This window comes from Thamnophis sirtalis, unplaced genomic scaffold, assembly GCF_051295495.1.
Source record: "Thamnophis sirtalis isolate CommonGarterSnake01/CBP01778 unplaced genomic scaffold, rThaSir2_p1.2 scaffold_4, whole genome shotgun sequence".
Classification (NCBI taxonomy): domain Eukaryota; kingdom Metazoa; phylum Chordata; class Lepidosauria; order Squamata; family Natricidae; genus Thamnophis; species Thamnophis sirtalis.
The window spans coordinates 127,873,136-127,944,730 of NW_028261384.1; the positions used below are offsets into that span (position 1 = coordinate 127,873,136).

At 41.8% G+C, this 71,595-nt stretch overlaps 4 protein-coding genes across 4 annotated transcripts in view; all 4 read right to left on the bottom strand.

Moving 5' to 3' along the window:
* Positions 1–9,631, bottom strand: part of LOC148046490 (vomeronasal type-2 receptor 26-like) — a 16,075-nt gene extending 6,444 nt beyond the window's left edge. Inside the window, exons 1-5 of the mRNA XM_087714777.1 lie at positions 9,088–9,631; positions 7,261–7,355; positions 1,892–2,124; positions 949–1,240; positions 1–560 (exon numbers count right to left, since the gene is read on the bottom strand). The exon at positions 1–560 is cut by the window's left edge and continues 266 nt beyond it. Of these exons, the coding sequence (XP_087570903.1) occupies positions 1–560; positions 949–1,240; positions 1,892–2,124; positions 7,261–7,355; positions 9,088–9,631 (1,724 nt within the window). The remainder of the gene's footprint in view (positions 561–948; positions 1,241–1,891; positions 2,125–7,260; positions 7,356–9,087) is intronic.
* A 13,946-nt stretch (positions 9,632–23,577) lies between these two features.
* Positions 23,578–24,505, bottom strand: LOC148046491 (vomeronasal type-2 receptor 26-like). Its single transcript, XM_087714778.1, has one exon. It carries the CDS (start codon positions 24,503–24,505, stop codon positions 23,579–23,581), a length of 927 nt encoding a protein of 308 aa, XP_087570904.1. The 3' UTR covers position 23,578.
* A 1,573-nt stretch (positions 24,506–26,078) lies between these two features.
* LOC148046492 (vomeronasal type-2 receptor 1-like) lies at positions 26,079–51,014 on the bottom strand. The gene is made up of 5 exons (XM_087714780.1): positions 50,778–51,014; positions 35,701–35,940; positions 34,541–35,350; positions 26,461–26,688; positions 26,079–26,096 (listed from the first exon to the last, which is right to left on the bottom strand). Exons 1-5 carry the CDS (start codon positions 51,012–51,014, stop codon positions 26,079–26,081), a joined length of 1,533 nt encoding a protein of 510 aa, XP_087570906.1.
* Positions 51,015–55,354: 4,340 nt separating this feature from the next.
* On the bottom strand, positions 55,355–70,410 carry LOC148046493 (vomeronasal type-2 receptor 26-like). The gene is made up of 5 exons (XM_087714781.1): positions 70,223–70,410; positions 67,507–67,798; positions 63,073–63,927; positions 56,659–56,785; positions 55,355–56,250 (listed from the first exon to the last, which is right to left on the bottom strand). Exons 1-5 carry the CDS (start codon positions 70,408–70,410, stop codon positions 55,355–55,357), a joined length of 2,358 nt encoding a protein of 785 aa, XP_087570907.1.
* Positions 70,411–71,595: the final 1,185 nt, after the last annotated feature.

Sequence of the window (71,595 nt, forward strand, 5' to 3'; positions counted from 1 at the left end):
GTTTGAAGAAATTCCTTGAAACCTACAACAGCTGTTGAATGAACAGTGAAGGAAATAGCCCCATGGAACATCTGGAGATCCCATGTGATTTGAATGCCTGATAGTACAAAATCAATTTGCGCAGTCAAGATCCACACCTTTCCAAATAATGCAGTTTCCTTGCTTTCAGGATCTACCACAAATGTGACAAATCTTAGCCATATAATTGTCCAGGGTTTTCCATAAACAAGAAATGCATTGGGTTTGCTCTTCAACATATTAATAGAAGTCATTGTGATTGTTTGATAAAATTCTTGGAATTCTTCCAAGTGGAATTGTTGAGCAAGCCTTTCTATAAACGCTGAGCATATTCTGTTCTGTGAAAGTAAGGGCTGCATTTTCTGTAAGAAATTTTCTCCATTGCTGTTATCAACAGAAAATATACCAATCCATGTCCACCTGAAACGATGAAGCAGTTGGACAATGCCAATATACTGATGGTCCTCTTTGGGAACCATGAAGTAAAGTGAAGACCGCTTACTAGTCTGAAATTTCTCCTGGGCTACTGAGCCATAGATCAGCTAAATGAAAGTGCAATAGTATTCTGTTCAGTCTTTAGTTCAAGTTAAATTTCTCTATCTTGTTTTCATATAAAATATATCAAAGGAATATTTTTCCCTTAGCATTCTTTTCAGAATATAGGTATGCTTTTTTTCTAAATATTTCAAACCTATGTACCAGAACAATTGCTTTAATGGAAGCAGTTCAAATCTTCCCTCAGGTCTGGAATGACTCCTGATAATACTTCCTGTAGCTGATATTGTAGTTTCAGAAAAGAATGCCAAGTAGTAGACTTTAAAACTTTCAGAACATCTTAACAAAATCCTGATCTTAATATTTAATGCCCATTGATTGTTCTATAACAACAATAAGATTAATAATTTTCTTCTCAACCCTTTCAGAACTTACTTGTGGAATCTTGAAGAATCCTATAATTTCAGCTATATAAGATGATGTGACAAAATCCAGTCCTCCAATTATACCCATGAGATTCTTCTGGCTATCACATTTGTAGTTAGGGACAAATTCCTGGGATTTGAAAAGCAGGTCCAGAGTGGTGCGATAGGTCATCCTTGCATGGAGGTAACTGTCATAGATGTGGAACCCGAATGTGATGTTAGGTAAAATCTGGGGGTCCTCATTGATCTCCTTAACAGCAAAAGCCAAGGAAAGGATGTGCTGGTAGAACTTAATTATTACACTGCAAATGATTTAAATACCCCAATTGAAAAAAGGAAGTTGTCCATTCTTATAATGTGGCATCATTTCTACATGAATAACAAACATTTCTTTCTATGATGAAAGTAGGAAACTAATAGGCTTTCTAAAATGCTGAATAGTTAATACAAAGTTCAAATTTGCTTTTTCTACATTATTTGCATCATTTGCAACAAATATCTGCTACAATAAATGAAAACATTTTTTTCATCCAAACTCATTTATTTTCTAATACATTTTCACAAAATAGAATATGAATGATTCCAGCATGTATCAGTCATTTATTGTATGTATGTATGTTTTGTTAAGGGTGACAATATTATTTTTTTTAAAAAAATTACAATAGGGTGAGGGTTAATAAATGTTCTTCACAAAAGGTTTTGCCCTAAAGTTTCATACATTATATGACCAATACTTTACCATAAAGGACATTATTTATTCTCCCATAACTAGAAACATTTGAAAGGCAGAGAGATTTAGATTAAATATAAAGCCAAAATGTCAGTCCTGGAAGTAGAAGATTGGCTAGGGGAACTTCATGTCGAAGAAGACACTAAATTTATACTAAAAACTTTTTATTCTCATAAGCAATTTTGGGGAAAGAAATTAAGATTAAGGGGTGGGGAATCCTTACTTTGGTATGTCATACGATGTTATACAAGGATGTTCCTTAAAATTAATTTCATAAAGGTTGTAAATGATGTGGGACACTATCCCACCAATGACGAGGTCACCAGGTTGGTACCACTCATGTGGAACAAGGAAAGCATAACTTTCAGGGCAGCTCAGAGTCACTATTTTCTTCACCAGAAACATCAGGAGAAGCAACATCTTCACTCCTGAAAATGTCTCTTTTTTCATCTTATCCTATAAGAAAGGTTGTATTATTCCAATGTTTAATTCAACAATTCATTCAAGGCTTGTTTGATTCCTTCATTCATTCAATGCCCCCGATCAGAATATCCACCTTTGGGTATTTGGAGATCCACGAGAGTGCAAATTCATGTTTTGAATAGCATCAGGGTTTGAACAGATACTCTGGCAGAGGAGAAGAGAGGGAGGGAACCTGTAGCTATGACTCTGAAACACCACAGTTATTATCTTTCTGCAATCCACCTGGGGTTCAAGATACATGGATTGTTGTTGAATTGAAATAGCCTTCTATGTATTACTGAAACCTGGCTGGGCCCGGAGGGAGGAGTCCCCCTCACTGAAATGTGCCCAGAAGGATTTCGGGTGCTTCATCAGCCGCGACCTCAAGGAAGGGGTGGGGGAGTGGCCGTCATCGTCCGAGGGTCTTTAGTTCCTCGTAGGATCCCTGCTACAGAGCTTGTTGGGTGTGAATCCCTGCTGATGAAGTTGGACCTTGGAGGTCAAGTGGGTTTGTTGTTAATGTACCTACATCCCAACAGCATTGCAACAGCCCTCCCCTCGCTCCTCGAGTCAGTAGCCGAGTTGGCGGTACAGTTCCCCAGGCTTATGGTTCTGGGGGATTTCAACCTGCCTAAACTTGGTGAACGCTCTGATGGGCACAGGAGTTCATGGCTTCCATGACAGCCATAGACTTGACCCAAGTAATTCGGGGTTCGACTCATTCAGCGGGTCACACGCTTGACCTCGTATTACTCTCAGAGCAGTGGAGACGTGATCTAGAGTTGAAGGGCATTAAGACCTTGCCCTTGTCATGGTCTGATCACTTCCTATTGAGGCTTGACTTTCGGAAACCAATCCCCCACTATAGGGAGGAGGAACCGATTAGGTGGTTCCGCCCCAGGCACCTGATGGACCCTATGGGATTTCAGACGGCGCTTGGAGAAATACCTGACACTCTCGTCCACAATCCGGTGGAGTCCTTAGTCGATGCCCGGAATACAGCGGCGGCGGGGGCTCTAAACCGGATTGCGCCTTTGCGACCTCTCCGAGGCAGCGGATCCAGGAGGGCCCCTTGGTTCACTGAGGAACTCCGGGAGATGAAGCGCCAAAAGAGACGCCTAGAGCGCCGCTGGAGGGCCAGTAAATCTGAGTCAGACCGAGCACTAATGAGAGCCTTTATCAGAGCCTATCTCGTGGCAATACGGGCGGCGAAATGTTCGCATTTTGCCGCCCTTATAGCATCCGCTGAATCACGCCCAGCCGCTTTGCTTAGAATAACCCGCTCCCTCTTGAAAGGGAGGGATGCAGATAACCCTTTACAAGGTAGAGCTGAGGAATTTGTTCAGTATTTAATGGATAAAGTCGCTCGGATTCGGACAGAGCTGGACTCCAATTGCACGGTACCGGCCGAGGTACCGGGGGAAGGTCTTGAGCATACTTTATGGATTGAGTTTCAATTTGCTTCTCCTGAGGAAGTGGACAAGGCCATGGGAGCGGTGAATACCTCCACTTGTATACTGGACCCATGCCCCTTCTGGCTGGTCTCGACCAGCAGGGAGGTGACATGCGGCTGGATCCGGATGATAGTTAACACCTCTCTCCGGGAGGGAATTTTCCCGCTCCTCCTAAAGGATGTGGTGGTGAGACCCCTCCTGAAGAAATCATCTCTGGACCCAGCCATTTTGAGCAACTATCGTCCAGTCTCCAACCTGCCCTTTGTTGGGAAGGTTGTTGAGAAAGTGGTGGCCTCTCAACTCTGACGGTCCTTGGATGAAACTGATTATCTAGATTCCTTTCAGTCAGGTTTCAGGCCTGGTTACAGCACGGAAACTCCTTTGGTCGTGCTGATCGATGATCTCTGGTGAACCAGGGATAGGGGTCACCCCTCTATCCTTGTGCTCTTTGACCTCTCAGCGGCCTTCGATACCATCGACCATGATATCCTTCTGCGACGGTTGTGAGAGGTGGGAGTGGGAGGCACCGTCCTTCGGTGGTTCTCCTCCTACCTCTCGGACAGGTCGCAGTCGGTGTTGGTTGGAGGGCAGAGGTCGACCCCAAGGCCCCTCAATTACAGGGTGCGGCAGGGTTCAGTCCTGTCCCCCCTCCTATTTAACATCTACATGAAGCCGCTGGGTGAGATCATATGCTGGCATGGGATTAAGTACCACCAATATGTGGATGATACACAGTTGTACCTGTCCGCCCCGTGCCAACTCAGCGAAGCAGTAGAAGTGATGTGCCAGTGCCTGGAGGCTGTTAGGGTCTGGATGGGAGTAAACAAGTTGGCACTCAATCCAGACAAGACCGAGTGGCTACTGTTGTTCCCTCCCAAAGATTGGCCAAGTATTCCATCTCTCAGGCTGGGGGGTGAACTTATACACCCCTCACAGAGGGTTCACAATTTGGGAGTCCTCCTGGATCCCCAGCTGACTTTAGAACACCATTTGTCGGCTTTGACCAGGGGGACCTTTGCCCAGGTTCACCTGGTGCACCAATTGAGACCCTACCTGGATCGGGAGGCCCTTCAGAAAGTCACTCACGCCCTTGTGACCTCAAGACTGGATTACTGTAACACGCTCTATATGGGGCTGCCCTTGAAGAGTGTTCGAAGACTTCCGCTGGTCCAGAACGCAGCCGCGTGAGTGATTGTGGGTGCACCCAGGTACACCCATGTCACACCTATCCTCCACGAGCTGCCCTGGCTACCCATTAGTCTCCAGACCCGCTTCAAGGTGCTGGTCGTTACCTATAAAGCCCTACATGGCATCAGACCTGGGTACCTGATAGACCGCCTCCTGCCGATCACCTCCTATAGACAGATTAGATCTCACAGGTTAGGTCTTCTCTGGATTCCATCTGCCAGCCAATGTCCGCTGGCGACTCCCCAGGGGAGAGCCTTCTCTGTCGCAGCTCCAGCCCTTTGGAACGACCTCCCCGTGGAGATCCGGACCCTTACTACCCTCCCAGCCTTCCACAAAGCCGTTAAGTCCTGGCTGCTCCAGCAGGCCGGGGGGCTCTCGAAATATCCAGCCCCACGGAAACTGTGACTGATGTGTATTTTAAAGTGTTGTTTTGTGTATTTATCCCCTTCCCTTGTTTATTGTAAGCCGCCCGGAGTCCTTCGGGAGTGGGCGGCATACAAGACAAATAAACAACAACAAAACAACAGTCTGATGTTTTTGCCTAGTTCAGAAAATATCTCCTGTAGAGGATGATTGCTTTGTTTTTGATGAGAGAATAAGTGGCCATTGTTTAAATGCTTTTTTAAATTGCTAATAAAATGTAGAGAGGGTTATTTACAATACAAAATACACTTGATTTTTTTTAAAATTGTTTTTATTTATTTTTTTACAATGAATGATGCATGCAGTTTACCTTCCTTTGCATAGTGTTAAGAGGCATAGATATTTTGGTATTCTCTCATATTAAGAAGTTTTGAATGATTTCCTTCCAGATCCTTAGAGTAGGGAGGGAGACACCTCTATTGTTTCCAAAATGATGGGTGACATTTTTACTTCAGTTAGCCATGAGCAGGAAATACATTTTTTCTTCTATTTGGAAATGCCTACAACCTTAGATCTTTACTGTGGGTTTCAAACCCTCTGTGAACCAAGCCCAGGAAAGCTTTAACTCCATGGTAAAATCTGTGGTCATTTACTCCTCAAAATTTCCAAAGAGAGAAAAGTTCTTCTGATGTTTTTCTTTCTAATTTCTTTGACCTCTCTCTCCCCCATCCCTTTCTCACTTTCAGAATCAGTTTTCATTTTATTGTCACTCATGAACACAACAGAAGTGAAAATCCAATAAACTAACATGCAGGGTTTCTGTATTCACTACAGATATTTAGTTGATGGAGTGGATAAAGGAGTAAAGAGGCAACGGAGCCTAGCATTCAACTCGCCACCCAGTAAATAAATTTGGGAGCAGAGATTAATCTCAGTCAGAAAAAAAACAGGTACATACATGAATGTTCAAATAATCTCATTCATTGCTTAAAGTATATGCAGAAGAATCTATTCAACGGATCATCAGTAGAAAGAGATAAGAAAGCTAGATGACCAAAATGTGTTCAATAGATGTGTTGAAAAGGAGAAAGGATTTGGTTAAAGAACATTCAAAAAGACTGAAAACACAGCAACATGAAAATTCTTTTGGAATGGGCAATCACAATAAATCTTAATGATCATAAATATCGTACACAAATTGTTCTTTAACAGAAATAAAAATGTCTATATTCCTATAGTTTTATACAAGTTTCCTATAGACAGCATTCTTTCTATTTCTTTTTGCAGCAATTTCTCTGAGCCAGAAATATAACATGATGTATTAATTCCTCTTTCTGAGTTGTTCCCTGTGGTTTAGCTCAGGCCGTAAAACAATGATGTAGCACTTTGGTAAGAATATGCATCCCAGTAATGAAGCACTGGAGGCCAAGATGGAGAAGACCTCCACAGCTACCATGGCTTTGCCTTTTGTGCTCAGATAGGCTGGAAAGAAGGAGATCCACACACTGCAAAAGGCCAACATGCTGAAGGTGATGGACTTGGCTTCATTAAAGCTGTTGGGTAATTTACGGGCAAAAAAAGCCACAATAAAGCTGGCAATGGCCAAGATACCCATGTAGCCCAAGACACGGTAGAAGAAGGAGGGTGACCTTTCGTTGCATTGTAAAATCATTTCATGGAACTCTGAGTGCATGTCCAACTCAGGGAATGGAGGAGATGTCAACAACCAAAGAATACAAATAGATACTTGTACAAGAGAACAGGAAAGGACAATAGAAAAGGACAATCTTTTTCCTACCCATTTCCTCATTGGAGAACCAGGTTTAGTGGCCATGAAAGCCACAACCACAGTAATAGTTTTTGCCAATACACTGGAAAGAGACACTGAGAAGGTGATGCCAAAAGTTGGTTGTTGGAGAAGGCAGATCACCTTGTCAGGTTGGCTAAGGAAGAAAAATGAGGAGAGAAAACAGAGCTGAAGAGATACAAGGAGGATATAGCTGAGGAACCTATTGTTGGCTTTGACAATGGGAGTATCCCTATGCTTAATAAAAGTTCCAAGTACCCAAGATGTCAGGGAGAAAAAACAAAGAGCTGCTGAAGCTAAACCAATTCCTAAGATTACTTCAAATTTTATAAACACCTCCTGTTTCAGGATACATCCATTCTTTTCTTCATTTGGATAATGATCTTCTGAACATTCAAAGCAATCATCCATTTCTGGAAATAAAATCAAGGAATTTGTCATCTAGGCATTCCAGTTATTAGAAATTACTTTGTTATTTTTTTGCATCCTAAACTGGCATATTAAAGTCTAATGAAAAATGGTAGAATTCCTACCCTACTGTTTTGATCTGAAATCTTCCCTTCTGGGCATGGAACACAGTCATAGCAGCAGAACTGAACACCTTCAATCCCTTTTTTCCAGGATCCAGGGAAGCATGGGTCATTGCATCAGGAAAATGGAAGAACCTGTGATGAGCAAAGAAGGTTGCAAAATTAGAGATATTTAAAACAGTTTGGTTCAATTTTTCAACCTAATCAACTTAAAAAGATGGGGAAATTTCAGTGATGTAGGAAAGATCCTGTTTGAAGTTCAGGGGATGTAAATAATTGAACATAGTGACAATCTCGTGGAAAAGTGATTTCTGATTCTAGTGATTTCTGATTCAAATCCAAACCAAAAATGCAAACATGCCTTTTACATTGTAATATCATATTGTCAATTTGAGGAATGCCTGATCATCAACAATATTTGAAAAGAATATGCCATTGTTTATTTTTTGAAAGAACCCAGAAATCAAATTTCTAAACAGATTACGTTCAATATCAGATTGAAATGGATTAAGCCCAGCTGATTCAATAATTCAATACTTGGTTAAAAGTTGGATTCTAGACAATCATATCTTCATCAATGAATAATTCCATCCCTTTTGGAGCCTGGAGATCCATCTTTCCAACTCTAACTCTCTGAAAGGAACTGTTTAGAAATGTGATGAAATTGGTAATGTCGAATCCACCTGTTGCTTCCCCTTTCTCTCTCCCCAGCTGAATTGTTAAAAGAGATGCCTTGAAGAAATGAATGGAGCTACTTGAAAAAGAATGGAAGAGAAAGGGAGTTGAATACAATGTAGTAGAGTGGAGAACACCATATTCAAGTTTCCTTGACTCATTCTTCCCATTTCTACAACCATTATTAAATGTGTACACTTAGAAATTTAATAATTGATATTTCATTGAAATGCACAGTACGTAGCCACTCTATTATTCACTTGATATTATTTTAAGGAAAGACAAGAAAGAACTAAAGCAGAATGAAAATAGGATCACTCAAAATGGCATTACTGTATTTTTCAGAGTATAAGATTTTCCAAAGTTTAAGACACACCTAGATTTTGGAGGAAAACAAGGGGAAAAAATCTGCTTCCCAGCAATTTGCTTTCCTGCAGCAAATAGCAAACAGTACAGACAATACAGACTGTTTGTGGTGTTACATTTTAGACTGTACTTGTACAGATGCTGTTAAACTTGATGTGGCTTTCAGGAAGTATACATTATTATCTGCTATTTAAAAAAGATAAAATAGCACTGGGCCTCTTCAGATCAAGATTTATTTTAAAAAGCTTCTTCATTTTGTTAAGTTGTCTAGAACAACAATAAAGAAGTCTTTAAAAATAAGTCTAATAATTTGAACATTCTATAGGCATTTATAGTTATTGAATTCAACCCTTGGCACCACAATTTGACACTTTTCTTTTTTTAAACAGAGCCCCTTTTCTCTGATTCTCAGACATTTGAAAAGTTATTTTTTTATTTTCAGTGGAAACCAAAGCATCATCAAAATAAGGGACTACTCCCGGTATCCCCTGCAAAAGTCATTCCATGACATTTTGGAACAGTCCGGGGGCTATGCTGACACCAAATTTCAATCTAGTGCATTTGAATGACCAACTATGTGTCACAATGGTTTGGGCCTCCACTGTAGCACTATTTACTGGCAATTGCTTGTAGGTCTGTGACAGACCTAATTTGGCAAATATTTTCCCCAGCCCAAGGGAGTGCAATAAATGCTGAACAACAGGCACTGAGTAGGCGCTTTGCTGAAGGGCCTTGTTTAGGGTGCACTTACAATCTATGCAGATGTGTATTGACCCATCGGATTTAATGGGGGTCACAATAGGGAATTCCCACTGAGCATGTTCAACAGACTCCAGGATCCCATGGCCAATTAATTTGTCCAATTCTTGGTCAGGTTTGAGTTGGAGGATGAAAGGGACCTTCCAGGGCTCTAATCTGATTGGTGCAATATTGGGGTCTAGGTTCAATGATATAGGAGTCTCCACATACTTGCCCAGGTCTCCACTGAAGACGTTCTTTAACTCGTGGATCAATTTCTCAGCATTGTCATCATTGATGACCTTGATGTCAGTTACCCACATGCCCAGGGATTTGAACCAGTCCAAGCTGAGCAGGCTTGGGAGGGAGCCGCTGATCATCATCAATGTAAGTGGTCTGTCAAAGTTTTTAAATTGGACATGGAAAGTGCCACAGCCTAGGACAGGGATGCAATTTCCCTGATAATCACTGAGCTGCAGTTGTTGGCACATCAACTGTCATCTCTGGAGGTTAGGGCTAGCCTTCTTCATGGTTGCCCATGATACAATGGTCAGGGATTACCCAGTGTTGATTTCCATGCTGCACAGTGACCCCTTGGTTTGGATGGTTACTCACAGCTATTTATTTCTTGGCATACTGGCTTGCCAAATTTTGGTCTGGAATGCTTCTTTCTTGCTTCTGCCAGGGCTTAGAGGTCTGGGTGGCCTTGGTTGTCCTGACTAGCTTGGCACTGGTTTGGGTTGTTGAGTGGACATAAGATTTGCATGGCAGACTCAGGCCAGATGCCCCCTCTAGTAACACCTCTGGCAGATGGCATCCCTAAAATGACAGGTTGTTCTTGACCTCAAGGGTCAAGTGGGTCTGCTGCTTACGTACCTGCCTCCCAACTGCGTTGCAGCAGCCCTCCCCTCACTCCTCGAGTCAGTAGCCGAGCTGGCAGTTGAGTTCCCTAGGCTTATGGTTCTGGGGGACTTCAATTTGCCTTCGCTCGGTGAACACTCTGATGGAGCGCAGGAGTTCATGGCTTCCATGACAGCCATGGGCTTGACCCAAGTAATTCAAGGCCCAACCCACTCAGCGGGTCACACGCTCGACCTCGTATTCCTCTCGGAGCAGTGGAGTTATGATCTTGGTCTGAGGGGAAATGAGATCATTCCCCTGTCGTGGTCAGACCACTGCCTACTGAGGTTAGACTTCCGGAGGCCAAACCCCCACCGTAGGGAGGAGGAACCGACCAGGTGGTTCTGCCCCAGGCGACTTATGGACCCAGTAAGGTTCCAGACGGAGCTTGGGGTTATTCCAGATGCTCTCGCCCACAGTTCGGCGGAGACTCTTGCTGCTGCCTGGCACTCGGCAGCATCAGAGTCTCTAAACCGGATTGCGCCACTACGGCCCCTCCGGGTCAGCGGCCCACGGAGGCCTCCTTGGTTCACCGAGGAGCTCCGTGAGATAAAGCGCCGGAGGAGACGCCTAGAGCACCTGTGGAGGTCTGATAGGTCCGAGTCGAGCCGGGCACTGTTGACAGCTTGCACCAAGGAGTATATTCGGGCTCTAAGAACAGCCAAAAGATCACACATTGCCTCCTTGGTAGCGTCCGCCGAGTCTCGCCCAGCCGCCCTGTTTAGGATAACCCGCTCCCTCCTGAATAGGAGGGAGACGGAGAACCCCTTACAGGGTAAGGCTGAGGAGTATGTACAGTTCTTGGCGGACAAAGTTGCTCGGTTTCGATCGGACCTGGACTCCACTCTTGCAGATCCAGCCGAGACACAGGGGAATGATCTGGCAGACCATCTCTGGGTTGAGTTTCAGGATGTTGCCTCCGGGGATGTGGACAAGGCTATGCGAGCTGTGAGCGCCTCCACCTGTATTCTGGACCCGTGTCCCTCCTGGCTGGTTGCCAACAGCAGTGAGGTGACACGAGGCTGGATCCAGGTGGTTGTTACCACCTCTCTTCGGGAGGGGCATCTCCCCACCGCGCTGAAGGTGGCGGTGGTGAGACCCCTCCTGAAGAAACCGTCCTTGGATCCAGCAATTCTTAACAACTACCGTCCAGTCTCCAACCTCCCCTTTGTGGGGAAGGTTGTTGAGAAGGTGGTGGCCTTCCAGCTTCAGCGTACCTTGGAGGAAGCTAACTATCTTGACCCCTTCCAGTCTGGCTTCAGGCCCGGTTACAGCACAGAAACCGCTTTGGTCGCATTGACCGATGATCTCTGGAGAGCCAGAGATGGAGGCCATGCGTCCATCCTGGTTCTCCTTGACCTCTCAGCGGCTTTCGATACCATCGACCATGGTATCCTTCTGCGACGACTGCGGGAGGTGGGGGTGGGCGGCACTGTTTTGCAGTGGTTCTCCTCCTACCTCTCGGACAGGTCACAGTCGGTGTTGGTGGGGGGGCAGAGATCGTCCCCGAGGCCCCTTACTTGTGGGGTGCCGCAGGGTTCGGTCTTATCCCCCCTACTATTTAACATATACATGAAACCGCTGGGCGAGATCATTCGGAGGCACGGGATAAAATACCACCAATATGCGGACGATACGCAGCTGTATCTGTCCGCCCCGTGCCAACTCAATGAAGCGGTGGAAGTGATGAACCGAGGCCTTGAGGCTGTTAAAGACTGGATGAGAGCTAACAAACTGGTGCTCAACCCGGAAAAGACCGAGTGGCTGCTGTGTTTTCCTCCCAATAATTTGGCTAATGTTCCATCAATCAGGCTGGGGGGACAAAATTTATACCCCTCAGACAGGGTCCGCAACTTGGGAGTCCTCCTGGATCCACAGCTGAGTTTCGACCATCATTTGTCAGCTGTGACCAGGGGGGCATTTGCTCAGGTTCGCCTGATGCGCCAGTTGCGGCCCTACCTGAACCGGGAGGCCCTCACAACAGTCACTCGAGCCCTTGTGATCTCTAGGCTGGAATACTGCAACGTGCTCTACATGGGGCTGCCCTTGAAGAGCATCCGGCGACTTCAGCTAGTCCAGAATGCGGCCGCGCGAGTGATCGTGGGCGCACCACGGTTCGCCCACATAACACCGATCCTCCGTGAGCTGCGCTGGCTTCCTGTTGGTCTCCGGGTGCACTTCAAGGTCCTACTTACCACTCACAAAGCGCTCCATGGTAGTGGATCTGGCTATTTGAGAGACCGCCTTCTGCCAATTACCTCCCTGCGTCCCATCAGATCGCACAGGGTAGGCCTCCTCCGAATCCCATCCGCCAGTCAGTGCCGACTGGCGACTACGCGGAGGAGAGCCTTCTCAGTTGTAGCTCCGACGCTATGGAACAATCTCCCCGTGGAGATCCGCACCCTCACCACCGCCCAGGCCTTCCGCACGGCCCTTAAGATCTGGCTATCCCGTCAGGCCTGGGGATAAAAATCTTAGTTCGTCCCCTCCCGAATGATGAATGAATGTTGTGCTCTATTTTTTTAATATTATGTATTGTCTTATGCTTTTTGTCTTTGTACCCCCTTCCCCGTGTTTTTGTAAGCCGCCCTGAGTCCCCTCAGGGAAAAGGGCGGCCTATAAATTATAATAAATCTAAAATCTAAATCTAAATCTAATCTAATTTTCTCTGTTGGTTGCCCCTGCAGCTGGCCCAAAGTGGGAAACGTCTTTCAGGCTCAAATGCTGTCTTTTTTTTTCAAACCGAAGGCAGAAAAAAGTTGCGCATGCGTGAGAATGGGAATGGCCGCCGAGCGCATGCGTGAGAATGGGAATGGCCGCCGAGCTCCAACGCTCCGGCTATTGAGAAATAACAGCGATAGATTCCAGGCGACCAGGACCCCGAACATGACAACGGAGGGGTCCTTGCAAGCGATCAACATCCAGGCTTCCTGGGGAGGTAATTATTTGAGGAGGGGGCTGCCTTCGGGTGGCCCCTGGACGGCGTTACCTCCCTCGGTGATTTTTCCTTCGAACAGCTGGGCGGCGGCGGTGGCGGCGTTGCGCGAGCGGCGGTGGCTTCGGCCCCGCTGCCTCAGGAGGCTGCCCCGCTACCCTGGGAGGCTTGATTCGTGCCCTGAACAGAGGGTAGGGAACTGTATGGAAGTGCCTGTTTGGATTGGAGGACTGACTCTCTACCCTCACCGCAACTTTGGTGCTTTGTACTACGGCCCTACTGATTGCTCCCTTTCGAACAGCTGGGCGGCGGCGGTGGCGGCGTTACACGAGCGGCGGTGGCTTTGGCCCCGCTGTCTCAAGAGGCTGCCCCGCTACCCTGGGAGGCTTGATTTGTGCCCTGAACAGAGGGTAGGGAACTGTATGGAAGTGCCTGTTTGGACTAGAGGACTAGCTCTTTACCCCCACCGCAACTTTGCTGCTTTGTACTGCAGCCCTGCTGATTGCTTCCTTTCCCCCTGGCACGGCATCCCCTTTGTGTTTTGCCGCTGCTTTCACTGGGCTCTGCAACGTTTTATTTATCATCTATCCACCTGGACTGTGATCCCAGGATTTCAACGACAAGCTCTTTGTTGTGTTGGATACCATCTGTTGCTGCTGCTGCCTCAGGAGGGCCACGTTAGGCAAAATCGTCCACCGGATCATCTTGCATTGTACACCATTGCTCCGGAAAGGCAGCATATGTGGACCTCTGACTCCCTCCAGTGGCCATTACCGACACTTCCTCCATCTTTTGGCTGGTTTCATCATTTTTACCATCTTTATCATCTTTACCGCCTCTTTAATTACCATCTACTCACCCCTCCTATAATTACATCTATAATTACATCTGTTGGGCCTCTCCACGTACGAACTAACTGTACCCATCTGGTTAATACTACCCCTCGTCGTCCCAGGGAAACCATCTCAACTACCCAGACTTTGCCTTTACTGACATTATTGACAAATCGGACTTTAACATCTTTGACGATTTCTTTTAATCGCCTGGACTTTTTGGGACCTTCCCAACTACATAAGAAGGGAAGAAAGGCTACTTCCCCTTCTATATATACTCTTTTATAAGATCTACGCACGCTGCGCAAACTTTTAAATGGTATGGTGAGTGCATGTGATTGTATGTGTGAATTGGATGATCCCACTTTTATTACCCCATGACTCTTGTATTTTTATGTGTTTTTAATTATTACGTGGGGACTGCTTGAGTGTATAAATGAGTGTGCTTGATTCGGAGGACCTGTCGGGAATTGCGGGGGCTATGGGGGTGGTTGAGGGGACTAAAGATACGGGAGAGGGTCGGGGTATTGCGGTCGTGACAGGGAGGGGCAGATACGGCGGGGACTTTAGGGCAGGCCATTACCGGGGAAGGAGGGTTCGCTACATCACAGAGATCCCTCCTTCTGGCCCTAGGAGCCCCACTCCAAGACCAGATGGCGCAAGTAATCAGGACCCTGGTCTCAGGCTGTTGTCGCTAAATGCCAGGTCTGTTGTACATAAAGCACCTCTCGTCCGGGACTTAATTTTAGACGAGAGGGCAGACCTGGCATGTATTACTGAGACCTGGCTGGGCCCAGAGGGAGGAGTCCCCCTTGTAGAACTGTGCCCAGAAGGTTTTCAGGTGCTGCATCAGCCGAGAGCCCAGGGAAGGGGTGGGGGTGTGGCCGCTGTTATCCGGGAGTCGTTAGTTCCTCGTAGGGTCCCTGCTCCGGAGATTGTCGGGTGTGAGTCTTTGCTGTTAAGGTTGGACCTCAAGGGTCAAGTGGGTTTGCTGCTAACGTACCTGCCTCCCAACAGCGTTGCAGCAGCCCTCCCCTCGCTCCTCGAGTCAGTAGCCGAGCTGGCAATTGAGTTCCCTAGGTTGATGGTCCTGGGGGACTTTAATTTGCCGTCGCTCGGTGAAAACTCTGATGGGGCGCAGGAGTTCATGGCTTCCATGACAGCCATGGGCTTGACTCAAGTAATCCGAGGCCCAACCCATTCAGCGGGACACATGCTTGACCTCGTATTTCTCTCGGAGCAGTGGATGTGTGATCTTGGTCTGAGGGGGAGTGACATCATACCCCTGTCGTGGTCAGACCATTGCCTACTGAGGCTCGACTTCCGGAGGCCAAACCCCCACTGTAGGGAGGAGGAACCGACCAGGTGGTTCCGCCCCAGGCGTCTTATGGAGCCAGTAAGGTTCCAGACAGAGCTTGGGGTTATTCCTGATACTTTCGCCCACAGTCCGGTAGAGACTCTGGCTGCTGCGTGGCATTCGGCAGCGTCAGAGGCCCTCGACCGGATTGCGCCACTGCGGCCCCTCCGAGGCGGCGGATCCCGGAGACCCCCTTGGTTCACCGAGGAGCTCCGGGAGATGAAGCGCCGGAGGAGATGCCTAGAGCACCGTTGGAGGTCCGATAAGTCCGCATCGAACCGAGCAATGGTAACCACCTGCACCAGGGAATATACTAGGGCACTTAGGGCAGCTAAAAGATCACACATAGCCTCCCTGGTCGCATCCGCTGAGTCCCGCCCAGCCGCCCTGTTTAGGATAACCCGCTCCCTATTGAACAAAAGGGAGGCGGGGGAACCCTTGCAGGGCAGAGCTGAAGAATATGCCCAATTCTTAGCGGACAAAATTGCTCGGTTTCGGACGGACTTGGACTCCACACCCGCAGTTCCAGCCGAGACTCAGGGGGACCAAGTACAACAGCTCTGGGTTGAGTTTCAGGAGGTTACCCCCGGGGATGTGGACAAGGCCATGAGAGCTGTGAGTTCCTCCACCTGTGCTCTGGATCCGTGTCCCTCATGGCTGGTTTCTAACTGCAGTGAGGTGACACGAGGCTGGATCCAGGCGGTTGTAACCGCCTCTCTTCGGGAGGGGAACTTCCCCGCCGCACTGAAAGCGGCGGTGGTGAGACCCCTCCTGAAGAAGCCATCCCTAGATCCAGCTGTCCTTAACAACTATCGCCCGGTCTCCAACCTCCCCTTTTTGGGGAAGGTTGTTGAGAAGGTGGTGGCCTTCCAGCTCCAACGGTCCTTGGAGGAAGCAGACTACCTAGACCCCTTCCAGTCAGGCTTCAGACCCGGTTACAGCACTGAAACCGCCTTGGTCGCATTGATGGATGATCTTTGGAGAGCCAGAGATGAAGGACATCCCTCCATCCTGGTCCTCCTTGACCTCTCAGCGGCTTTCGATACCATCGACCATGGTATCCTTCTGCGAAGACTGCGGGAGGTGGGAGTGGGAGGCACCGTGTTACGGTGGTTCTCCTCCTACCTCTCGGACAGGTCGCAGTCGGTGTTAGTGGGAGGGCAGAGATCGTCCCCAAGGCCCCTGAAATATGGGGTGCCGCAGGGTTCGGTCTTATCCCCCCTACTATTTAACATTTACATGAAACCGCTGGGAGAGATCATCCGTAGGCACGGGATTAGATACCATCAATACGCGGACGATACTCAATTGTATCTGTCCGCCCCGTGCCAAATCAATGAAGCGGTTGACGTAATGGACCGGGGGCTTGAAGCCGTCATGGACTGGATGAGGATTAACAAGCTTGTGCTCAACCCAGAAAAGACCGAGTGGCTGTTGTGTTTTCCTCCCAAAAATTTGGCCACTAATCCAACACTCAGGCTGGGGGGTCAAATTTTACACCCCTCAGAGAGGGTTCGCAACTTGGGAGTCCTCCTGGATCCACAGCTGTCATTCGACCATCATATAGCGGCTGTGACCAGGGGGGCATTCGCCCAGGTACGCCTGGTGCGCCAGTTGCGACCCTACCTGAACCGGGAGGCCCTCACAACAGTCACTCGGGCCCTCGTGATTTCTAGGCTGGAATACTGCAACGTGCTCTACATGGGGCTGCCCTTGAGGAGCATCCGGCGACTTCAGCTAGTGCAGAACGCAGCCGCGCGAGTGATCGCGGGTGCACCCCGATTCACCCGCATTACACCTATCCTCCGCGAGCTGCGCTGGCTACCTGTCGATCTCCGGATGCGCTTCAAGGTGCTACTGATCACCCATAAAGCCCTACATGGCAGTGGATCTGGATACTTGAGAGACCGCCTTCTGCCAATTACCTCCCTACGACCTATAAGATCCCATAGGTTAGGCCTCCTCCGCATTCCATCGGCCAGCCAGTGTCGGCTGGCAACCACAAGGAGGAGGGCCTTCTCAGCAGCGGCCCCGACCCTTTGGAACGAGCTCCCCGTAGAGATTCGCACCCTCTCCACCGTCCAGGCCTTCCGCACAGCCTTGAAGAACTGGCTCGCCCGTCAGGCCTGGGGATAAGGACCATTACCCCGCCCGAATGTTGTATGCATGTTGCTTATTATTTTATTATGTGTTGTCGTCTTAGTGTTGTATTCCCCCCTCCCTGGTTTTCTGTGAGCCGCCCTGAGTCCCCTCAGGGAAAAGGGCGGCCTACAAATAAAATCAAATGAAAAATGAAATGAAATGAAATGAGAAAACTCCATCTTCACTATCAGATAAGAGATCTTGCTCGGTGTTCTCACGATGAACCATAACAGCTCTGCATGTGCTTTTTGGGCTGCCATGTTTCTGCAGCGTCTCTGTTGACTTTGTTGATGATTCAGTTGCTCTGGCCTTGTCTAGTGTGATTTGCAGTATCATATTTGTTTTTGCTAGCAGCCTCAGCTGCATGTAAATGTATTGCAGTCCACAAATTATTTGATTGAACAGCAACTCATCCAGGTCTCTGAACTCACAGTAAGTTGCGGCCTTGCGAAGCATGGCAACATACTGGGTGATTGTCTCCCCTTCTTTCTGAATGTGCAAATTGAATTTGTACTGCCGCACAAATTTAGAAGGCTTCGGCACATAGTGCGTCTTCAGCATATTCTGTAATGGAGACCAGGTGACTGTCTGGACTGGCAACAGTTCGGATAATGCCTTGGCATGTTGAAGACTTCAAGCCCACAGTAAGTCAGAAAAAAAGCCCTCTTCCTGTTGTCCAATAGACTGAGAAGGTTGTTGGCTTCCATAAAGCACTCAAACCTCATCATGTAGGAATCCCAGTGTTCCATGGCTGGATTCTAGGAAGCTGGTGGGGCATGCATAGTCATTTTGATGAGCCGAGGCAACTTTGAATTTGCCACTCAAAATAGCTGCTGGATCGCATTGTCAGCTCTTTCTGCCTAGTTGTCTTCCGATCCCATCTTCATTGTCAGTGTTAGATAGGGTGAATGGATGAGACAGGACTCAGGCTTCAGAGACAACAACAGCTCTTTATTCAATAACTATGTACAGACCCAGTGCTGGCCTGTCTGACAGCTAGCCCTTTTATAAGGAGCTATCAGACAGCACAGCCAATTGGCTTTTAGTATTTTCCCACTGGAATAGAGGACCTTGGAGGAGCCTATTGCTCCAGTCTCAATATGTAACAGTTACTGTTAGCATTGCTCTTATTCTGTTCCATTCCATTCTGTTCTGTTCCATTGACATAAATTAAACAAGCTAACCAAGACTAGACACTTGTCATCATGAATAAGATGAATTATATAAAGAAAGCTAAGAAGCAATTCTCCAATACCATCATCTTCAATGAGGACTACAATTGATGGTTTCCCAGTTTCTACTCCAGTATTTTACCTGTTACCCCAATGTCAATTTCAAACATTCAGATTTAGGGCAGTGGATATTAGTGTGGATTTTCCTCTACATAATTTTTTAAACTAGATGTGAAGAATATTGGGAGGCTTGGCTGTTTTATTTTTTTGGTAGGGGAATTATAAAGTTTATGGCTACAGGACATGAAACCATCATTTAAGGGAAGAGTTCACATTAGAACATTAAAAATTAATTTTGAGAAAAATTAACTTTTTGATTAGCTATTCCCATTTAATCTGATTAGGGCTCAGAATAATTAATATTTTTTAAAAAACATGCAAGGAAAGTCTCTAGGTTCTGAAGTGAACTTGGAAGAAATCCAGGGAAGATTCTTGAAAAGATAATCAAGCAGCGAATCAGCAAACAACTAGAAGCAAATGAAACAATAACCGAAAGCCAACATGGGTTTATTAAAAATAGATCATGCACAATCATGGAAATAATGCAGAACTCATGATATAAATCAATGAATTAAGATGTAGCTATTTATATATTTTTCTTATTTATCAAATTATTATAATAGATTCCACTGGTTACTGAAATGTGCAGGCTTGATGACAAAGGCAAGTCTTGAGGGATTTTGAGAAAATAAAGAGGGTTGGGGATAATCTCACTTCAAAGGAAGGAAAGTCTTTTTTGCCATTTAACAGATTAACAGAGTGGGAAGGTACCTTGTAGGTCATCTAATTCAATCCCCCCACTCAAGTAGGAGACCCTACACCATTTCTGACAAATGATAGTCCAATCTCTTCTTGAAAGTCTCAAATGATGAAGCTCCCACAACTTCCGAAGGCAAGCTGTTCCATTGGTTGATTGTTCTGTCAAAAAGTTTTTCCTTATTTCTAGGTTGAATCTTTCCTTGTTCAGTTTCCATCCATTATTCCTCGTCTGGCCTTCAGGTGCTTTGCTATCATGTCCTTCTCTTCACTAGACTAGCCATGCCCAGTTCCTGTAACCATTCTTGGTATGTTTTAGTCTCCAGTCCCCTAATCATACTGGTTGCTCTCCTCTGCACTTTTTCTAGATTGGAGAGGCATGGGCAGTGGGGTGGGGGACTCCTGGCTCAGTCCTCCTCCCTTAGTCAGGGCAGAAGGATGGCCGGAGAGACTCAGGCAAGCAAGCCATGCAAAGCGCTCCAAGAAGCAGTGGCACAAGGGGTGCCCCTGCCGCCTTCCAGACTCCCTCCGTCCGTCTCCTCCCAACTCACGTGGTGAAAAGAAGGTTTAAAGGGACCAGTGGGTGGCGAAAGAGAAAGCATCCCTAGTTCCATAGTATCCGTGCAGCGCCGGCCTAGCAATACATAAAAACACACACGCGCACACACTGAGCATGTTCTTCCCACCTGGCAAAGGCAGTCACAACACCTCTTTCCCACCATCCACCCACCCACCCAAAAAAGCCTGCATCCTCTCAGCAAACCACCACCCATACCTGGTCCCATATATATATATAGTGCCCCCAGCATTCGAAGCCCCGACCGCCTGTCCTTTGTCAACAGTCTGAGAAAAGCTAACGGGCACCTCGTCCTCAGACTTGCCCATGTCATCCCCTCACCTGCAAAAGAGACCAAGCAGCCATGGTGCTTGGGAAGCGGGCTCAGCGCAAACCGCAAGAACTCATCCGCGCTCTCTCAGGACTTGTGGAGGCAGCAGCTTGAGACTGGCCCTAAACCAGGCCCTCTCTCTCTGCCGCTGCCATGTCCCTGCCGCTGCCACACTCCGCTGCCTCACCCCTCACCTCCTCTGACCCCACCGCTGTGTCCAACAGGCCAGGCGTCTCGCATTTATGGTGGACATAAATGCGAGATGCCTGGCCTGTTGGGCACAGTGGCGAGAACGTCCCTGCCACTGCCACGCTCTGCTGCCTTGCCCCCAGCCTCCTCTGACCCCACCGCTGTGTCCAATAGGCCAGGCATCTTGCGTTTATGGCGGACATAAACATGAGATGCCTGGCCTGTTGGACACAGTGGCGAGAACATCCCTGCAGCTGCCACACTCTGCCTCATCGCCTCCTGACTCCTCCAACCCCACTGCTGTGTCCCACAGGCCTGGCGTCTTGCATTTATGACAGACATAAACATGAGGCGCCTGGCCTGTCACACACAGCGGGGGGGGGTGGCGAGGCAGCAGCCAACAAAGAGGGAGAGGAGGAGGAGGAAAGGGAGAGGTGAGCAGGACGGGGCTCCCAGTGTGTGGGGGGGAAAGGGCTGCCCCTCTCTTCTCAAACAAACTCTCTCTCAAATTGAGTTTGTTTGAGTGAAGAAAGAAACACACGCACACACAGACACACACACACAAATTACTCACAATAAAAAATTACAAATTAAATTACAATAATTTTGAATTTCCCCCCCCCCCTCACTCCATCCGATCCATATATCTTTTCCAGCTGTGGATTTCAACTCTCCGCTTGTCCACCCGCCATGATGAAAATGTAAAAAATTAAACAAAAAAGCAACTTAGACACGATTTGCTGCTCCCGGATCAGGAGGCAGAGAACCATGTGCCTCCTTTGCATAAGGAATTTTTCACCTTTTAACCCTTGCTTAACTGAGAGCAAGGGTTAAAAGGTGAAAAATTCCTTATGCAAAGGAGGCCCATAGTTCTCTCGCCTCCCCCTGCATTTAGCACTAAGCAGACTCAGAGTCATCCACTGTGACTCTGGAGTCTGGCAGCAACTACCTTAGCCTTTTTAATTATTTTAATTATTCTTTTCTTTTCCTCATGACACTGGTGAGGCCCCGCCACCCCTGCCTCCCCTGACCTCACGTCCCTGTTAAGGACTACTCATTGAGTACAGTTTGTCAGCCAGTTGTGAATTCATCTGCTGGTGAAGCTATCTATTCCACTTTTTTCTAGCTTATGAAGAAGGAGGTTGTAGTCTGCTTTGTCAAATGCCTTGCTGAAGCCTAAGTATATTATATCCACAGTATTTCACTGGTCTACTAATTTAATCACTATGTTGAAGAATGGAATAAAATTGGTTTGGCATGATCTGTGCTGACTGCTAGTCATTAATTTACTTCTTTCTAAGTGTTTCTAGGTGTTGGTTTTTAGGGTTATTTTTTCCAGTATCTTCCCGGGTATTGATGTTAGGCTGATTGATCTGTAGTTTCTTGGGTCTGGTTTTTTTGAAGATGGGAACCATATCAGCTCTTTTCCAGTCCTCGGTAGTTCCCCAGTGTCCCAAGATTTTTGTAAGATGTGGTGCAATGGTTCTAAGATGACATCTGCCAGCTCCTTTAGAACACTGTGATATAATCTGGCAGGTTCTGGTGATTTCTATTCATCAAGATCAGACAGGTGTTCTCTTATTACTTTTTGCTTATTTTAACTTTTATTTCTAGTCTGTTTTTTACAGTTATGTTTCTGTGAGGTTGGGCTTAGTTTCTTTTTGCGTGAAGATCAATACAAAGAATGAGTTAAGCAGCTCTGTTTTCTCACTGTTGCCTGTTACATTCTTCCTGTCTTCTCTGTTTCCTTGGGTTTTTTTTTTTTTGTTTTTTTTTTGGTAATTTGTATGTTGGAAGAAACTTTTTAAATTATCTTTAACTTTTCTTTATTCATTCTCAGCCTTTGCTTTCCTGACTTCATTTTTGGAGATTCTGGCTATCTGCTGATATTCTGCCTTACTTATGGGTAATGGTGTGCACCAGAGGTGTTATTCAGCATGTTCTGACCAGTTCTGGAGAACCAGTAGTGAAAATTTTGAGTAGTTCAGAGAACTGGTAAATAACACATCTGACTGACCCTGCCCCCATACATTCTCTGCCTCCTGAGTCTCACCTAATCGGGAGGGAATGGAGATTTCACAGTATCCTTCCCCTGCCACACTCACCAAGCCATGTCATGCCCATCAAGACACACCCACAGATCCAGTAGTAAAAACAAATTGAATCCCACCACTGGTGTGCACCCTATTAAAAATATTTTCCAAGAAGGTAAGGCTCATTTTTGGGGGGCTTCTACATGACCCTTAAAATATGTTTTAACAACCGGCCTAGTGATCATATGATGGAGTGCAGCCTACTAGATGTTTATTACATAATTAATTGGAATTCATTCTCTGTTATCTTCTTTACCATTTTGTTTTTACTCATTTAACTTAAATCAATTGCATTTTATAATCTACTGTGTATAGGTTATGCTGTTATGTATGCTACCCAATGTCAGGGTAGGGGGTGAGGGCTGGTGGTATAAAAATTAATAAACAAATACCCATCATATCATACTTAAGCAAATTGACAAAGATGGAACTCTTATCATCAGGAATAAGCTAAATTACATCAGGTAAGGTGAGAAGAAATTCTCCAACATCATTTTCTTCCAACATTTCCCTTGGTTCCCATAATAATATATCAGCTGAGGCCTCAGGAGTAAGGGAGGATTAGTACTTGTTATTTCCAGCTCTAGTCAAGAACCTTGCCTGCTACACCAAAGTAGATATCAAGTTTTCAGACTTGGGGTAGGGATTCTTCCACATTTAAAAATTGAATATGGAAACTATTGGGAGAGCTTTCCTTCTTGGGGGGAAGTAGGGATATTGTGAAACTTATAGGTTGTATTGAATTTCACACAACATTGTCTTAGACTCTCTATTCTACTCTGAAGAAGGCCAGAAAAAAATAATGTTTGAAGGAATAAGTGAGGAGCAGCTGTCTAGATTCTGCAAAAAAAACCCAAAAACCCTTGGAATAGATTGTCACCTTGCATGTCACCTTGATTTGCTAGTACAGGGAATAATTCAGAATCACCAAACTGGGGAAAACCTGTTTGTTGATAGTAACCAATTTGGATTCTTTCAAGCGGTTTAATATAAAAAATAAGCTTCATTTCTTTATTAGTTGTTCCTTCTTGTTCAGGTCAGGTCTCAGAATAATGATATAGCATTTGGGGGAAAAGATGCAAACCAGTAATCCAGCTGCTGAAGCCAAAATGGAAAAGATCTCCACGGCCACCATATATTTTCCCTTAGTGCTCAGGTAAGTTGGAACAAATGACACCCAAACACTACAAAAGACCAACATGCTGAAGGTGATAAATTTGGCTTCATTGAAACTGTCAGGTAAATTCCTAGCTAGGAAGGCCACAGTGAAGCTGACAGCAGTCAAGAACCCCATAAAGCCAAATACAGTATAAAACATACTGGTTGAACCTTCATTACATTGCAGGACAATTTCTTCAGCCATGGAGTCCATGTCCAAATCGGAGAAAGGAGGGAAATTTGTTAACCACACTACACAAATAGTGAATTGCACCATGGAGCAAGGTAGGACAATAGAAAGAGCCAACCTTTTCCCCACCCATTTCCTCATTTTGGAACCAGGCTTGGTAGCCATGAAAGCAAGAACCACTATGGTTGTTTTTCCCAATATACAAGAAAGAGCTACAGAGAAGATGAGGCCAAAAGCTGTTTGTCGCATGAGACATTTCATTTGGTCTGGTTGCCCAATGAAGAGAAAAGTGCAAAGGAAGGAGAGCAGGAGAGCAATGAGAAGGCTATAAGTGAGGTTCCTGTTGTTGGCTTTAACAATTGGAGTGTCCTGGTGTTTAATGAAGATCCCCAGTACTAAAATTGAGGTGAAAGACAAGAAGACGGCTGTGACCACCAAAGAAATGCCCAAGGGCTCTTGATAAGTCAAGTAAGTTATTGCTTTTTGAAGACAACTGTCCTGATCTTTGTTTGGATAACAGTCTTCTGGACATGGAAAACAATCATCTAAGTCTGTGGAAAAAGAAATAAAAAAGAAAACCATACATAGAAATGTTTTTTTTAAAAAAATCAGTCATTAATAATGCACCAGATCCAAGAAAGTTACATAAGGGGTTCTGATTGCTTTTTCTTAAAACAATTCATTATAGCAATAGCACTTACACTTATGTATCACTTCACATTTTTTTGCAGCCCCCTCTGAGCGGTTTACAGAGTCAGCAATTTTTTCCAACAATTTGGCTCCTCATTTTACCCACTCAGAAGGATGGAAGACTGAGTCAACCTTGAGTCGGTGAGGATTGAATTGCCAAACTGCAGCCAGCAGTCAGCAGGAGTAGATTGCAGTACTGTATTGTAACCACTGCACTACCATAACTCAACTTGAGCTACCATGAACTATTAGGTACCTTGGTCATTTATATAATAGTGAGATGGTGGTAAAATGCTAAATATAATCACTATTACCTTTACTTCAACATAAAAATAGGTACAAAGGAAAAATTATGGATACTCTAATGAGAAACTTTCATTTTCTGGAAAATATTTAGAATGTATTCAAGGAATCTTAAAAGGGAACAGTTCAAAACTGGAAAATTGAAGCTGCTAGTTAGAGTGAATGTATTATCGTCAAATATTTTGCTGAGCTATGAAATTCCAGTTCAAATATTTCATTGCTGAATAGCACAATATGACATGAAGCTCAAGATTTTCTGTCACGATAATATTTATTAAAAACTCAACTCCCATTTTTTATTTATTAAATCACTGATATATACAATGTATTCCTTTGCTTACCCATTTGGTCAGCTATCATCCCTTCTGGACAGTGTCTACAGTCATAGCAGCAAGATAATTTCCCTTCCAATTTTATCTTGCTATGGCCAGGGGGACATTTCTTGTTACAGATGGAAAGAGGCAACGTCTATTCATAAATAAAATCAGAATTCTTTCACATGAAACATTGATACTTTGGGATTGTTCTTTTCTTTGGTTATACATATCCAAACTCTTCATATCTTTTCCAAATCTTGTCATTCCATTCTCCAGTTTTGTGTCTGGTTTAAATTCCCTGATCCACAACTATTCCTTATATCACACCTTTTACACAAATCAACTTATCATTCCCAAGAATACAAGTCTAAAGATTTGCTCTGAGGAAATGAGAATTGGAATATGGGAGAATGTTTAATTCAGGAGCCCTTCAAATATACTTTCTTTGATGTTCCACATTTTGGGTTAGGATCCTCCTTCTTCTATAGCTCTTTCAAAACTTGGTTAAAAGATAACACAGGCCATTGACTTTTCCATCTATAAGTGAGGCTTTTATGATCTTTGATTAGCAAAATTCTAATTTTCAAAATTCAGCTATTCTAAGTCTTTATTCTTATACTAGAATGGGAGGCTTTCTTTGTTTATTTGTTTGAATCTTTGAGCAGAAGGAAAAAATGGAATTTGATCTTTTCTTTAAGGATTTACAGATTATTATAAGATCATTTACTCATACTCTTTCCAAAAAGATCTTTATTTTGAGATACACTCATTAAAGTTTAAAATTTGGGAGGGGCATCATTATCTTAAACTATTAAACCAAAGAGGGATATAAAGTTCTTCGTAAATCAGGGGTTGAACTCTGCCTTAAATGCAGAAAAAGGCAAAAGAAACATTTTATGTCATATTCCTCCTTTCATTGATTCCTCCACTTTAATGAATTTTATTGTGCAAGCATATTTCCAATAATATTACACTTTGTAGAAATAGAGATAGACGGTTGTAATATCCAGATGAAGGTCTCTACTCTTGAATCACATATTTCAATATATTGAATTTTGCAAGATATTTAATATCTTTGAACTATATTTCAGAAATAGTTTCCTTAGGCTATTTCAGCTATTTTAGTTTGCTAAAAAAAGAATCCAAGTGTTGTTGTTGCATTTAAATCATTTATTAATATAGGGCAATGACTAAATGATTTATTAAAAAGTGTGAAATGTGACATACCTGGTTAAATAAAAAGGGCCAAACAGTATCCTTGGCAGAAATGGTGAGAAATTTATCTTGGGGAGCCATGGGGTCAATCTTTCCAACTTGGACTCTCTGAAAGGACTTGTTTGGGAATGTGACCCAATTGAGAATATCAAATCCAGTTACTAATTCCCCACTGGGGCCAAAAGAAATCTCTTCCCCAACATTGTTGTTAAAGGAGATCTGTTGTAGAAAATAGTTGAGCTAAATGAAGAAAAGAAACAAAAGAAATGAGAAAATTAACAGAATTACGCAAAGGATATGATAAAAACCCAAGGTTTTTTTTTTTCATTTCAAATTAGTCTTATGCTCAATGAAAAGTAAGCTCTTAATTTTTTGCCTCAGTCTACACTATTTACAACTGGTTGGGAAATATTTTAGAATAACAGAATAGGAAGGGACCTTGAAGATCTTCTAGTCCAACCCCATGCTTAGGCAACAAACCCTACACCACTTCAGACAAATGGATATCCAACATCTTAAAAACGTCCAGTGTTGGAGCTTTCACAACTTCTGGAGGCAAGTTGTTCCATTGATTAAATGTTCTAACTGTCAGGAAATTTTTCCTTAGTTCTAAGTTGCTTCTCTCCTTGATTAGTTTCCACCTATTGCTTCTTGTCCAGGTGCTTTGCAGAATAATTTGACTCCCTCTTCTTATGACAGCCCCTAAGATATTGGAATACTGCTATCATGTCACCCCTTACTTCTTTTCATTAAACTAGACATACTTAACACTTGACATGATCTTGATTCTATCCCCCTGTTTATGTAGCCTAGAACTGTGTTGGCTTTTTTTGCAGCTGCTGCACACTGCTTGCTCATATTTAAATGGTTGTCCATTAGGATTCCAAGATCCCTCTCACAGTTACTACTATTGAGCAAGGTACCACATAAAGTATACCTATGCATTTTATTTTTCTTGCCTAAATGTAGAACCTTAGTTTATATGGTTTATATATTTCTTTTTTAAAAAAATATATTTTTATTATTTTTACATTTAAAACAATGCAATCCTGCAGAGTTGAAGTGACCATACATTCACATTATACACAATTAGTCTCAACCATTATCTATTAGCCTACTTAGTGCATTATCTATCCTTCTGTCCAATCACAATATATACAGTTTGTTCGTCTTGTCACCTTGTCTTATACCAATCATAAAATCTGTTCCAGACTTCAAAATATTCTGATTCCCCTTTATTTTTAAGTTCAAGAGTGAGCCTATATGCTTCAGCACTGGCCAACACCTTTCTGATTATATCTAGCTCTGATGGTTTATTTTCTGTTTTCCAATATTGCGCAAAAGTTATGTGCGCCGCAATTAGTACATATATAATTAGATAGAGTACATTTTTCTTAAACCCTTCTGGTATTGTGCCTAGGAGAAATTTTTTTGGTTTAAACAAAATTTGGTATCCCACCATTTGTTCCAACCATGATTGAATCATTTTCCAATATCTTTTGGCCTCATTGCATGTTCACCACATATGATAAAAAGTGCCTGGTGTTTTTTAACACTTCCAACAATTTGGTGCCAGATTTTTAAACATTTTGGAGAGCCATGCTGGGGGGAGATGCCATCTGTAGAACATCTTGTAAAGATTTTCTTTATATGCCTTAGCCAATGTTAGTTTCCGATTAAGTATTCCTCAGCCTATAGGATAGCCACCACCCCAGTTTATTTGCATTCTCAAAAAAAATTGTTTTGCTTTTTTTATAAACTGTGCCAATTTTGCTTTTTCAAATATAGCCAATTCATGTTTAATCACTTCCATACTTCCTTTTATACTTCTATTTTGTGGTTTCTCTTGAAGTTCTCTCTCTAAGTTTCTATACCTTTCTTTCAACTCTCTTATTGTTTGATTCTCAATTTTTTTCTTCCTAGTTGTAACCAATATCGTGACCCCTCTTATAAATGCCTTAGTTGTATCTCATAGGTTTTGTATGGATGTGTCTCCTGGCCAGTTTTCTTTGAAGAAAAAACTCAATTCCTGATTACCACTTTTAATATATTCCTGATCCTTTAGGATTGTTCTATGGAACTATCACCAACAATAACTGTTGGTTATTGGTTGTTTTTTCCATGTAATCCTCATGGGATTATGGTCAGCCCATGAATTGGGTTCTCCTTCACTTCTGAGATTAACTCCATCGACATCCAGACCATATCTATCCTTGACCAGGATTCATGTCTATTCGAGTAAACGGTGCTACTTATCACCTATAAAGCCCTTCATGGTATTGGACCTGGGTACTTGAGAGACCGCCTACTGCCAACTACCTCCACTAGACCGATACGATTGCATAGATTAGACCTCCTCCGAATTCCATCATCTAGCCAGTGTAGACTGGCAACTACCCGGAGGAGAGCCTTCTCGGTGGCTGCTCCGACCCTCTGGAACGAACTCCCCGTGGAGATTCGGACCCTCACCACCCTCCAGTCCTTCCGCGCCGCTCTAAAGATCTGGCTGTCCCGGCTGGCCTGGGGTTAAGATTCTAACCCCACTCGAATTGTGTGACTGTTGCATTTTTAATAATGATGTATTGTCTGCATGTTAGAAATTGTTTGTCCTCCCCCCCTTTTTTTTTGAACTGTGAGCCGCCCTGAGTCCCCCCAGGGAAAAGGGCGGCATACAAATAAAGGGAAATACAGAAATACAAATACAGGTGTACTGCTCTCCCTCTGGACATCTTTCACACCATACATCATAGATATTTAACTCTTTGGCAATTTGGAAGAATGACCTGGGCAAAATTCTCCTAGTTGCTTTTCTCCTCTTTTCACTTTTATAGTCCCACTTCTGGCCAGCTATAGCATTGAAATCACCCATTAAACAGACATTTTCATTTCCCATCTCTCGAATAATGCTATGTAGTCTATAATAAAATTTTCTCTGACCTTCATTAGGTGCATATATTACCACCAATAACATATTTTTTTTGGGTTTAACATTATTTCTACAATTAATATTCTCCCCTCCTCATCATTGAGAGAGCCGAGGTGGCGCAGTGGTTAAATGCAACACTGCAGGCTACTTCAGCTGACTGCAGTTCTGCAGTTCGGTTGTTCAAATCTCACCGGCTCAAGGTTGACTCAGCCTTCCATCCTTCTGAGGTGGATAAAATGAAGACCCTGATTGTTGGGGGCAATATGCTGACTCTGTAAACCGCTTAGAGAGGGCTGAAAGCCCCATGAACTCTGGTTGCTGCTTGGAACTTGGCAGCGACGGAGTCTCTTAACCGGATTGCACCACTACGGCCGCTCCGAGGCAGTGGATCCTTGGTTTACTGAGGAACTCCGGGAGAGGAAGAGACGCCTAGAGCACTTATGGAGATCCAATAAATCCGAATCGAACCGAGCACTTTTAACATCTTGCATCAAGGAATACATCAGGGCAATCAGGACGTCAAAAAGAACCTATATTGCCACCTTGATTGCCTCCGCTGAGTCACGCCCAGCCGCCCTGTTCAGGATAACCCGCTCCCTCCTAAATAGGAGGGATACGGGGGAGCCTTTGCAGGGTAGGGCTGAGGATTACGTCCAGTTCGTAGCGGACAAAGTTGCTCGGTTTCGGTCGGACTTGGACTCCAATTTCGCAGATCCAGCCGAGGCACAGGGGGATAATCTGGTAGGCCATTGCTGGGTTGAGTTTCAAGCTGTTGCCCCTGAGGACATGGACAAGGCCATGAGAGCTGTGACTGCCTCCACATGTGTACTGGACCCATGCCCCTCCTGGCTGGTTGCTAACAGCAGGGAGGTGACACGGGGCTGGATCCAGGCGGTTGTTACCGCCTCCCTTTGGGAGGGGGTCTTTCCCCCCGCTCTTAAGGCGGCGATGGTGAGACCCCTCCTGAAGAAACCATCTTTGGATCCAGCCGTTCTTAAAAACTATCATCCAGTCTCCAACCTCCCCTTTGTGGGGAAGGTTGTTGAGAAGGTGGTGGCCTTTCAGCTCCAGCGGTCCTTGGAGGAAGCTAGTTGACCCATTCCAGTCTGGCTTCAGGCCTGGTTACAGCACAGAAACCGCTTTGGTTGCATTGACCAATGACCTCTGGAGAGTCAGGGATGGAGGCCACGCCTCCATCCTGGTTCTCCTTGACCTCTCAGCGGCTTTCGATACCATTGACCATGGTATCCTTCTGCGACAACTGCGGGAGGTGGGGGTGGGAGGCACTTTTTTGCTGTGGTTCTCCTCTTACCTCTCGGACAGGTCGCAGTCAGTGTTAGTTGGAGGGCAGAGATCGACCCCTAGGCCCCTAACATATGGGGTGCCGCAGGGTTCGGTCTTGTTCCCCCTACTTTTTATCATCTACATGAAACTGCTGGGCGAGATCATTCGGCGGCACGGGATAAAATACCACCAGTACGCAGACGATACTCAGTTGTATCTGTCCGCCTCGTGCCAACTCAATGAAGCGGTGGACGTGATGAACCAGGGCCTTGAAGCTGTTAGGGACTGGATGAGGGCTAACAAGCTTGTGCTCAACCCAGATAAGACCGAGTGGCTGTTGTGTTTCCCTCCCACTAATTCGGCAAGTATTCCATCCCTCAGGCTGGGGGGTCAAATATTACGCCCCTCAGACAGGGTCCGCAACTTGGGAGTCCTCCTGGACCCACAGCTGACTTTTGAACACCATCTGTCAGCTGTGACCAGGGGGGCATTTGCCAAGGTTCGCCTGGTGCACCAGTTGCGCCCCTACCTGAACCGGGAGGCTCTCACAACAGTCACTCATGCCCTTGTGACCTCTAGGCTGGAGTACTGCAATGTGCTCTATATGGGGCTGCCCTTGAAGAGTATTCGGCGACTTCAGCTAGTCCAGAATGCGGCCGCACGAGCGATTGTGGGTGCACCTCGCTTCACCCAGATAACACCTATCCTCCGCGAGCTGCACTGGCTACCGGTCGATCTCCGGGTACGCTTCAAGGTGCTACTTGTCACCTACAAAGCCCTTCATTGTAGTGGATCTGGGTACTGCTTAGTGCCAATTACCTCCACTCGACCAATTAGATCCCATAGATTAGGCCTCCTCCGAGTCCCATCTGCCGGTCAATATCGACTGGCAACTACGCGGAGGAGAGCCTTCTCGGTGGCAGCTCCGACCCTATGGAACGATCTCCCCGTGGAGATTCGTACCCTCACCACCCTCCAGACCTTCCGCACAGCCCTTAAAATCTGGCTATCCCGTCAGGCCTGGGATTAAAGACTGTAACCCACCCGAATGGTATGAATGTTGTGCTTTTAATGATGTACTGTCTTATGTGTTAATTGTTTGTTTCCCTCCCTTTTCGAGTTGTAAGCCGCCCTGAGTCCCCCCAGGGAAAAGGGCGGCATATAAATAAATTACTCAATACTCAATGAAGCAGTATATAAGTCTAACTGCTATTGCTATTGCTATCATGATAAATTAATTTAGTCTGGATCGTGTCTTTAACATATAGTGCTATTCCGCTTTTCTTTCGATCAACTAATGCTATGTAAAGTTTATCCAGTCAAGGATATTCCAAAGTCTGGATCTGTCATTTAGTTATATGAACCTCTTGCAATGCAATTATATCATAATTCAAACATTTTAGTTTATTAAAGGTTGTTTTCCTTTTCTGGGGCAGGTTTAGACCATTGATATTTAATGATAAAATCTTGATTTTTCCTGACATGATTCTGTGTATTTAGGTCATATGCTCCTTGTTGCCCTTATCTCTCTCACTTCTCTTGGTTCTTCCCCTTTTTTCTCTAAAACAACCTCTTTCTCCTTTCTTGTCTCTGATAGTTCCTTTTCTCTTCTTATATATGCCCTGAGTCCTTGCATCCTTGTTTCCAACAGTTCTCTTTCATCTTCCTCATCCTCCTGTCGAACCAGATTATTGTAGAAATCTTCTGCTTGTTCCACCGTGTCTATTCTGAATCTTCTATCTCTCCAAGTTACCAGTATACTCTCCGGCATCAACCATCTGAAGTTAATTTCGTATTTATTCAACACAGATGTTAAAAATTGATAGGGCCTTCTTGGTTCTCTGATTCTCCTCGATACCTGTTTTAGGACTGTTAATTGTCATTGATTATGTACTATCGGATCATCTCTTTTTCTATTCAGCACCTTGTCACGTATTGATTTTTTAACGAACTTTACATGGACTTCCCTCGGGAGATTGTTCTTTTTTGCATAGTTTGTCTGGATTCTATATGTCTCATCGATCTCACTTGCCATCTCATCCTTTCCTGTTCCCAAAACCTTTGCCATAAGGTCTGCCATTATATCTGGTAAATCCTCGCCTTTTTCTTCCTTTACATTCTGAAACTGTAGAAATTGGGCCGCTTTCTCCGATTCTAACGTAAGGACCTTTAACTCAAGTTCTTGGTTTGCTTGGATCAGCCTAGAACTTAGTTCCTCCATTTTTTCTCCTCCTTATCCATCCTTCCTTCTATTACATTTATTCTTTGTTCATTTTTATTGATCTATTCCTGGAAATTCTCAAATTTATCATCCATCTTCTGGATCCTTTCCTTTAGTTCACCCATACCATTTCTTATTTCACTGATATCCTTTCTTAGTGGGTTTTAGCCATTGTCTCTTGCATAGTTTGTAATATCATATGAAGCTCCTTGGTTGAATTAGATATTTCTCTTTGTAACATATCCTCCGAAGATCTTTGGTTCGAAGGGCTGGCAGCTGCTAGAGACGGCTGGGATGCTGCCATCCTCCCCGTGCCAGTTTTTGTTAGCTTTGTAATGCTTGTCATTTTTTTGAAGAATTGGATCCCTAATTTAGATATTTTCCAGAACTCCCACTTTCTTCTCTCGCTCGTAACTTCCTCCAGTCTTCTTTCTTTCTTCTTTCTTTCTTTCTTTCTTGAACTATTTTGGAATAAAAATACCTTCTCCACCAAGATCAGGAATCTGATAATCCACTCGTGACTCCTGCAGCTTCTCTGTAATAAATCCTCACTTACTTTGAACTGCTATCAGCATTCTGGGACAGCCTTTACAGATCTCCCTCTTCCATGCTGGGGGTTATAAAGGAAATTTCAAATGCAGACCATGAAGGGCCATCCCATGGTTCTGCCAAACCAAACTTCTCTTCGGATTTCTCTACAGGAAATCATCAGTTTACAAAAGTCTTTCAAGAAACCCCTCGGGACACCAGACCCAGCTGCTCTTCACAGAGCTCTCTGTTCAAGCAGACATTCATGCTGACAGCTAGCCCCACCCCTATGACATGCATTTTCTATTCTATTTCCCAATATTTTTTAAATTGGAAAATTTTCAGATCAACATACCCTCACCCAGGAAGGGAGCAATCCAACAAATCAGTTTGCATTAAATGAAGAGAATATAAAATTCTCCAACACAGAAAAAAAAATTTTTAGGCCAAGATGGCTAAAATTTTTTTTCTGTGTTGGAGAATTTTATATTCTCTTCCATCCAACCAAAGGGTTGCTCTTAAAAAATATTAAAAGGATTAAATATTAAAATAAATTTACATGGAAAAACAATTTAAATTGACATTGTCTACAATTTATCCTCTTTTTTACACCTCTGTTTCCCCCTTGTCTTATGTTGACAATTGAATGAAGCAGGAGTAGAGGTACGGAATCATCTTCAGTAATCCTTAACACTCTCATAGAGACCTAGAAAACTATAGTAGCTAAGAGACTGTCAGAAAAGTCCTACAATGGATCTTGCTTCTAGTTCACTTGGAAATAACAATGCATGGGCCTATCTAGAATTGTCTAGAAAAGTTATTTCACATAAGTCTCTACTAAATTTCACCCCACTTTCTAGTAAATTGGGGAAAAGTGTTCTCCATCATGTTCACTTTCTACCCTACTGCCTAACTAATATAATTCAACTGAAAATATTTCAGATGGTAATTCCATGTAAACATTGGGGGGGGGGGAGGAGAAAAGCAACAGATCACTTTGCTTTCATTAATTGAGAAAGTTAGTGCTGCTTACAAAACTTCATGCCCTTCCTGAATTTTGAATTAGCCAACATTACCTGCCATGGTGATTGAAGGAAGATTTTCCATCTCCTCTCGTCAATTATTTGACTCACTTTGAATTTGGGAGAGTAGCAGCGTATGGCCCTCAGAGAATGTGCCACAGCATAGACTGCATTGTAGATGCTGTAACTATGTGCACTCACAGTGGTATCAAAGACAGAATTAGGAAGAGTGTCTAGCTTCTCTTCTCCAGTGCAGATCCTTTCAGCATTCCTTTCTGTAATATCACTGGAGAATGAGCAGTCAAATGCATCTTTCCAAAAATCCCTTATAAATCCATCTTTTTTTTCAAAGTTTGGGCTTCTCTTCCACATAAATTTTTTGAAACCGGGTAACTCTTTTGAATGAATTGCAAAGGACAGAGCACCATGGAGAAAATCAATGGGCAAGGGTCTTTGCATTAGAATGGAGGTAAAATCCATCTGAGCTGTCATTATCCAAACTTTGGCCTTTCTCTCCTTTGGAATATCATCAGCGTCTAAAACATAGATCATTATTCTCAAAGTCACAGTGGTTGTAATTTCAGCATTCAAGATCACTGCAATGACTGTACTTTCCATGATCACTTTATATAATTTATCTCCTTCCTCCATCATTTCAGCAGCTAAATTCCCATACATCATTGGTGGGATACACTCTATAAAGTCAAAGCAGATGCCTCTCTCTGAGTACATGGAAAGACTCTTTTGAATGAACCTCTCTCTGTCTTCCTCATATAGAGAAATCAACCCAACCCAGGTCCATCCGAAATGCAACAATAAGTGTAGTATTCCTTTAAGTTGGTGGATCTCATCTGGGAACATCCATTTGACAAAATGTGCTCCTGTTTCCTTATTCATCAGTGGAGCTGATCCATATGTGATCTAAATGTGGAGAAAAGAATTCAGACAAAAAAAAAGGTTTTCCAAAGAGAAGTGTATGATATCTATGTTTTTAAATTGTCACCCTTGCTCTGATTTTTGGAGAAAGTATCCAAGTCTTGGCATAACCCAACCTTTTCCTTTTATAGAAAGGAAAGAAAAAGTCTTTCTTATCAGTTTAACACAATGGCAACAGGAAGTTTCAGAGTGCATTTAAAAGAAGCTGTGGTGATTTCCATTGCAGGTCATGAACTGGTTGTCTTAAGGTTTTAAAAGACCTATCTTGAGGACTCAACATCTGAGAGTAATAAATAACTGTTGGACTTCTTATCTTGTTCCAGTTTTGATCTCACCTGAGGAAACTTGTAGTTAAAAAGAGCGGTTGCCATGTTGACACAGGTCTTAGAACGGGATCCTCCAATGACTGCTACTGTATTGGTCTGGTCATTACATTTGTAGTTGGGAATAAATTTATCTTTTGTAGATAGAAATTCCATTGCTAAATGATAAGTTGTAATTTCATCAATATAATCAGTAGTGATGTGGAAACCAAGGGTAATATTGGGTAAAATCCCAGAATTTTCATTGATCTCCTTTACAGCAAATGCCAAAGCCAAATTGTGTTGGTAATTATGACTAAGGAACCTTTAGTAAAAGGTATAAACTATGTTAATATGATGTTTTCTTCAGAATTAAACAGTTGATATTTTTAATTGTTACATATATTTATAAATACAGCAAATGTGATTCTTATTGTTTACTTGACTTCTGGCATATAATCTCTAGCAACAATAACCCAAAGTTTGTATGGATTTGGAAGCACTCCATATGAAAAACTGTCAAATTCATTGTGAGAGAGATATTCCAACATTAACTAAAATACGCTAATGTTCCTATTTAAAATGAATGGCAGGAGGGATGTATACAGTTCTGCTGTTTTGACATTCTTACAAGTAATTTGTCACTTGGGCTTTGTATTCTATAAAACATAATAATTCATTGCCTACCAATCTTCTTCATTCCATGGTGACATGCAAGAGAAGAAAATGTACAAAGCACTAGGATGTGTAGATTAGAACAGTCTTAAAGCTTTGATTAGTCATACCTTTCTCCTAATAAAACAGTGAATGTTCTTTATGGGAAATTACCTTTGTAATAAACAGTAAAATTAAAAGCACCAATATGTCCCTCATTTGATACTTCAGAATTTGGGGAGCTTAAATCTCTGAGGTGTAAAAGGAAGGGAGGGAGGGAGGGAGGGAGGGAGGGAAGGAGGGAGGGAGGGAGGGAACATTATAGTGGTGATATGTATGCCTCTGAATGATCATGAAAATACTTACAAATACTGATCAAGGACATCGCGTGAAGGAACATTTTGAAAAGTGATCTCATTTGAAAGAAACAACACCTGATAAATGATAGCAGCAATGATTAAATCTCCTGATTGATAATACTTATGAACAATTGGAAGAGGATCTCTGAGGTTGCAGATGAACACTGAACAAATGCACATTGTCTTGGGAACAAAGAAGTAAACCAGTGTTCTGATTAGAAGCAATTCAGTATATAATGTCATCATTGTATATATCAAAGAGCCGTTCCAATGTTACCATTTAACAGAGAAACTGAGTTGGAATTAGCCAGCCTCTCATGAATGTGAAGACAATGAGATATCATATGTAAAATATGTATCCTTCTTGTTTTTCTTACATGCGGTTCTATATTGCTTGGATTATATTAACACAGTGTAATGTGACGGTTTAACTGGCAGGAAATGGCTGTTCAGACTCTTGAGATGTGGTGTAGAAGGGATCATGATGACACTTAATTTGATAATTACTCTGAAAATAATTGCTGAGTTGTAATAGTACTTTCTTTGCTTCTTTGAAAAATATCAGAAGGGAAAATGATTCCCCCCCCACAAGGAAATCAGTAGCAATGTCATTAATGACATCTTGCCCTAGAACATATGACTCACCAAGGTGAGATCTGCCCTCACCATTTGGCCTTTGAAAAGACATTGAAGACATGGCTATGCCAACTAACTCTGTGCCCCAATGGAGTTGCCACACATTGGAGGTAGCTAATGTTGTAGATAATACATAAAAATTGAACATACATTGATCCCTCTCTTCTCCATCTTAGTTTTATTTTAATTGAATTTTTAATTGAATTAAATTGAAATACATTTAAGTTTGTTATTTGTTTTATTGTTTTATGGTGCATTTTAAATGGAAGTTAACTAGAGTTGCCTCTGGTGAGGTAGGTGGTATGAAAATTTAATAAATAAAATGAAATAAATAAATATTAGATAAATAAATAAACAAGAGTAAAGTTACAAACCAAATGCTAATGTTCCTTTACAACTAATGTTTCACCCCTTTCCTTTATTTTTCTTCTTTCTTTTTTATTTTTTTCCTACTTTTTATAAACAACAAAAAATAATAGTCAGTAGAGAGTGAAACATTATGCATTATGCAATTAATTTTTTCAGCTCAAGATAGAAAAATTTATTACATTGCAAAATACATTCATTCATTTTGTCATGGTCTATCAATGGCACATTTAGCTTTAAATATACAATTTAAATAATCTGAACAAACATATCAGAAATTATTTTTAATATTTTTTTAATAAATTCTTCAGAAAAAGAGTTTTATTTCTTTTTAAAAACACAAATATTTCATCATTCGTCAATCATTAAAATATTGAAGTACAATTTTTTTTGTATGCCCCTCCCTCCCTCCACCCCCCCCAGCCCCTCTCCTCCTCCCCCCCCCGACTTCCCAGAACCCGCACACGGTATGGATTTTTAACTAACACAGTCTAAAATCTATTGAGAAAAAAGAAATAAAGAAATTAATGACATTCTACATTGACCTTAGCTTCTTCTTACTGAACTAACTTTAAACAGTTTAAATCATTTCTGATCTTAAGCATAGGCTAACTGGAATTTCTTGGTCCCGTATTTATTTTGTATATAGTCAATCCATTTTTTCCAGTCTTGTTTATATCTCTCATTTGAGTGATCTTTAATCTATGCCGATATTTTAGCCATCTCGGCTAAGTTTGTGACTTTCAATGTCCATTCTTGGATTGTAGGCAAGTCTTCCTTCTTCCAGTATTGCGCCACCAACAGTCTTGCTGCCGTTATTAGGTGCAGAATCAAGTTAGTCTCTACCACTGTAAAGTCAGTACATATACCTAGTAAAAATAACTGAGGAATAAACTTTATCCTTCTTTTAAAAATATTTTGCATAACCCACCATATTTTTATCCAGAATGCCTTAACCTTTTGGCAGGTCCACCATATATGATAATATGTAGCATCAAGAGAACCACACCTCCAACATTTAGGCTGTACATTCAGATACATAGAAGCCAACTTTTTAGGATCTAAATGCCATCTATAGAACATCTTGTAAAAATTTTCTCTCAGATTTTGAGCTTGTGTAAATTTCACATTTCTTACCCAAATTCTTTCCCATGTATCCAACATTATTAGTTCTTCAATATTTTGAGCCCATTTTATCATACAATCTAACTAATTCTGTTTCCGAATCCATCTGTATTAATACATTATATATCCTCTTTATATGCATTAAGCTTTGATCTCTTATTTGTTTAAACAAGTTATCCTCAACTTGGATAAAACCATTTTTTGATCTATTTTCCGCCTAGCCTGTAATTGCCCATACTGGAACCATGTTTGAACTACCTACTCCTCTTTTAATACCTCTAAAGATTTTAATTGTAATACCCCCCTTTCTGAAGTAAGAAGCTGTCTGTAAGTAATTCTGTCCTGTTTTTGTGCTGTATTCATATTTTCAATTGCGTGTCTAGGAATTGCCCACATGGGTATCTTGTCATTTAATTTATATTGGTATTTCTTCCAAACCCGCAATAAAGCATTTCTTAAAATATGACTTTTAAAATTCTTATCCAATTTTTTGTTGAATAACAGGTAAGCATGCCAACCAAATACCAGATCGTGTCCCTCAATATTCAATATTCTATCATTGGTTAAATGAGTCCAATCACTAATTACAGATAATGCCACTGCATCATAATATAGTTTTAAATTAGGTAGTTTCAATCCTCCTCTCTCACGTACATCTTGCATTATTTTCATCTTTACCCTCGGCTTCTTTCCTGCCCATACAAATTTGTTGATACCCTTCTGCCATTCTAAAAGGTTCGCATCTTTTTTAAGTATAGCTAACATTTGGAAAAGAAATAAAAATTTTGGTAAAATGTTCATTTTCACTGCCGCTATCCTACCCAGCAAAGATAAGTGCAATTTCACCCATTTTTTCATCTCCGTCTGTATACTATGCCAAAGTGGTTCATAATTATGCTTATATAATTTCCCATTTGAAGTTAAAATGTTAACTCCAAGATATTTGACTTTTTTAACTACCTCACATCCTAGCATCACTCCTAATTCTTCCTTTTGTTTAATATTCATATTTATAGCTAATATTTTGGTTTTTCCTAAATTTATTTTAAAGCCAGACACTTGACTATATTGATTAATCGTATTCATTAAAACCATACTGGATTCCTGCGGTTGTTCCAATATTATAACCAAATCATCCGCAAAAGCGCGGACTCTATATTCTTGCTGCCTAATCTTGATCCCTTTTAAACCATCCAAGCCCCATATTTTATTCAACAATACTTCCAAAGTTATAATAAACAATAATGGGGACAAAGGACAGCCCTGTCTTGTACCTTTTCCAATTTGAAAAGAGTCTGTTAAACTTCCATTGACTATGATTTGTGCTGTTTGCTGTTGGTATACTGCTTTAATTGACTGTAAAAAATTATCTCCTATCTGCATTTTTTGCAATATCTTCAGCAGAAATTGCCAGTTAACTCGATCAAAGGCCTTCTCAGCATCCAAAAATATAAACACAGCAGGGATCTGGTTGTTTTTTCCCAAATATTCTAATGCATTAATAATTAATCTGACATTACTTTTCATCTGTCTCCCCTGTATAAAACCTGTTTGGTCCATGTGTATCAATTGTTGAATAACCAACATTAACCCATTTGCTAATATTTTAGTAAAAAAATTATAATCTACATGACTGTTCCCTCTAAAGTGCACGGCTGCATGGCCGCGCACATGGCAAGAAAACCCCGCGCAGCAGTTTCTAACTGCCACGCAGAGATTTCTTTCATAGCAAACGTGGGGAAGTCCTTTGCAGGCAGCTAGAACTGGCCGCCCACAAAGGACCTCCCCCAGAGGAATCTCATGTCCTGCAGCCCAAACCTTCTCCTCCTAGCAACTTGGCCTGTTGGATACAGTTGTGGCAGGGGAAGAATGGGCTGGGTGGGATGGCTGGCTGGGGAGGGGGGAGCCCTTTAAAGCCCTGCTGCCGCATCTTCTGAGCAAGACTTCCTTTCGGCTCGCGTTTCCCTTGCCTGCCTTAACCAAAGCTTGGCGCCCCGTCTCTGCTTTCGCTCTCCCTCCCTCAGCTGTGCAGCAGCAGCAGCTCTCAGCCTAGGGCGGCAGCATCACGCAGGCTGTGGAAGGAGGGGGAGGAGGAGGGAACCAAAGAGAGGCTTTTAGGGGCCTCCGCCCCACAGCCAGGACCATCCTTGCGTCTCAAGCCACGTTTCTTCGTGCAAAGCCCTTCGGGCATCAGGCGGAGCTCTCGGGTTGCCCAAACCAGTTCCTCCCAGGTTCAAAACTACGGAGGGAGGAACTGGATTGGGCAACCCGTGCTCACACACACACACATACACACAGAGAGATATTCGGCTGCATCCGGCGCTCATTTGCAAAAAGCCCAGAAAAGGAAGTCGATCGGGGGCAGAGGAGGGGGGGGAGACCCGTCGGAGAAACCTCCTGACCTGATGTCCCGAGGTTGGAGAAGGGGGGTTCTTCCCCAGACAGGGCTACCCAGGAGAGGGCGAGGCAGCCCTCCCCCATCTCCCTACTGTCAATGTCGCACAGGAGGGCTGTTTCTATCTCGGTGCTTTCATGGAGAGTCAGCGAGAGATCCAAGCCGTCCAGTGAAGGCAGACTGCTGTTTAGTAAGAATGTTTTAAATATTGTATTTCAGCTTATTTGTCATGGATTGGTGGTCAACCTACTTGCAAATCCAAATTCTTTTTCATATGGTGTGCTGGTGCTCTACAGATTTTATTTGATTTTAGAAAAAGAAAATAAAGGCTTCTTGGTCCACCTGGACCGGAAAGTCAAAATCCAGAAAATTAACCTTGTTTAGGAAAGTTTTGCACTGATGGAAAAATAGTGTTTTCCAGTGAAAGTTTTTTCCCTACTTTTCCTTGTTTGCTTTTTTGGCCTCTATTCCTTCTCTCCTCTCCTCTTTTCTTTCTTCCTTTTTTCTTCCTTTTTTCTTTCCTTCCTTCCTTCTTTCTTCCTTTCCTTTTTCTCTCTCTTTCTTTTTTTTGCCTCTTTTTCTTATCCTCCCACCCTCCTCTCCCCTTTCTTTTTCTCTTTCTCCTCTTTCCTTTTTTGTCTCTCCCTCTGTCTCTGTTTCTCTCTCCCTCTCCCTTCTTTCCTTCCTCCCTTCCTTCCTCTCCCCTCTTTGTTTGCTTCTTTAAGTGCTCCAATTGCTAATCTACATCAGTTGGTAATTTATTCATAACTTGCTAATATCACCACAGACTATTGGATAGTAAGGGGGAAAGTATAGTCCTCAACTTACAACAGTTCACTTAATGACTAAAGCTACATCAGCACTGAAAAAAGTGAATTACAGCTGTTCTTCACACATGATCATTGCAGCATCCCCATGGTCATATGATCAAAATTTGAATCTTTGGCAACTGCCTCATATTTATGATAGTTGCAGTGTCCTGGGGTCACCTTTTGCAACCATCTGCCAAGGAAAGTCAGTAGGAAAGTCAGACTGACTTAACAACCAGGTTACTGATTTAACCGCAGTGATTCACTTAACAGTAGCAAGAAAGGTTGTAAAATGGAGCAAAACTCACTTAACAAATGTCTCATTCAGCAATAGAAACTTTGAGCTCAATTATGGTTGTAGATTGAGGACTACCTGTATAGGGAGATTTCTTTACTTAATGGATATTTACATGGTAGAATTCAGTTTCAAATAACACTAATTTCGTTGTCTTGGGTGACATCTATGAAAAAAATGCAAGTGCTCAGGTATGAAAATGTGCTGCTCAAACACTATACTTTTCTGCTCACACTGAAAAAAAATTAGAGGGAACATTGATCTACATTCAGTAATGAAATAGGTCTATAATTTTTGGGTTGAGTAGTATCTTGATCTTCTTTGGGTATCAAAGATATAAATGCTGTCTTCCAAGATGGAGGCACTTTACCTTCCATTTGAATCATATTAAATAATTCTCTAAGAGGTTCTACCATTTCTAACTGTAAGTTTTTATAGTAAACCGCTGTCAAGCCATCTGTACCTGGTGCTTTCCCTGACTTTAATTGCTTAATTACCTGCAAGATTTCCCCCGAGGTTATTGGTTGATTCAATTTTTGCCTGTGCTCTTCTCTAACTGAAGGTATTTTCTCTTTGTCTAAATATTTGTCTATGTCTAAACCATTAATTTTATCCCCTTTATACAGTTCTGTAAAAAATTCCCGAAAAGCCTTTTGAATCTCTTCCTGTTGAAACACCTCCTTCCCTCTGTAAATCAGTTTAGATATATTTCGAGTTTTCCTTTTTTTTCTAATCTGATAAGCTAACCATCTGCCAAGTTTGTTTGCGTTACAACAAGTATTGTGTTTTGCATATAATAAATTTGTGGCTACCTGGTCAGAGATCAACATGTCAAATTGAGATGTTAATATATTAATAGCTTCCTTAACCTTTGTATCATCTGGGTTCATTGTTAACTTCAGCTCTTTTCTCTTAATTTCCTCTTCCAGTTCTGTTCATTTTAACCCTTGTTTATTTCTGTGTTTTATTTATATTCATCAGCACTCCTCTCATATACGCTTTGCTTGCATCCCATACAAATTCCATAGATGTACCCTTATTCATATTCAAAACAAAATATTCAGATAGTAATTTTTTACAATCATTTATACTTTTCATATCTAAATAAGTTTTCATTCAATCTCCAAGACCTTCTTGCCTGCACTACCCTTCCCAACTCCATCCAAACTGGGTTATGGTCCAAAAGGACCCTAGCCACAATCCTTGTCTTCTTGACCCTAGAAAGCAAATCATTAGTGGTTAGAATAAAATCAATCCTTGAAAGGGATTGATGCCTGTCCGAGAAGAAAGTGAAGTCATATTCCTCTGCATTTCTTTCTCGCCAAATATCTCTCAATTCAAAGTCATCCATAATGTCAAAGAAAGGTTTGGGTAACTTTGCTCGCATCTTAGTATTTAGGCGGGAAATCTTCTTATCTCTCTTAGTGTCTATCACTCCATTCCAGTCACCCAATAGTATACAGGAGCTATAGTCGCACTGTACTAATTTAGCATGAAGATTTCTATAGAATCTATCTTGCTGTTGATTGGGAGCATAAATTCCCAAAAGTAATGTCTTTTTCCCTTTTAGGATTAAGTCTAAAGCAATATATCTTCCGAAGGGATCTGCTTCTATTAATTCAGCTTTCATATCTTTTCTTAAGTATACAACTATACCATTCTTCTTTTCCATAGAGGAAGCTGCAAAATGTTGACTAAGTTTTGAGTTGATCAAATATTTTTGATCAGTTGACTTGATATGAGTTTCTTGCAAACAAATTACATAATTCTTAAACTGTTTGAGATAATGAAATATTTTCTTCCTCTTCTGTGGAGAAGTCAGTCCATTGACATTCCATGTTAAAATCTTAGTTGTCATCTTTGGTTGGCTGAAGCATTTTAGAGCTTCCTTCATGGCCTGTTTAACCTTAGGTCTAGCTCCTCCCACTGCTTCCAGACTTGTTATTGTAGTTCCTTGATCAATGGCTGGTGATTGTTGATGCTGTTGCTTTTTAGTTTGTTTCTCCATTAGTCTAGTAGTCATGTGGCTAGGTCTTTGTTCCATAACACCTTGCACTTCTAGAAAAGAGAGATGCTCCATCTTGTCTGGTGGTTGTGTAGTTTGCTGTCTATCCTGTCCTTCTTGTGGTCTTTCTCTAGGTCCAGATGGTGTAGGGTATCCAGCCTTCAATATATTATAATAAAAATCTTGAGCTTTCCCTACAGAGTTGAGGCGATACCTTTGCTTATCAAATGTAAATATAATGCCAAATGGTGCATCCCATCTATACTGTATCTGACGGTTTCTGAGTTCTTCGACCAAAAAAGCGTAGTCTCTCCTGGCTCTTAACATTTGAGGTGATATCTCTTTCAAAACAGTCAGGTCTTGACCGCCAATTTGAAGCTTAGTGTTATAAGACGCTTGCAGTACCATATTTCTAAGCTCTCTTGTAGTAAAATATATAACAATGTCTCGAGGAAGCTGCTTCTGCTTTGCCAGGCAGGAGTTAATGCGGTAAGCTTTGTCAATTTGCCAGTCAAGGTTGGTCCCTGGTCTTCCCATCAGGCGGTCAAAGGCTTCCGATAGGATCTGTTTCAAGTTCTCCTGTTTCTCCTCACGTGGCCCCCTTACTCTTAATGCAAACTCCATTTGTCGGTACTGTATCATAATAATTTCTTTTTCAGCATTTTCCACTTTTTGTTCCACCACCTCTGTTTTCAATGTCACGTTAGTATTGGCATCATTAAGAACCTCTAGAGTATCTTCCATTCCAGAAGTATGTTCTGTTAATACAGTTACAAGTCTCAGCATTTCATCTCTAATTTTAACAACCTTAGCGTCGATTTTCTCATACAGCTCCTGTTTAAGTCCTTTTATTTCACTTTTGATTTCTTCTTTCATTTCTTTTATTTCCTCTTTTCTCTCCTGCTCTATCATCTCTCTATTATCTCTAAACTTATCTTCCATTTTAATTATCAGTGCATTAAGAGCCTCGCTTAGATTGCTCAAGAAAAATTCTTTCGTTAACACATCCCCAGCAGGGGGCGTAGGAAGCAGAGGCTGCAGCTTTGTGCCAGGCACTGGGGATGTGCCCCTGGAAGTAGAGGGTGACAACTTCAAGTTAATATTTAGTTTTGAAGCCATTTCAAAATTTATCTGCCTGCAATTAATAAAACTCTGTTGCCTGAATATGCAGCTTTAAGTAAAGAAGCTGGGTTCCCCTTTTACTTTGAAGTTTAAGACTTGGCAAAACTTTCAGTGAGTAAACATTGTAACAAGACAGTTCAGCAGATTCATCACCATTTAACTTCAAAGATAAGCAAGATTAATGAGGGAGTGAGAGGATTGTAGAAATGAAACTAATTAAAAAGCTTCTGCTGGCCGATTGTGAAACAAAACAGATGATAAGCAATCTCCTTTGTTTTGAATTCTTGTGACAATTAACAAAAAGTGTTCGTTATTACCGGAGAAACCAGCCTGCTCGGCGCCATTTTAAAAGCCTCTAAGTAAATAGTTTTTCGGAGGAGAAAAAGAAAAGAAGCTAAAATCTTGATAAACAATTATTGCCCTCGTAATACGAATCCAGCTCGTGATAAGATTAAATCAATCAAAACTTTGAACTGAGTGGGGGAGACCTACTTTTTCCTGCACAAGGCAGTTTGAAGTTCCCAGCATGGACAGCCGTTCTGCCTTGGGCTAACCCCCCTCTCTCTGCAAGCACAAAAGCTGCAAAAATCGAAGAGCATTTGCCAGCAAAACAATTTCTTCTTTCCTTCTTGCCTGAAGGATAAGAAAACCTGATAAGACGTCAGATGGAAGAACCTCTAAACAGGTACGTAGCCAGGAATTCGGAGGCAGCTGATTTTTTGCTGCCACCACCAGCAGGCTCCTCCCAGGAAGCCGTTAATATTAACCATAATATTTTCCTTATCTGTAAAACTTTAAGTTATCTAAATAATTTATAGTTACAAATCCCACTGGACCTATTAGATATAAACAGGTATTTATATAGGCTTAAGATAAAGAAGGATCTTGACAAACTTGAACATTGGGCACTATCAAATGACAAGAGTAAGGTTCTACATTTAGGCAAGAAAAACGAAACACACAGGTACAGTATAGGTGGTACCTTGCTCAATATTACTAACTGCAAAAGGGATCTTGGAGTCCTAGTGGACAACCATTTAAATATGAGCCAGCTGTGTGCAGCAGCTGTAAAAGAAGCCAACACACTTCTAGGCTACATAAATAGAGGGATAGAATCAAGATCACGTGAAGTGTTAATACCACTTTATAATGCCTTGGTAAGGCCAAACCTGGAATACTGCATTCAGTTTTGGTCGCCACAATGTAGAAAAGATGTGGAAACTCTAGAAAGAGTGCAGAGAAGAGCAACAAAGATGATTAGGGGACTGGAGACTAAAACATATGAAGAAAGGTTGCAGGAACTGGGTATGTCTAGTATAATGAAAAGAAGGACTAGGGGAGACATGATAGCATTGTTCCAATATCTCAGGGGTTGCCACAAAGAAGAGGGAGTCAAACTATTCTCCAAGACACCTGAGTGTAGAACAAGAAGCAATGGGTGGAAACTAATCAAGGAGAGAAGTAACTTAGAACTAAGGATAAATGTCCTGACAGTTAGAACAATTAATCAGTGGAACAGCGTGCCTCCAGGAATTGTGTATGCCCCAACTCTGGGAGTCTTTAAGAGGATGTTGGATAGCCATTTTTCTGAAATGGTGTAGGGTTTTGGGCTTAGACTAGAAGACCTCCAAAGTCCCTTCCAACTCTGCTATTATATTTGTATTTACATCCTTACATTATCCTATAGTCTAGTATTTGCATCTTATAACAAAACAATATCTTTAAGATGTGAAAGAGCCAAGGTGGCGCAGTGGTTAAATGCAGCACTGCAGGCTACTGCTAGATCAGCAGTTCGGCGGTTCAAATCTCACCGGCTCAGGGTTGACTCAGCCTTCCATCCTTCCGAGGTGGGTAAAATGAGGACCCAGATTGTTGGGGGCAATATGCTGACTCTCTGTAAACCGCTTAGAGAGGCCTGAAAGGCCTATGAAGCGGTATATAAGTCTATTGCTATATTGCTATATATATTGAACAAAGTTGCACTCATGAATCTCAAACAAAAGAAACAAAAGAAAAAATGCTCTATGAAACAATCTCAGTGAGCAAAATGAAATATCATTCAAGGCTTATGAATAAGGAGAGAAGCAATCTAGAACTAAGAAGAAAGTTCCTGACATTTAGAACAATTAATCAGTGGAACAACTTGCCTCCAGAAGTTGTGAATGGAAGGAAAACACTGTGTCAACACTCCTCCATTAGATAATTAGGAAAGGAAAACCACCAGACTCCATTGATAGAAATCAAGTGTACTTTTACTAATTATAAATGATTAGAAGCATAGCAAAGCGAAGACTGATTATTTAGGCGCGAAAGCAAATGATATATAGAATAACCCATTCCCCACCCCTTGGCATCCCAGTTACAGTCCAATCATAATTCTCCCAAGTGTCATGTGTGAGATAACTTCGAAAGGCATCACCCAGATGGAATGTCGGTGCCGTTGGCCTTGGCGGGAAACCTCCTCCGCATGCGCAGTAAGACAGGCAGCAGAAACTCCAGAATCTTCCTCCAGTACAGTTAGTATTCCCCTCCCAAATACCATGCCCCCCTCCCTGTTTCAATGGCAGCCGAAGCAGCAGCAAAGCAGAGGCTGACATCCAGCCCTCCTAAGGAAAAAGGCGGTCAGGCCTGGAAAACTACAAAACACAAACAAACAGACAAACAACAAAAAACAGAAAAAGAAAAATAGGGGGGGGGGGAGAGAAAGTCAGAAAGGAGAGTCAACTAGGGCTTGTCCGGATAAGCAGAATAGAACTGGCGGAGTAGTTGGGGGGCCCGGAGATGGGACTTGTCCACCCACTCGGCATGATACTGAGGAAAATGCTTCCAAGCCACCAGGTACTGAAGGCGATTCCGCCTTCTTCGAGAGTCCAATATTTCCCAAACCTCAAAATGCTGCTCACCATCAATCAATAGGGGGGGCAGGTGGCGGATCCACTGGCGGACGTAAAGATGAAAAACAAACAGGTTTAATGAGATTAATGTGGAAAACAGGATATACACGGTTGAGGTGCTTGGGGAGCTGTAAGTGAACCGAAACAGGATTGATGACCTTGATTATGGGAAACGGGCCTACATACTTAGGCCCCAACTTTTTTGATTTCGGCGTAGTTTGAAGGAACTTTGTGGATAGATAAACTTGGTCACCCACTTTGTACTGATAAGGTTGAGAATGTTTCTTATCAGCCTGTTTCTTATGCGCGCAATGCGCAGCATCCAAAGTGCGAAGTGCTAAAGGCCAAATATGCCACAACCGCTCACTCTACTCAGAGATAGATGAGACCTGTGGTTGCTCAAGAGGAACTTCAGGAATAGGAACGAAGTCCTGGCCAAACACAACACGAAAAGGGATGAATCCAGTGCTGCTATGTACAGAATTATTATAAGCCACTTCCACGTGCGGCAACAAGTTCACCCAATCATCTTGCTGGTAATTGATGAAACAACATAAATATTGTTCTAGAACATAATTAGTCCTCTCGCAAGGCCCATTAGTCTGAGGGTGGTGGGCGGAGTTTAGACCCTGGGCGGAGCCAATGAGTTTAAGAAATTCTTTCCAGAAGACGGAGGTGAATTGGATGCCCCTATCAGAAATGATGCAGTCAGGCACGCAATGCAAATGGTAAACTTGAGAAATGAAAAGTTTAGCTGATGCAGCAGGGGTTGCACAGGTAAACCCACCAGTGGCTGGCCAGGTTAGGTGGTCTTAATAGTTTTTAGTTTGGCTTTTCATTCTAGTGCCCTGGAATCCCAAAGTTGACTTTTAGCTGGAGTGAACCTTCTCCCAACTTCCTCATAAGTATTACAAATAGGTCTGAACAGTGTGGCAAGACCCTGTAAAGTGGGGGCACAGGAAGCCAGACATGGGTGAGAGATAGAACAGAGGTAAAAGCTGCTGACAGCTTAAGATGAAATAGGAATTTCTCTTTTTTATATTTCTCCTATGTACTTTGCTGTAACAGTCCAAGTGAACTTCCCCTTTTGAAATGTCATGCTTGTCTCGTGTATGGAAACGCTTTGAGAATGCACCGTGTGGAACATGGCATAAAAGTAGGATCCTGGGCAAAGCTCAGACAGTTCAGATTTTGGTGTGTGAACACGCTGAACTAGATGCATCCAATGAACCTGTTTCTCTCACCTTCGTGGTATCAAGTCCTGGTCTTTCGTAAGTAGATTACAAACCTCAATCTTCTGCTACATAGCGAGTGCCTTCGCAGAAGGGATCTTAGGGCAAGGTATGAAATGAACTTGCTTGGAAAACAAGTCTGTAACCACCCATGTGACTGTGTGCCCCAGGCTTTCAGGAAGTTCAACAATGAAATCCATAGAAATCTCCTTCCAGGGGGTGACAGGGTGAGCTATAGTCTGGAGTAAACCCTGCAGTTTCCTCGGCGGGCGTTTAGTGGCTGCACAAACAGGACAGCTGGCGACATAAAGTTCAATGTCCTTCTTCAAAGATGGCCACCAAAACTGTCGTTTCACAAGAGGCAGTGTCTTCACAAAGCCAAAGTGCCCCGCCAACTTGGAATCATGTGCTCGTTGGAGAACCAAGAGATGAAGAGACGTAAAGTTTCGCTCCAATCCATGGCAAATCGTCTCTCATTGTGCATTCACCTTGATGCTGCTGGAACCAATCATCCTGAGGAAGGGCCTTTTTGAGGTCGGAAAGAAAATCTTGAAACACGTCCATCTTAGCGTGTGTCTGTTGCCTAGTAACAACAGGAGCAGTGAGGCTGGATGCGGGAACCATGGGTTGAACAATACTAAGCTTAGAGCAGTTGTATTGAGGGAGTCTGGACAAAGCATTAGCCATGAAATTCTCCCCCCCCCCAGATGTAAGTGTGAAATTAAAATGATTGAAATGCTGAGCCCAGCGCATCTGCTTAGGGGAGAGTTGCCTGGGAGTCCTCAAAGCTTCCAAGTTCTTATGGTCAGTCCACACCTCAAACGGGTGCTTAGCGCCCTCCAGGAAGTGGCGCCATGTGGCCAAAGCCCAACGTACAACAAATGCTTCTTTCTCCCTGTTAGCCCAATGTCTCTCTGTCTCTGTGAGTTTATGAGAGGTGTAGGCACAAGGTTGTAGATTACCTTGGTCATTAGTATGAAGCAAAATGGCTCCCACTGCCACGTCGCTGGCATCAGCCATGAAATTCTTCCCCCCCCCCCCCAGGATGTACTTAAGTGTGAAATTAAAAAGATTGAAATGCTGAGCCCAGCGCATCTGCTTAGGGGAGAGTCGCCTGGGAGTCCTCAAAGCTTCCAAGTTCTTATGGTCAGTCCACACCTCAAATGGGTGCTTAGCGCCCTCCAGGAAGTGGCGCCATGTGGCCAAAGCCCAACGTACAGCAAATGCTTCTTTCTCCCCGATAGCCCAATGTCTCTCTGTCTCTGTGAGTTTATGAGAGGTGTAGGCACAAGGTTTTAGATTACCTTGGTCGTTAATCTGAAGCAAAATGGCTCCCACTGCCACGTCGCTGGCATCAGCTTGAACGACAAAAGACTTGTCCATCTCTGGATGCTTCAGAACTGGCTCTTTGTCAAAAAGTCTCTTCAACTTTTCAAACGCAGCTTGACACTCCATGGTCCAATTCAACGGCTTGCTAGGTTTAGGTTTCGGCCCACCTTTGGACAAGATTGGGATGGGAAGTGCAATTTTGGCAAAAGAAGGGATGAACTGACAGTAGAAATTAGCAAAACCCAAAAATTTCTGTAATTGCCTCCGTGTGCGGGGCGCCTCCCACTCAGTGACCGCCTTGACCCTAGCGGGGTCCATTTCCACCCTTGCGGGTGAGATACGATACCCAAGGTAGTCTATCTTCTCCTGGTGAAATTCACATTTGGATAACTTGGCATAAAGTTCCGCGGCTTGGAGTTTCTTCAGGACAGTGCAGACCAACTTGACGTGTTCTTCATATGTTTGTGTAAATAAGGATATCATCTAAATATACAATAACGCCCTTGTAAAGGTGGTCATGCAAAATCACATTAATTAGTTGCATGAAAACTGCAGGTGCCCCCTGCAGGCCAAAAGGCATTACACGGAACTGGAAGCAACCCAGGGGGCAGTTGAAAGCAGTCTTCCACTCATCTCCCTCCTTTATTCGGCTCTATAGTATGCCTCCCTTAAGTCCAGTTTAGTAAAAATGCGGCCTTTTCCCAGTTGGGCCATGTCCTTCATCAGAGGCAAAGGGTAGAGATTATGAGAAGAGATTGAATTAAGGTTCTTAAAGTTAACACATAAACAAAGGGAGCCATCTTTCTTCTCCCTGAATAGTACAGGGGCTGCCACCTTGGGTCTGGCTGGTTCAATGAAACCCCTTTGTAAGTTTTTGTCAATAAACTTCCTCATTTCCTCCATCTCTCTGGGCGACATAGAATATATTTGGGGTTTTGGAAGCAGCACTCTAGGCAAAATTTTGATGGAGCAGTCAGTGAGTCTGTGGGGTGGAAGTTTATCTGAAGATTTTTCACTAAAAGCCCCCTTAAGGTCCCAATATTCTTTCGGAATCTTTTCTTCCCCCTCAATTTTCTCCTGGCCCCTGGTGGCCAATGCGGGGCTGGAGCCACCAGGCTCAGGGGCGTTGGCATCCCTGTCTGGGGCTGTGCTGGTCTGGATGCGCAGCCACCCCTCCCTCCAGTTAATGCGAGGGTTCTATTTACAAAGCCAGGGGAGGCCCAAAATAAGGGGTCTGTCCATCCCAGGTGCCACAATAAAAGAGATCAATTCTACATGGGTGCCCATTTTCATCTCTAGAGGTTCAGTGTATAAATCAGCCCCCCCCCCTGCAATGGATCCATCGATTTGGCAAAAAACAATAGGGGTTTTCAAAGTCCTCAATTTCAAGCCCAGTTTCTCAACAATTGCAGGATTAATCATACATCTAGAACAGCCTGAATCAAGGAAGGTGGAAAGCCGCTCCATCTCCCCACCAGATGGCACCTTTAACTCAATTGGGATCAACATGGGGCCTTTATGTGAACTCACGCACTGAGGCGAGCCGTCGTCATCGGAGTCATCAAAGGAGCTGGTGGTCACGTCCGCTCCCTCCTCCACTTCCGGCTGGAAATGCTGGGGGGTATTTTCAGCAGCGAACGCAGCCTCCTTCTTCTTCCCTGGGACCTTGCTTACCTTCCCTTTCCTCTTGGCAGGGAGTGGGGTGGGTGGTGGAAGTTTAACGCGGCAATCCATGGCTCGATGGCCTCCTTTCCCACAACGGAGGCACATGAAAGGCTTGTCCTTGCCGGCGGAGCTTCCCTTCCCTTCACCCCTGATGCAGAATGGGGCCCTTTGAGCTGGGGGGGGGGCGATCTCTCTGCTTTTTCCTCTTTCACACATTGAAATCTAATCAAATCTAGCTCAACATCTGCTGTAGTTTCATAGCAAGCAACAACTTGCTTAGGAAGGTGTCTGTTAACGCATTGTTGGTAAATGTCCTCATTTAATCCCAATGCAAACTGATCCTGAACATGTTCAGCTACTAGCTTATTTCCCTGTTTAGGGCCATAAAATTCACCTTCCCTCGTTTCTCAATCAGTGGGTCATCAAACCTCCTCTTAAATGCAGACATAAAATCGTCAAAATTCCTCAGGAGAGGGGAATTACATTGGTGTAAGCTCACCATCCAAACGGCCGCTTTTTCTTCCAAAGAAAGTGAAACTATTTGCACCTTCATCTCATCTGATTCTAAAACTTGGCCATATTTTTCCATGTAGTTGCAAATCTGTATGATGAAAAGACCCAACTTCTTCGTATCACCGTTATATTTTACTGGTAAGGGAGGGACTCTTGCCATTCTGCATCTTCTGTGGGACCCCCCTACTCTGGTAGCAGCCCTGGCTTGGGGGGAGGCTGTTTCTGGGTTTGCTTGCTCCCATCCCCCCTCGGCCTCTTCACCCTCCCTAAATTTATGCAAGGAGTACCTTTGTTCAAATTCTTCCATTTGCTCTCTTTCCATCACTCTCTCTTGGGACCTCCGCTCGGTCATAGCTTCTTCCCAGTCTGCTGGTTTTTTCCTTTGTTTCCGTCTGGTAACTCCTGCATCCAAATTCTCATAATCCTCATAATCCTCTTTTTGCCCCACTCCCAAAGTCCATCGGGGCCGAACCGCAGGCTCCTCTATCCTTAGGCCAGCTAGCCTTTCAGGTAAAGTTGGTTCTGCAGTTTCTCTTTCAATCTCCTCATCATTGCTTGCTTGCAATGACATTTTCTCCGTTCCTTCTTGTGAATACACTCCCCACGGTAGGTTGAAAACTCCTGGTTGCGTGTGAGTGAGTCTTCGCTTATTGTCAACACTCCTCCATTAGATAATTAGGAAAGGAAAACCACCAGACTCCATTGATAGAAATCAAGTGTACTTTTACTAATTATAAATGATTAGAAGCATAGCAAAGTGAAGACTGATTATTTAGGCGCGAAAGCAAATGATATATAGAATAACCCATTCCCCACCCATTGGCATCCCAGTTACAGACCAATCATAATTCTCCCAAGTGTCAGGTGTGAGATCACCCAGGTGGAATGTCGGTGCCATTGGCCTTAGTGAGAAACCTCCTCCGCATGTGCAGTAAGACAGGCAGCAGAAACTCCAGAATCTTCCTCCAGCACAGTTAGTATTCCCCTCCCAAATACCATGCCCCCCCCTCCCCATTTCAATGGCAGCCAAAGCAGCAGCAAAGCAGAGGCTGACACACTGGAAGTTGTTTAAGAGCTTTTATCTGAAATGGTGTAGGGTTGAGGTTACTGTTAGCATTACTCTCTGTTCTGTCCAGTTCTGTTCTGTTCTGTTCTGTTCTGTTCTGTTCTATTCTATTATGTACTGTACTGTTCTGTTCTATTCTATAATATTCTATTCCATTCCATTCCATTCTATGCATATAAATTAAACAAGCTAACCAAGATTAGACATGTCATCATGAATAAGGTGAATTATATGAGGAAAGCTAAGAAGAAATTTTCCAACACCATGTTTTTCAATGAGGACTGCAATTGATGGTTTCCCAGTTTCTGGGCCAATATTTTATCTGCTACACCAAAGTCATTTTCAAACATTCAGATTTGGGGCAGTGGATATTAGTACCAATTTTCCTCAACATATTTTTCAATGGTTGTGAAGAATATTGGGAGACTTGGCTGTTTTCTTTTTTGGTAGGGGAATTATAAAGTCTTATGGTTACAGGACATGAAACCAACAATTTGAAAGAGAATTCACATTAGAATATTAAAAACTGTTTTTGAGACAAAATTATCTCCTTGATTTAGCTATTCCCATTTATTCTGATTGGGGCTCAGAATAATTATCAAAAAAATTTTAAAAAGTGGAAGGAAGGTTTCTAGGTTCTGAAATGAACTTGGAAGAAATCATCATAGCTACTGTGTTAGGCTATCCTAACTTGTTTGTTTAGGAAAGAAAGACCCTTGACTCCATTTGTAGTAAAAAGTAGAGTTTTACTAAAGCCAAATGGTTACCGTATAGGAAAAGCCAGATCTGAAGATTCCCATGTAAAGCCAATAATCTTACCTTCTCCTGGGCCCTCTCCCTTGGTCACCTTGCTATTGTACAATAAAGTTCCAATTACAGTCATGGTTTCATAGAGTGACTGTAAGTTATATATCCATGTACCTAGATATCATGTTGTTGCCTTGCATATCACTTGATGTGATGACACAAGAGAATAATGCAGAATAGACAAATTGGAGAGAGAGTGGGGAGGAAGGAAGACAGGCAGAAACGAAGGAAGAAACGAAGGAAGAAACGAAGGAAGGAAGGAAGGAAGAAAGAAAGAAAAAAGAAAGAAAGAAAGAAAGAAAGAAAGAAAGAAAGAAAGAAAGAAAGAAAGAAAAAAAGAAAGAAAGAAAGAAGCCATATATTCTGAAAATAACCAATATGCCTTTATTCATGGGTTCTGGCATAAATATTTGTTTCACTTCTTTTTTAGTTGCTCCTTCGTATTCAAATCAGGTCTCAGAATAATGATATAGCACTTGGGGGAAAAGATGCAGCCCAGTAATCCAGCTGCTGAAGCCAAAATAGAGAAGATCTCCACAGCAACCACATATTTCCCCTTTGTACTCAGGTAGGTGGGAACAAATGACACCCAGACACTGCAAAAGACCAGCATGCTGAAGGTGATGAATTTGGCTTCATTAAAGCTATCAGGTAAATTCCGTGCTTGGAAGGCCACTGTGAAGGTGACAGCAGTTAAGAACCCCATAAAGCCAAGCATGGTATAAAACATTGTGGTTGAACCTTCATTACATTCCAAGACAATTTCTTCAACCATGGAGTGCATGTCTGAATCTGGAAATGGGGGAGAAATTGCCAACCACACTGCACAAATGGTGAATTGAGCCATGAAAACAGATAGCACAATCGTGTTGGCCATCCTTCTCCCCACCCATTTCCTCATTTTGGAGCCTGGCTTGGTGGCCATGAAAGCAAGAACTACTATGGTTGTTTTACCCAAAATGCAAGAAAGGGCTACAGAGAAAGTGATGCCAAAAGTAGTTTGTCGCATGAGACATTTCACTTGATCAGGTTGCCCAATGAAGAGGAGAATACAAAGGAAGGAGAGCATGAGAGCAATGAGAAGAATGTAGGTGAGGTTCCTGTTGTTGGCTTTGACAATGGGAGTGTCCTGGTGTTTAATGAAAATTCCCAGTATTATGGCCGATATGAAAAAAAAGGAGACTGCAATCATTATCAAAGAAATTCCCAATGGCTCTTGGAAAGTTAAATAAGTTACAGATTTTTGAAGGCATTTATCTTGACCCTTTGTTGGAGATTGATCCTCTGGACAAGGAAAGCAATCACTTAAGTCTGGGGGGAAAAGAACAAATAAGATTCTAGTACAATGATGTAGAACCACCATTGTTTTTAAGCATGAAGAATTAATAAGAAATTGAGCCTACTAATGTCCATTGAAATAGCTGAGTCATTTTTTAAAAAAAATATTGTGCAGTGCAATATATTATATAATGCAGAGTTCAGTTTGAATAAACCTTAATTTATACAGCTACATTAATGATCTGTCTGTCTGTCTATCATTATATAAAATACCTGTCAAACAGCATTAAATATCTCACTGAAATATGAAGAAGCTTTTCATTGCTAAACTATAAACTAAAGGAAAGCTCAAGCTTTTCAGCTACAATAATACTTATTAAAAATTCAGTCCTATTTCTATTTATTAAATTATTGATATATTCAATGTATTCCTTTGCTTACCCATTTGGTCAGCAATCTTGCCTTCTGGACAGCGTCTACAGTCATAGCAGCAAGATAATTTCCCTTCCACTTTTACCTTGCTGTAGCCAGAAGGACATTTCTCATTACAGATGGAAAGGGGCATTGTCTGTTCATAAATAAAATCAGAATTCTTTCATATGAAGAATTTATCTTTTGGGGATGTTGAGTCTACACATACCCAAAAGATACACATCCTAATTCAAGCCTCTATGTCCCCTTTCCCCATTTTTTTTGTTTGAAATTCGTTAACTCAGTTTTTCCTCAAACCTCAGTGATGAAGAAGTATGAACTTCAACTACCAGAATTCCCCAGCCAGCTTGTTGAAGCTGAGAGTTGAAGTCCACACCTCTTCAACAAATATTAACTGCTCACATTTTCTCTTGTATTCAATTGCATCTGAATGTTGGAGAACACCTGGAAATGTTCTTGCATTTTGTTGCAAGGTTTTTCATATGTGACTTGTCCCTTCTGCTTCTAAAGAGAGAGGGAGACTAGCCCAAAATCACTCAGCTGTCTTTGGCCATAAGATAGAATAGAACCCATAGCCTCCCAGTTTTTAGCCTGATGCCTTAATCCAGGGGTATCAAACTTGCATCATCCGGGCGGCATCACATGACGTATCAGGACTTTTTTCCCTTTCAGTAAACTGGGTGGGGGTGGGGCCAAGCATGTCACACATCCGGCCTGTGGACCACAAGTTGACACCCCTGCCTTAACCTCTACAACAAACTGATTCACTAACTGTTCCTTAGCTTACACCTATTACATTAATGGCATGATTGTGTCAAATATAATATTCTAAAAATATATTCCAAGGAAACCAGTACCAGAATCTGGTGTGGAGTAGTTTTTAATTCTAGGGCTTGGGGAACACACTGTCTTTTCATGGGTTGATGAATGGATTCCTACTCATTCCAAGAGCTCTTTCCATGCTTCGTAGAATGTAGTGAAATACATATGTAATGAATATACTACACATGTCATCAATAAGGTTAAATTATCTTGTCTTTATTGTCTTTTCTCATATAAAGTGATTATTTGAGCTAGTGCTGCAGAACTTATATATGCTTTGTTTATATGATACTCAAGACAACATTTTATTTTAACTTTTATGAACATTTCATGGCAGCAATCTGATTTTCAAAGGTAAACTATTTATAATCTGGCTGCAACAAGGGGAATAATTAAGTTTTCTTTGGTTTTGTTGGTTTCTTTGAAGCTTGCAACTGACTGGAAAGAAATTAAATTGAACTTTTCCTTTAATGAATTGCAGAAAATATTGATCTGCAATTTGAAGTCTCTCACTCCCCTGTTTTCAAAAGATGCTGATTAATTGAAGAAGGCGGGGCTTAGCAGTGAGAAGACGGAGTTTCAGGCCATTCCTGAAATTCCCCTATTCTGGAGGAATTGGATGGGTCATTTTTGATCCTAGCTGTCCTGGAGAGACAGTGAAGGTTTGGGGAGATCCAGTGACCTCAGAGACATTCGCAGGTCTCGGGGGGGGGGCTTGGAATTTAACCCCTTTTGCCAACCCTTTCTGGATTAGCTGTATGCTAACCAAAACTGCAGGTAGCCCCTAAGAATGGTAGAAGTGATTTCAACTGGTAAGCGGATTTTATTACTCAAAGAGAGATGGTCCGCATTAAAATCTAAGCTAATTGAAACCAAAGAACAGAAGAATCTAGCGGCGAATTGTTTTTTTTTAATGGATTTATGGCTGGTGGTTACCCTATTTCTTAAATGTTTTTAATGCTGTTTACATGGATAAAGGAAAGTTTACTTTACTTCAGCACTCCCTCAGGCTCTCCTTAAGTGGGCTGTAAACCAATTTACTATAATTTGGCTTCTTATAACTTGACACTTTTACTGCTTGACTGTGTTGGTCTAAGATCAGATAAGATTGCATAGCTCCCAGCGTGTCCTTACTGGCAAATATCTTCTGCGTCACATCATGGCATTTATACTTGCTTCAAGTGATTCATTTCAAATGATTTTTTCCGCTTTTCAAAAGTTGTTTGATACATATGAAAAATCTGAAAAAAAACCTGGACTATCTATTGTTTTTAACATTAAAATATGAAGAAAAGAGTGAGAACGTCGAATGTTTGAGTGCTCCTGAAATTCAAATGAAGAATGTCAGAAAGGAAGTCTCTCAACTTGCTGACACATCGGGCGTCTGGTCTACTTCCGAGGCAGAAAGAGAAAGAGTTGCAACACTTGAAAGAGGGGCAGCCATACAGAAAATTTATCTCAAAAGACAGATTGCAGGAGGAATGAGCAGCATTAAATAATCTATACTTTATGAAACATTATTTGCAGAATTTTCAATACCACCCTTGAAAATCAAAGACAAATTGAGTGGAACAAGCCAAGGACAACGTTATTACACCAGAGGCACCCTAAGCAAAAAGGTGCGAAGATATTTCTGTTTGGACTTGCTTATAAAAACATTTGGGGAGCTTGTTTTAAGAATGGCAATAGGACTAAGGAAGTTTTGCTATTGGAGAGACATAGGCTGACAGATTGAAGAATACAATTGAAAATTAGCTAAATCTAATTACTCTTATTTGTAATAGATATAGCTGAATAATAATTGATATTGATAGTAATGTATATAATGTGGAGTTGATATGAAAAATAATAATTGGATATGAGAAAGGAAGGTTGGCAATATTTTTGGATTATATACAAGGGTTATTAATCACAATAATTATCACTATTAAAAAATAAAATAAAATATATACAGTTAAATGTTAATTAATATGGGGAAAATGTTATGATATATGATATAACTACATAAAGAAGGGAGAATGATAATAAACTATACTGCATGGAAGATGGAATTTTTGGTATTAAATATTATGGATGTTCAGCTAAAATAGGATATGAGGATTTGATGTTAATAGAGGATTTTACAAACAAGTAAATGAAATGTCAGCAGGTGTTATGGGTTAATTCTTTGGCATAGTTAAGGATGAAGGATGTTTAAATAACTGTAGTCAACTAAAAGTGGAGGTAAAATGATGTTAATATGGTAAACATTTGAGTTAAGATATTTGAATTAATATGAATTAATGGAAGAGATGCACCAAAACATGTTGTAACCAGCTGATATACTTTTTTTAATATAATATATACCTGTGTTCTTTTTTTGTTTTTGTTTTGTTTTTTTCTTCCCTGCCTTGTCTTTTGTTCTTTTTGTCTTTTGTCTTTTGTATTGTTTAAGATTATTATTTTTATTAATATTTTTAAATAATAACTACAGTCAAATGAAAATGGATATATGATAATGGTGATATGTATGAATATTTGAGTTAAAATGCTCGAATTAACATGAGTTATGTTTGTTGACTGTGGAGGAGATGCACGAAAGTTTATTTGTGACCGACTGACACACTTTCTATAGTATGTAAAGAAAGATGTTGCACTTGTTTTAAATTAATTTTTTTTTAAAAAAATTAATAAAAAAAGATGCTGATTAACATAACTCTATATGTAAACCTTTTTTGTCCAGAATTTAATAACTTGGGGAATATATGCTATACATTTATTATAGCAATAGCAGTAGACTTATATACCGCTTCATAGGCCTTTCAGGCCTCTCTAAGCGGTTTACAGAGAGTCAGCATATTGCCCCCAACAATCTGGGTCCTCATTTTACCCACCTCGGAAGGATGGAAGGCTGAGTCAACCCTGAGCCGGTGAGATTTGAACCGCTGACCTGCTGATCTAGCAGTAGCCTGCAGTGCTGCATTTAACCACTGCGCCACCTTGGCTCTTTAAGCTGAACTGTCTGTGAAGCTGTTTGTAAATCCATTTCCCTCTTGGAAGTTTGTTGCCATTTTAGAAAGCAGTTTTCTGTTTTCTTTGTTGATTGGTATATGTTTTTTTAAGTATCTACCTTTCCTTCAACAATTTTTATTTATTTTATATTATTTATCAAATTGTATGCCTCCTATCTTGCTATGGACAGCAGCTCTGGGTAACATTTATGCTTAGTATGCAATCAAATCCCTTCACTTGGAATAGCATAACTAGTTAGTTAGTTGGTTAGACAGATAGATTGTGTCTCTAATAGAAAGTCTTTGTTTTTACAAAGAATATCTGCTCCCTATTTTATCACTTTCAGGGGTGGCATATACAAATTTAAATCTAAAGAGATGAAATTACAAAGCTCTTGGTATGCCTTTAAAAAAATATTTTCATTCTGTTACAATAAATAGTTTCTTTCCATTAAGCTATGTCTGTCTATTGAGATTCTCAGTCATACAGGTCTTGGTTGTCCCAAAGCTGCATCTACAAGAGGCAACTGGACTTTGTGTTTTTTTCTTTGAAGACATTTCGCTTCTCATCCAAGAAGCATTTTCAGATCTTAGAGCTGAAGAAGCTTCTTGGATGACAAGTGAAACATCTTCAAAGAAAAACCAGAAGTCCAGTTGCCTCTTCAGAAAGCATGTTTGGGATTACACTATGTATGTTTCCAAAGTGTCATTGTTTTATTACTGTAGTTAAAAACATTCCCCCCTACTTCAAATTCAATTGTCCATTATGATGTTCAGATAGGGCTCAGTACTTATAGATATTACAAAATGTGGGCCATGAACATATTTACAGACCCCTTGAATCCTGGACATAAATTGTTTCAACTCCTACCCTCAAAACAGTGCTACAGAGCATCGCACACCAAGGCAACTAGACACAAGGAGAGGTTTTTCATGAACGCCATCACTCTGCTAAACAAATAAATCCCTCACCACTGTCAAACTATTTACTAAATCTGTACTACATCTAATCTTCTCATCGTTCCTATCACCCATCTCCTCTCACTTATGACTGCAGGACTGTAACTTTGTTGCTTGTATCCTTACAATTTATACTGATATTGTTTCTGATTGATTATTTGTACCCTATGACTATCATTAAGTGTTGTACCTTATGATTCGTGATGAATGCATCTTGTCTTTTTATGTACACTGAGAGTATATGCACCGAAGACAAATTCCTTGTGTGTCCAATCACACTTGGTCAATAAAGAATTCTATTCTATTCTATAAAGAATCCTATTCTACTTTTTTTAAAAAAAACCATATAATTGGACTCAAATAAAAATAACATTTTTTTCAGCGCCCAAATATTCAGGGCTCTCTTCTAAGAAGACTTATAGAAGATATTGATGCTGAATGCAGAGGTGATGGTTTTGATCTCATGGATTCATTTTTATATCTTTGAATTCTATTTTACTACTTGTCATTTTATCTTATTTTATCTTAGCTTCTCTCATTTTAATGTATTTTACATTGCTTGATGCTCGTGCTTTGATATGCTCAACTGAATAATCAATACAATCTAATATTGCAATTAGTGGGATGATTTTGCATTGGAGATAAATAAAGGTTATATGTATTTAAATGTTAAGACCTATTTATATTTTAGCAGTTTATGCTCCCATCACAAATAAAACTATTGAGGCTGATAAATCCAAGGGTTGTTGTGATGACAATCATTTTATCATTTACTTCTGTGGACCAATAAATACATAATTTCCTAAAAAGTGAGAAATGAGACACACCTGGTTAAACATGGGGGGCCAAACACAATCCTTGGCAGAAATGGTGAGGAGCTTGTCCGGGGGAGCCATGGGATTGATCCTTCCAATCTGGAGTCTTAGAAAGGACTTGTTTGGGAATGTGACCCAACTGAAAATATCAAATCCAGTTTCAAATTCCCCATTGAGGCCAAAGGAAATCTGTTCTCCAGCACTGTTGTTAAATGTGACTCGCTGCAAAAAATGGTGGAGCTGAATGAAGAAACAGAAATATAAATATTAACTGGATTCTTTGAATCATATGCAGAAATTACAGTTTTTGAGTTTGGCTTATGCTCAGTAGAGATTTTCCCCTCTTCAATCTACTATGCTTGCAATTGAAAAGGATATGTTGATCACATAGATTTTTACTCAATTGATTAATCTTCTCACCTGAAAAATTGTCAATGCGAATTCCAGTGCGAAATTGAGAAAAGGAAAACATTGATAGACAACTTAGCTTTGATCAACTGAGCATTTTAGGAATTATTAATTCAGTTTTCTGGCATAAACATTCATACATAAAATAATGAGCATGTTACTCATGTTTTTGTAACTTTCTGAATGTCCTACAAACTTAATTCTGAAAATCTACTCAGTACAGCACAAATGACTTAAAAATTCAAATAATATTGCGAAAAAATTAGATTTTTACTTTTTTCCCTTTTCCAATGACAATATCAGCAATATTCACATCTATCCTAAACAATATTTCATTTATAAGTGCTAAAACAAACAGAAAACACCTACAGTCCAGTATTTTTAAGATGATCAGATGATCTTCCTAAATTTGGATTTGTGAACATTACCTGCCATGATGATTGAAACTTCCATCTTCTCTCATCTATTTTTCGACCTACTTTGCGTTTGGAGGCATGCAAGTCCCTCAGAGCATGTGCCACAGCATAGACTGCATTGTAGATGCTGTAACTATGTCCCCCCATGGTGGTCTCAAAGACAGAATTAGGAAGAGTCTCCAGCTTCTCTTCTCCAGTGCAGATCCTTTCAACATTTCCATCTGTAATATCACTGGAGAATGAGCATTCAAATGCATCTTTCCAGAAATCCCTAATGAAACCATCTTCTTTGTCAAAGTTTGGGCTTCTCTTCTGCATAAATTGTTGGAATCCTGTTAGCTCTTTTGAGTGAAGTGCAAAGGAAATTGCACCATGAAGAAAATCAATGGGCAATGTTCTTTGTATCAGAATAGAGGTGAATTCCATTTGGGCTGTCATGATCCAGACCTTGACTTTCATCTCCTTCGGAACATCATCATAATCGAAACCATAGACCATTATTCTCAAGGTCACTAAGCTTGTAATTTCAGCATTCAAGATCACTGCAATGACTGTACTCCCTGTGATCACTTTATATATTTTATCTGCCTCTTCCATCATTTCAGCAGCTGCACTACCATACATCATTTGGGGTAGACATTCTACGAAGTCAAAGCAGATTCCTCTCTCTGAAAACATGGACAGACTCTTTTGAATGAACCTCTCCTTATCTTCCTCATACAGAGAAATCATCCCAACCCATGTCCATCCAAAATGCAATAGTAAGCGTAGCACTCCTTTAAGTTGGTGGATCTCATCAGGGAACATCCATTTAACATAAAGGGCTGCTTCATCATTATTCATCAAAGGAGCTGATCCATATGTGATCTAAGTGGGGGGAAGCAGAGGAACAAAGGAAAAATAAAAATAAAGGAACAATAAAGGAACAATGCATTTGTGGTTAGACAGAAAGAGAGTTCTTGAAATCTACTTCATAACATCACATCTGCAAATTGAGTACTGCTCATCAAGCAAAAGGGACAGCATTTGATAATATTTTTCATAGCTCATAAAATTTCTCAATCATTATATAACAAATATTTCTTGCTTCTCTAAGAAGTTAACCTGTTAGAGTTATGACAAGGAATCAAACTATGAAAATAATAAATAGGTCATGAATCATCTTGCATAGAACTCACTGTAACAGCATTGCCAAAAGGCATTAAGAGTTGTTTACCTAATCTTGTCAAGCTCCTTCCCTGGTAATATTGTATTTGTCAGTCTCTATATCACTTTCTTGCTATCAGTGCCATAGTAATGCACAGAGGAGGGAGTTTCTGTATTGGAAGGGGAAGCATGTTGGAGGAGATGAAGAGGGAGTTTTGTTCTCACCATCTTCTGTGCATGCTGAATGGACTTGTTTAGGTCTGGTCAAAGTCAACCGTCTCTGCATACAAGCAATGTTCCCTCTAATTTTTTTTCAGTGTGAGCGGAAAAGTATAGTTTTGAGTGGCAAAGTTTCATGCCTGAGCACCTAAGAGAGCCACAATTTTAACTGCTGCCACGTCTGCTGGACATTTGAGCAACCTTCCAAGCGTCAAGCGCCGATTGTGAGCGAGGTTTCAGCCTGATGAATGCCAGGCATGAAAATGGGCCGCTCAAACACTATACTTTTCCGCTCACACTGGGGGAAAAGAGGCTCTCTGCTCAGGTTTTACATTGTTAGACTGGCTAGAGATAGACATGGCACCACCAGCCTGGTCCTGGCATTTTGCAAGCAACCTGCCCTCTCACATTCTTTGGAATGCAACCTATCACATTTGAATTTGATTTTGCCAATTATACTATTAAAAAATAATCCTATTATTCTAAAATATGACTAACTCAATATTAAAAACTGTAAATATTTAATGCTGATAAATAATAGCAGTAATTGTTATTTAGTATGATTAAAATCAGTATTGATATATCAATATAATATCTAAAAAATTGACAATAAACACTAAAATAACAATACAAATATATAATTTGGAATATAAATGTAATAAATATAATATATAAATGCAACATAAATGTAATAAAATAAGTTATCATGAAACTCTCCCCCTTTAAAGTAGTAAGATCAATTAAATAGTCTAGCAAGTTTGGACAATATGCTATATGTTATGTTACTTAAGAATATATATATACCTCAGAATCAGATACAACATCCACATCATTTCCAACTGAGTCAATAAAATCATATGCCATGCCAAAACTATTTTAAATAAAGATATGAAATTAATCAAATATTGCATTTATTTTTCAAAATGAATGTACATTTTTTTTTATTATTTGTTTTGTACCCTATCTTTTCTAACTAATGTTAACTTTAAAAAGATGTTACATCAGACTACAATACAAGTAATTAAATGAAGACTAAAATAAGTGTTTTGGCATATTGAGCTTTTTATATTTCTTTCTTATATTGCTTCCTTAGTTGAGAACTTGCTCCTCAGCTTACTTACGCATTAACTGTTGCTTTTATGGTTTATTCATTCACTGCTCCATCTTCAGTTTTTTTCACAGGGGGCAGGGCTTCCTTCCTTCCTTCCTTCCTTCCTTCCTTCCTTCCTTCCTTCCTTCCTTCCTTCCCTCCCTCCCTCCACTCCTTTGGCCACCAATTTTGATCCAATTCTCTCTCTCTCTCTCTCTCTCTCTCTCTCTCTCTCTCTCTCTCTCTCACACACACACACACACACACACACACGTTCTTTGGGGGGGGTGTTGAATTACTCCGCCTCACTGCGCAAAGTCCGCGCAGCATGTGTTCGGCCCCCGCTTACGCCGAATCAAATCCGCGGCCGGCGGGACCAGGGGGTTGCATTGCAAAGCCGCCAGTCCTCTTGCTTCTTCTCCTCCTTTGCCAGTGAAGCCAGCAAAGCTCCCGCTGGCGCCCCCGCCCATGGCAGCGGCGGTGGTGCCTCCCCCTCTGCTCAGAGCACCTCAGCTGGGCTCTGGGTTACCCCTGCCGCCGCCTCCACCTCTGCCGCTTTCCTACTCGCTCCCGCGGCCTCATGGCTCCTCAAGCATGGCAGAGGAAGGGGGAGGGATAACACAGGGGCCAGCTCAGGTGCTCCGCGTGGAGGAAGAGGCACCACTGCCACAGGCGGCTCATCAAAACAAGTCTGGGGAGGTCCTTTGTGGGTGGCCAGTTCTAGCCGCCTGCAAAGGACTTCCCCACGTTTGCTTTGGTAGAAATCTCTGTGCGGCAGTTAGAAACTGCTGCGCGGGGGTTTCTTGCCACGTGCGCGGCCGCGCAGCCGTGCACCTTAGAGAGAACAGTGCATACAAGATGGATGAAGCCACCTTAAGATGCACTCAAATGACACCCTTGGGGGCTGGAGATTTGACGTTCAGCTTGGGGTTGTTGAGGGGAGGAATTTGGGTAAACTTTTGATATGTACAATTTCATGCCTTTAGCCTCAGATCTTGGTTTACTTTCGTTGCTATCAGTTCATATCCAGTAAAAATACCTTTTCTCTAAAACAAAGGAGTTGGGGATTTCTTTCTTGGATTTTGAAAGAGGCATGTCTGACAGTATTGCAAACTAGGGCATACAAAACCTTTGCTAGACCAATTCTCGAATACTGCTCATCTGTCTGGAACCTTCACTGCATATCAGACATTAATACAATTGAGTGAGTCCAAAGATATTTCACAAGAGTCCTGCACTCCTCTGCTCCCAACAGAATACCTTATACTACCAGGTTTGAAATTTTGGGCTTAGACTACATAGAACTACACCACCTTCAGTCTGATCTGAGCATAGTACCCAAATTAACGACAACAATGTCCTACCTGTCAATGACTACTTCAGCTTCAACCACAACAACACACGAGCCCACAATAGATACAAACATAAGGTAAACTGCTCCAAACTCGATTGCAGAAAACATGAGTTTAATAGCAGTAGATAGCAGTAGACTTATATACCACTTCATAGGCCTTTCAGGCCTCTCTAAGCGGTTTACAGAGAGTCAGCATATTGCCCTCAACAATCTGGGTCCTCATTTTACCCACCTCAGAAGGATGGAAGGCTGAGTCAACCCTGAGCTGGTGAGATTTGAACCGCTGAACTGCTGATCTAGCAGTAGCCTGCAGTGCTGCATTTAACCACTGCGCCACCTTGGCTCTTAGTTTAGCAATAGAGTGGTCAAAACCTGGAATGCACTACCTGACTCTGTGGTTTCATCCCCAAACACTCATAACTTTAACCTTAGACTGTCTACTGTTGACCTCACCCCATTCCTAAGTGATCTGTAAGGAGCATGCATAAGTGCACCAATGTGCCTACTGTCCCTAGCCTACTGTCCCGACTTATTCATATTCATTTCCTGTATTCATAATCATGTTTATACCTATATCTATCATCTTATACATGCTTGAAAAAATAAATAAATAAAAATAATAAATATTTCTTCTCACCTGGGGAAATTTGTAGTTGCACAGAGTTGTTGCCATGTTGAGACAGGTTTTTGTACGAGGTCCTCCAATGACAGCTACCGTATTGGTCTGGTCATTACATTTGTAGTTGGGGATACATTTATCTTTTGTAGATAGGAATTCCATTGCTAAAAGATAAGTTGTATATTCCTCAAGATAGTTGGTAGCAATGTGGAAACCGAGGCTCACATTAGGTAAAATTTCAGATTGTTCATTAATCTCTTTTACAGCAAATGCCAGAGCCAAAGTGTGTTGGTAATTATGAGTGAGGAACCTTCAGTGAGAGTTATAAACTATGTCAATATATTTCTGCTTCATATTTAGACAGTTGATATTGTAAAATTTTAAATATAATTATAAACACAGACTATGGGTTCTATTAGCAAATTATAGTCCTAGTTTGTATGGATAGGGAGTCATTGATGAGAATCTGGGAAATCATTTGTAGCAGATTTCCATTTTATTTAAGACTCTTCTCTTGGCAAATTGTTAAATTCAAAGTAAAATTATACCTTGGATATTAATTTTTCAGTACTTTTCTAAGGGATTACAAAAAAAAGTTCCTCTTTTTTTACAATCCTTGACTTGTAAAGACATTTTTGTTTCTCAAATGCACTTGAGGGCTCCCTGATTCATTTCTGGGCTAAATGGAATGGGAAACAGTTCAGGATTAAAGCAAGGACATCTTTAACTTCTAAAATCATCAAGCTCTTTACTTTCAAAGTAAAATTGATTCAAATTGTCTTAATTTAACATTCTGTGCTTGAGCCAGCTGATTTTCTCTGAGTTGTGGAATTAAGAATGGCCAAATATGCCCACTGGAATTAGCATACTAACTAAACAGAACTTGGTGTTTCAGCAGAAAAATGGAAGAAAGATAGGTGGCAATAAGGGAAATAAGAGGAGGAACAGGAGGAGGAGGAAGAGAAGGACACTTACAGGTATTGGTCAAGTACTTCACGATAAGAAAGCCTTTCAAAAGTGATCTCATTTGAAAGAAAGAAGACTTGATAAATAATTGCAGCAATGATTAAGTCCCCAGACTGATAATACTTGTGAGGAATTGGAAGAGGACTACTGAGTTTGCAGTTGTAAATAGGAGAAATTAGCATCATGTTAGGGAAAAAAAGTAAGGTTAAGGTCCTGAATATAACCAACTCACTATAATATATAGTCATTGTAGACATTAAAGATTATCTCCTACGTCAACTGAGCAAGTCAATTTGCCACTCATTAACATTATCTACAGTCAATACAATAAACATTATCTGGAATTCAGACAAGGACAAATCTTTCTTTTTCTCCCTTCATGCAGTTCTGTGTTTCAGAGAAGCTATTAAAGGAATGCAAGGTCTTGATCTGGATTCATAGATGTGTCAGTTTCTCCTGAAATCCCCTTGAGAGATGGGACAATGACTATACTTAATCAGTAATCAGCACTATTACTTGCAATAGTACTGTGTTTGAAAAACAGCAGAAGGAAATATATTTATGGTGTCTCAGTAGATATTGCAATACTTATTTATTTGATTTGTCAATCATTTATGATAATAGGTGTAAGAATAAACATGAGTTTGAGTGAAATGGGTATGAATAAATGGGGACAGTAGGACAGGGATAGTAGGCACAATGGTGCACTTATGCATGCCCCTTACAGACCTCTTAGGAATGGAGTGAGGTGAATAGTAGACAGTTAAAAGTTAAAGGTTTTTTTGTGTGTAAAGTGTTTTTTTATTTTTGTTACTAATGTTTAAAACCTCTTTACAAACAAAGTGTTATCCAGTTTTTTTCCCCTTTTTACATTCTCTCTTATACTTAAGTAATTTTACATCACATTATCATTTCTAATTTCGGCCCCACATTTTCTTACCATATTTCCATCTTAAGTTTACATTTTTCTTAACAAATAAACAAAATCATTTTTGACCCTTTCAGTAAATAGTATACCAACTTTATCATTTCATTTTCTATTTGTTATTTCTAGTTTCTATATGCAGCATATATCATCAAATTCATTTTAATATAACAAGAATTTTACTTAATTGGCTACCCACACTTAACGATATTATCTTATTTAGCTATATATCATTAACAGTATCAACATATTTCATTTTCTACCAATATCTCTCTTTTTTTACCTTCCTCCTTTCCTAACCATTTTCTCTTGTTCTATCTGTCTTCAGTTTTCTTTTTCACCTCCTGTCTCCTATTCTTAAGTTCCCTTTTTTCTTTTTTTTTTCTTTTGAATATCTTCTGATTTGACATCGTGGTGGGTGCGGTGTTACTGTAGGCTCACGCCCCTGCCAGTACCCTTTTCCATTGCGCTTATTACTCATGGAAACTCAATCCTTTTGAGCACAATTACACCATCTGGGAGAAGGAGTTGCTGGCTATCAAGTGGCGTTTGAGTCCTGGAGGCATCACCTGGAGGGGGCCAGGAATCAAGTCGAGGTCTGGACAGACCATAGGAATCTAGAGTTCCTGACAACAGTGCGCAAGTTGAACCAGCGCCAGATCCGGTGGTCTCTGTTTTTTGCCTGGTTCAACTTCAAAGTGACCCACATTCCTAGTGTGCAAAACCAAAGGGTGGATGCCCTGTCCCAGAAACTGGAGTACTCTGACACTGCAGACTCACTTCCACCCCGGACAGTTCTACCTGTCAAATCCTTTGCTGCAGTTCATGAGCCCATGGACTTACGGTCTCAGATATGGGATGCACAGTGGGGTGATGAGTGGGTGGTGCAACAGAGGGCAGAGGTAGGGCCGGCTTCCCTGTGGACCTTGGATGATGACCTTTTGAGGTACCGGGATCGGATCTATGTGCCCACAGGGCTCCTCTGTGGACTTATTCTCTCCCAGTGTCATGACAATCCAGCGGTGGGACATTTTGGCCTTTTCAAGACTTTGAACCTGGTCTCCCATACTTTCTGGTGGCCCCGCTTACAACACAATGTGCAGATGTATGTCACATCGTGTGTACAGTGTTGAGAGGCCAAGTCAGCAACGGGAGCTCCTCCAGGCCTGTTGCAGCCATTGCCAACCCCAGACAGACTCTGGGGAGCCGTGTCCATGGACTTTCTTCCAGAACCTCCTCCATCTTCAGGGTTTACCACAGTTCTCGTGGTAGTGGACATGCTCAGCAGGATGGCGCATTTTGTCCTCTGTCGGAGATTGCGGACAGCCTGCGCCACCGCCCACATGTTTATCCAGCACCAGGTCATTCCAGACCATGGGATGCAGGATGTGGAGGACTCTGGACAGGGTTCAGACTCTGAGCAGGGACCAGAGAGGCTGGTTGGACATCAGGAGGCACCTGAGGCATGGAGCAGTGGTGAAAGCCAAAGGGAGTTTGTCCCAGATGCCAGGCAAAGACGGGCAGATAAGCGCCAACAGCAACTACGGAGATACAGAAGGTAATTGGGGCCAGGTGGTTGTGATTAGGCTCCTCCCAAGAGAGTATGTAAGAAGAGACTCTGGGAGGAGACGGTTTGCAGGACAAACTATTATACTAAAGCTGGAGAAACTCTTTCGTGTATTTCTTATCGGTGGAAGTCTGGGTTGCTGCCAAAGTTTTGTCGGTGTATTAATTTACTGTAAATAAATTGTCTAGCAGTAATCTTGTGTCAGTGTGACTCACCGTACGGAGGGGGAACAGTACGAACAGTTACTTAGCTTGCTTTTATTTTCAGCCCCCCCCCCATTAGTCTTCTGCCTCTCTTTTGCATTTCCCTTTACCAGTTCCTCTCCAACATCAATGTTCTATGTATTTCAATGTTTTTTCTGGTTCTCTAATACCTTTTAATGTTGAGCATGCATCATTTAACATTTTAAGTATTTCTTCAAACATCTTACATTCCATGTTCAAATTTAACAAGTTTTTAATATTTTTTGTATTCCACCACATTTAATTGAGTATCTCTCTTATTTCCAAATTTTTCCAGCTGTAGTATCCAATCCCAGAGTGGGTCAGTCTATTTCAAAACTTTTAACTTTATTTCTCAGCCATAGCAAAATTAAGTCAAAGCAACAGGGACAAGCTGTATATTCCTTAAAAGTTTTTCAGTTATCTTT

What these genes read in the sequence shown, in the direction of transcription:
- LOC148046492 (XM_087714780.1), bottom strand. Translation starts at nt 51,014, where the DNA reads ATGGAGTGTCAAGCTGCGTTTGAAAAGTTGAAGAGACTTTTTGACAAA. An exon ending in GGGAGAAAGAAGCATTTGCT is followed by an intron (nt 35,941 to 50,777) that starts GTACGTTGGGCT and finishes TTTGCTGTAAAG; the next exon opens with GAGATCAATGAAAATTCTGG. An exon ending in GCTACTCTCCCAAATTCAAA is followed by an intron (nt 26,689 to 34,540) that starts GTGAGTCAAATA and finishes TTCTTCATTTAG; the next exon opens with CTCAACTATTTTCTACAACA.
- LOC148046491 (XM_087714778.1), bottom strand. Translation starts at nt 24,505, where the DNA reads ATGGTTTTCTTTTTTATTTCTTTTTCCACAGACTTAGATGATTGTTTT.
- LOC148046493 (XM_087714781.1), bottom strand. Translation starts at nt 70,410, where the DNA reads ATGTCCCACCGCTGGATTGTCATGACACTGGGAGAGAATAAGTCCACA. An exon ending in GCAACTACAAATTTCCCCAG is followed by an intron (nt 63,928 to 67,506) that starts GTGAGAAGAAAT and finishes CCCCCCACTTAG; the next exon opens with ATCACATATGGATCAGCTCC. An exon ending in AGTTTCAATCATCATGGCAG is followed by an intron (nt 56,786 to 63,072) that starts GTAATGTTCACA and finishes ATTTATGAACAG; the next exon opens with ACAATGCCCCTTTCCATCTG.